The 72,089-nt window shown below is 38.5% G+C and overlaps 4 protein-coding genes across 9 annotated transcripts; 1 reads left to right on the forward strand and 3 right to left on the reverse strand.

The window, feature by feature from the left end:
* Positions 1-5,468: 5,468 nt before the first annotated feature.
* On the reverse strand, positions 5,469-21,387 carry CLEC6A (C-type lectin domain containing 6A). Of its 2 annotated transcripts, XM_043882409.1 has the most exons (6): positions 21,225-21,387; positions 20,216-20,308; positions 17,126-17,227; positions 10,112-10,263; positions 7,568-7,683; positions 5,469-6,023 (listed from the first exon to the last, which is right to left on the reverse strand). In XM_043882409.1, the coding sequence occupies exons 1-6, from the start codon at positions 21,235-21,237 to the stop codon at positions 5,879-5,881; spliced, it is 621 nt and encodes a 206-aa protein (XP_043738344.1). In that variant the 5' UTR covers positions 21,238-21,387; the 3' UTR covers positions 5,469-5,878. The 2 variants fall into 2 exon arrangements, with proteins under 2 accessions (XP_043738344.1, XP_043738345.1); XM_043882410.1 differs by lacking the exon at positions 20,216-20,308 and having other exon boundaries at positions 21,225-21,352.
* On the forward strand, positions 12,500-13,012 carry LOC122680744 (40S ribosomal protein S25-like). The gene is made up of 2 exons (XM_043882411.1): positions 12,500-12,876; positions 12,909-13,012. Exons 1-2 carry the CDS (start codon positions 12,537-12,539, stop codon positions 12,941-12,943), a joined length of 375 nt encoding a protein of 124 aa, XP_043738346.1. The 5' UTR covers positions 12,500-12,536; the 3' UTR covers positions 12,944-13,012.
* An 11,984-nt stretch (positions 21,388-33,371) lies between the features above and the next one.
* Positions 33,372-46,153, reverse strand: LOC122680636 (C-type lectin domain family 4 member A-like). Of its 5 annotated transcripts, none has more exons than XM_043882248.1 (7): positions 45,737-46,153; positions 45,148-45,352; positions 41,802-41,915; positions 38,995-39,096; positions 36,279-36,430; positions 35,035-35,159; positions 33,372-33,953 (listed from the first exon to the last, which is right to left on the reverse strand). In XM_043882248.1, the coding sequence occupies exons 2-7, from the start codon at positions 45,224-45,226 to the stop codon at positions 33,812-33,814; spliced, it is 714 nt and encodes a 237-aa protein (XP_043738183.1). In that variant the 5' UTR covers positions 45,227-45,352; positions 45,737-46,153; the 3' UTR covers positions 33,372-33,811. The 5 variants fall into 5 exon arrangements, with proteins under 5 accessions (XP_043738183.1, XP_043738184.1, XP_043738181.1 ...); XM_043882249.1 differs by lacking the exon at positions 45,737-46,153 and adding an exon at positions 45,573-45,712; XM_043882246.1 differs by lacking the exon at positions 45,737-46,153 and adding an exon at positions 45,450-45,511.
* A 13,364-nt stretch (positions 46,154-59,517) lies between these two features.
* Positions 59,518-69,909, reverse strand: NECAP1 (NECAP endocytosis associated 1). Its single transcript, XM_043881944.1, has 8 exons — positions 69,770-69,909; positions 65,814-65,914; positions 65,554-65,658; positions 64,810-64,891; positions 63,941-64,049; positions 63,667-63,850; positions 61,813-61,915; positions 59,518-61,238 (listed from the first exon to the last, which is right to left on the reverse strand). Exons 1-8 carry the CDS (start codon positions 69,862-69,864, stop codon positions 61,190-61,192), a joined length of 828 nt encoding a protein of 275 aa, XP_043737879.1. The 5' UTR covers positions 69,865-69,909; the 3' UTR covers positions 59,518-61,189.
* Positions 69,910-72,089: the final 2,180 nt, after the last annotated feature.

Consider the following 72,089-nt stretch of genomic DNA (forward strand, 5'->3'; position numbering starts at 1 on the left):
GGGACTTCCTTCGTGGTCCATTGGCTCAGACTCTGAGCTCCCAGTGTAGAGGGCCTAGATTCGATCCCTGGTCAGAAAATTTGAGCCTGCATGCTGCAACTAAAGAGCCACATGATGTAACAAAGATCAAAGATCCCACATGCCACAACTAAGACTCAGCACAGCCAGATAAATAAGTATTTTTTAAGTTATTCAAATTTCTTTAAAATCCAGATGAAATGTATGCTCTAACTTCCCAGTCCTTTCCCTGGTTGTTCAGCCCTCTGTAGGCTCTTGCCTCCTTTTTCCAGAGACCTTGAATCCAAGTCAATCCAGGCTCAATTTAGACAAGCTGCTTTTTCTCACATTACAGCATTTTCATCATAATGAAGAAAAAGAACATAATTCCTATTCTGCAACATTTGTGTATGAATGTACCCATTAAAAAGTTTAACACAGTATTAAATAATTAGATAATTTTTTAAAGAACTTTATATACATGCAAAACTTCTTTGTGGGATATGACATAATAATTTATAAAAAGATGTACATAATAAGATATATTGATATATTTGGTCTTCAACCTTCATTCATGACTCACACACCCAAAGTGCTTATAATTTCCTGAGTGATTAGAGCAATAGAAACATCTTTTGTTACACTTGTTTTTGTCCTTGGTTTCTAATATAGCTCAGAGCAATAAACATAAAATGGGTGTCTTTTATTAATTTTTTTTAATGTATATGTGTTATTGAGTACCTTAACAATTCACCTGAAACTATCACATCATTGTTAATCAGCCATACCCCAATACAAAATAAAAAGTTTACAAAAGAAAATTGAAAAGAAAATTTTAAAACCTTTTCAACCACACCTGAGTTTATGCTAATGAGATAACTTTTGGAATGTCCCTATATAACCTATGGATAGAGGCTGATTAACAAGGGGACCAACCATATAATTAGAATGCTGACACTTACAGCCCCACTCCCCATCCTCCAGGGAAGGGAAAAGGATTGGAGGTTGAATTAATCACCAATGACTGATAATCAGTCATTCTATTGATACATGATGAAGCCTCAGAAAACCCCAAAAGGACAGGGTTCAGAGAGCTTCCAGGTCAGTGAAGAAGAATACTTCCATGTGCCAGGACAGTAAGGCATCATCCCAAACTTCATGGCAACAGAAGTTCCTGTGCTCAGGAGACTTTCAGATCTCATTCTATGTATGTCTTCATCTGGCTGCTAATTCTTCTGCTTTAATAGCCTTTGTAATAAACTAGGAATCTCAAAAGTAAAAGGCTTCCCAGGTGGCTCAGTGGTAAAGAATCTGCCTGCCAATCCAGGAGATGCAGGAGACTTGAGTTGGATTCCAGGAAGGCCCTCTGGAGGAGGAAATGACAACCCACTCCAGTATTCTTGTCTGGAGAATCTCATGGGCAGAGAAGTCTGGTGGGCTACATTCTATGGGGTTGCAGAGTCGGATACCACTAAGTGACTAACCACGCGTGCACACACTAGTAAGTAAACTGCTTTCCTGAGTTCTGTGAGCTGTGCTAGCAAATTAAACAAACTGATAAATTAAAAATGAATACAAAATAGATGGTTTTCTAAAAGATAAAAATTATTGGAAATGACTAAGAAGAATCAGAAATCCTAAGCCTCAAAATCATAGAGAAAAGGGAAAATGTGGTAAAAAAAAAAAAAAAAAATCCTCTTAAATAGACAGGATTTCTGAGAACTTCATGGGCAAATTTAACCAAATTTTTAAGAAGTATATATATACCTATATGCTACAGTCTGAATGCTTGTGTCCCTCAAAAATTTACGTGTTGAAATCCTAATGCCCGAAGTTGGTGGAATTAGGTGGTGAGGCCTTTGGGGGGTGCTTATGTCACGAGGACAGGGCCGTCGAGAACGCGACTCATAAAAATAAAAAAGAATGAGACTTGTGCCTTATAAAAGAAGTTCAAGAAAATCCCTAAACTTTCCCTTCCATCCTGGGAAGAGGCAGGATGAGGGTTGTCACCAATCATGATCATGCCTTGACTCAGACTTCCCAGCTCCAGAACTTTGAGAAATACATTTTCTGTTGTTTATAAGCTACCCAGTGTCCAATGTTTTGTTACAGCATTCCAAACATGCAAAGACACTATAATACAGGTAAATTTAATCAAATGGTTCAGAAAATAGAAAAGGAAGAAGAGCATTCTGACTCATTCTACAAAGTAGACACAAACTGATTTCAAACTTGCAGAGTGCATACACATAAAAACTGTGGGTCTTCCCACTTACAGATACAAATGCTTAGAGCAAACTTTACAATGTATTTAAAGAATGCTGTATTCCAACTATGTTAGACCTAGTCTCTCAGCCCTCAGCATCCACTCCTACCTCCTTCATCATACCTACCATTGCTTCAGAGAATAGAAAGCTATGAATGACATTTTCCAGACTCCCTTTTATTTTCTTGATGCAAAATTGTAAACACCAATTAAATTCAACAGTGTGTGAGACTTGGGAGTAAAAGTGAAGCAGGAGCTAGCTTTCTATTGATAATAAAGGTCATAAATTGTGAATTTCCAGATACAATTGTGGCTAGACTGAGTATTCCTGTGTCCAGCCCCAGGCCCTTATGGGTGAAAAGAAAATTGTGATGGGACTTCCCTGGTGGTCCAGTGGTTTAGACTGCCTTCCAATGCAGGAGGTGCAGCTTTGATCCCTGTTCAGGATGCAAATTTCCCATGGACAAAAAGTCAAAGCATAAAACAAACAATATTATTACAAATTCAATAAAGACTTTAAAAAGAAGAGAAAATCGTGATGATGGTGGCATGGAGGCAAAACTCTCTGGATGTTGCAGACACTGGGATCACTGTTACTGCAGTATGACCTTGACCTCAAGGGCATCATTCAAGAATCACCAACTCGGAGAGATATAGAAGCTAAAAGAGGCCAGGCCCCACCATTGCTCTGGAGAGGCAATGGACATCTCAAATGAACAAGTATTGGACAGTAAGAGTCAATCCCCATGAACAGTATCTTTTATCACAGGTTTCTTCTGTGGAATAGCTGAATTTGTGGTTTTGTTTTTCAGAACTCTGCTTCAGCAAGATATGAAAAAAAGATGAGGTTATGGAAGCTCATCCAATTCCAGATATGATGAAGGGAGAGGGCCACCAGGAAACTACCCCCTGTCCCCAGAAGAATGGGTTGAATTTATCACTTAGCCACCTGCTCGGCCCTAATCCTCCTTCAATGGCCAGTGGATGAGGAAGGTGCGTGTCTGCATTAAGAAGCAGACAAGTGGACATGAACTTTCATGGTAGAAGGAAACCAGCAAGAAACGGAATGCCGACCATGCTGGACAAGCTAGATGAACATGTGCATCTAAACAAGAGTGTTCTGTGTCCTCGCATTTGAATGAGGTTGTGCTGGGAATTCCCTCTGCAGGGATCTGGCAGGACTGACATGCAGTTCTCTAAATGCACATGTTTGTCTCATCTTTTTTGTCATTTATTAAAGTACTAACACACTTTATATTAATTAAAATACTAATTAATTGACATACTATTAATAAAATACTAATTGATACACTATTATTTAAAGTACTAATATACTATATACTATAATCTCACCTTTATATAATTAAAAAACAAAACACTCCAAATGTGAAGAAAAGTAAAATGCTGTGTATTGAGTGCTGCTAGTATCACTGTTTTCAACTTCGGATATACTGTTCATGGTTTTTTACTGTTGTTATTCTCATTTATAAATATATCACGCTGTATTTACTAAAAGGAAAGAAAGAATCCCCAACTCTCATTAATTTAGTCTCCAATCATTTTTCATATTTAAACTTTAGGTGCACAAAAAAATGTTAATTATAACTTGAGATCCCTAGTACACTAGCCTCTTGACATTCTTGTTTTCTTGTGTTTGATGTTTATTATATGAATATCATTAGCCAATATAAAAGCTAGAACTTTATAACATGTCTATGTGCTCCTGCCAATCCTGCCTCCTGCCTACCATACAAATGTCACCATTATATTGAGCTTTGATTATCAAACTCTTAATTTGTTTTCACTTTTACCATATATGTGCCTAAACAATGCAAGCATACTGACTAAAGTTGGCGGCTCAGAGGTAAAGAACTCGTCTGCCAATGTAAGAGACGTGGGTTTGACCCCTGGGTAAGAAGATCCCCTAGAGAAGGCAATGGCAACTCAATCCAGTATTCTTGCCTGGAAAATCCCCTGGACAGAGGAACCTGGTGAGCAGTCCATGGAGTCACACGTCAGACACGAATTTGTGACTAAGCAGGCACACACGGATTAACGTTATCCCCACAAAACAACTCTTTATTTTAATATCCACATTTCATAGACCCTAGATTTCTCTTAATACAGAATTTGTTGGATGATGTTTATAAATGAAAAATGTAGATATATGTACTTCCCAATGTGGTAGTACCAATATAAATTCAAATCAGTAAAGTGTAAGAGATCTCATTTATCTATATCTCCAACACTTGGTATTACCTATTTATTAGTTTTTGCCATTAAAATGGGTATGAAATATTATATTACTATGATCTTGACTTGCAGTTCTCAAGTCATGAGTGAAGCTGAGCATCTCTAAAAATACAGCTTATTAGGTTATGTACTTCCTCTTCCATGAAGTGCTTTTCAATTATTTTTCCCAATTTTTGTCTTTCTAATTATTTCATGACAGTTGTTTATAGGTTCTTGGTATTACTACTGTGTTCATTAAAAGTAATTGAAATATCTTCTCCCAGCTCAGTTTTCAAAAATTTTTAATTTAAAAACACTATAAAGTGTTTTGATAAACACAAGTTCATAAAGAATCTGCCTGCCAAAAAAAAAAAAAGAATCTGCCTGCCAGTGCAAAAGATATGAGTTCAATCCTAGATCTGGAAGATCCCTGGAGAAGGAAATGGCAACCCTCTCCTGTATTCTTGCCTGGGAGATCCCATGGATAAAAGAGCCTGGCAGAGATGCCCATCAGCAGACGAATGGATAAGGAAGCTGTGGTACATATACACCATGGAATATTACTCAGCCATTAAAAAGAATTCATTTGAATCAGTTCTATTGAGATGGATGAAACTGGAGCCCATTATACAGAGTGAAGTAAGCCAGAAAGATAAAAACCAATACGGTATACTAATGCATATATATGGAATTTAGAAAGATGGTAACAATAACCCAGACTTTTGGACTCTGTGGGAGAAGGCGAGGGTGGGATGTTTTGAGACAACAGTATCGAAACATGTATATTATCAAGGGTGAAACAGATCACCAGCCCAGGTGGGATGCATGAGACAAGTGTCTGGGCCTGGTGCACTGGGAAGACCCAGAGGAATGGGGTGGGGAGGGAGGCGGTAGGGGGGATCGGGATGGGAAATACATGTAAATCCATGGCTGATTCATGTCAATGTATGGCAAAAACCACTACAATATTGTAAAGTAATTAGCCTCCAACTAATAAAAATAAATGGAAAAAAAAAAAGAGCCTGGCAGGCTACAATCCACAGGGTTGCAAAAGAGCCAGACACAATTTAGCAACTAAACAACAACAAAGTCTTTTAACAGACAAAATAGTACAATATCTGGAACAAAGAATGTTGAAAAGAGGTATGAAGAAAAAGAGAAGAAAAGAATGAATAACAAACTAAACAGAAAATAATAATAATAAAGGAAAGCTCATCCTAAGATTAGTGGAAAAGAGGTTAATAGAAGAGGAAGAACTGAAGAGAGAAAGGCATTGGAATATCCCCATGACCTGATATGATAAGGATTATCGTAAGTTACAAAAGGAAATTATATTTTTACAATGGGTCTAAATTTTAAAGATGTTAGTGAATAAGGTTACACTCATAGGTAAATCTTCTTCATCTCACATATTGATTTCCTTTTAGAATCACAGAAAACATCGTTCCAGCCCCATCCTCTCTCATCCCAGAAAACAATTGAAGCACATTCCTCTGCAGAAAAGTTGGGTTCATTTTGGTGCCAAAATCTAAGGAGAAACAAGGGGTAAAAACACTTCAGTGAATTCTGAGTGATTGATTAGAAAGTACATAGGATTAGGTTGAAAAAATTAGGGTTCAGGATGAAAGAACACCCCAATGATGACTCCTTTTTTTCATATAGCCATCCTCAAAAACATCATATGCAGGTGACTTCCCTGATGGTTCAGTGGTTAAAGTTTTGCCTCCCAATGTAGAGGGCACAGGTTCTATCCCTGGTCAGGGAGCTAAGATCCCATATGCCTTGAGACCAAAAATCCAAAGCATAAGCAGTATTGTAACAAATTCAATAAAGACTTTAAAAATGGTCCACATCAAAAAAAAGTCTTAAAAATAAAACCACATGTGCAGACACATACTATCACTCTTGCTAATCTAAAATTCTCCTGGAAAATGAGTTTTTATGAAGCAAGGCAAGATTTAATGTTTTAATATCTGATCTTTACTTCCTCTCCTATACAGAGCATTTATCCTGACCTCTCTCACTTATGCACTCTTATCATATTCCTAAATCTCTCTGCTCTCATGGAGCTACACAAAGTGAGTATCAGAATGCTTGAGTCTGGGATACAATCTGTGGTAGGGTGGGATGGAAGGGACAGGACATTATTTTTTAAATTAAAAGACCTGGTACTGGGACTTCCCTGGTGGTCTAGTGGTTAAGAATCCACCTGTCAATGCAGAGGACACAGGTTCATTCCCTGGTCTGGGACGATCCCACATGCCTCGAAGCAACTAAGCCCCTGTGCCACAACTACTGAGCCGCACACTCTGGAGCCTGCACTCGGGAACAAGAGAAGCCACCTCAATGAGAAGCCCACAAACCGCAATGAAGAGTAGCCTCCCGTTTGCCACAACCAGAGAAAGCCCGCACACAGCAACAGAGACCCGGCATGGCCAAAAATACATAAATAAATGAATAAATACATAATTAAAAAAAAAAAAAAAGACCTGGTACTGCTGCTGACTCATTTGACTTTAAGGAATTAATTAAATTCTTCATCTACAAAGATAGGAATAACCGTAAGTTCCCTAAATAGCTCACAAGGTTGTGTAATAATCAAATGTAATAATGTATAATTAAATTCAGGGTTTTCTAAAGCCACAAACAAATAGTATTATTATATAATTATCCTATTAGAATTTGAACATAATACTGCTTCAGACGTTTAAATCTTATTAATTGGAGAAATACTTAATTGAATTGTTTAGGAGTAGCAAAAGTAACAGTTAAGAGCATTATCTTTGGACTTAAATAAACATAGAGTTGAGACTACTTTCTCATCTTACTAATTTATTGAAGTTGGGTGATTTATTCTATTTCTTATCAGTAAAATGAGTTCTGAAAAAGAAGTTTTTATGAAATTTAAGTAAGATAATGCATGCACTTAGTAAGAACTTAATGATTATTAGACTCTTGATTTCATAATTATAGCCATTAGTATTAGCATTAATAGTTGCTGCTAACAAAATTTCTCTAACTTTTTTTGTGTAAACAGGGCACTAGGGTTCATTAATCTGAGTCTGCACTCACCTGACATTTTCCTTGTAAGGTGTCTGATCAATCCATTGCCAGTTGCCATTCCCTTGTGGGTCTGAGAGTCCCAGAAAATAAGAAAATGTTTTATTCAGCTGCTGGATAATGAAATCCTATGAGAAGAAAAAGAGTCATAGACTGAAATTTCCAGGTTGGATCAAGTAAGGGTTATCTTTAGCTCTGGAGAAAAGAAAATGCATGTATGAGGAAGTGTCATGACAGCACACTGGACAAGAGTAATGGCTAAAAACACCAACATTATCCCAGAAGGAAGAAAGCTCTGTTCTATGAATTCCCATCTCAGACAATTTATTCTTTTCTTCGCCAAGAGACAATTCTTTTTCAATGTGCAGATCAGTTTCTGTGCTTTTAAATGTTTAATAAATTTTACAAATGTGTCTGTCATCTTATTTATCATTGTTTATCAGTAAAATTACATTTGGGTCATCAAAATTCAAATTCGTTTTGTCTACTTTCCTAAGCAGTACTTCTCTAGGAAGTAGGTTTCAGTACTTGCAAAAGTTAAACATAAAGGAGTTCTAAATAAATTTTGACTGTAGTATGTGATTAATTTTTGAAATTATTATTAGTTTTGACAAAGAGGAGCCAAGATAGAGAGTAGAAAGACCCCGAGTTCCCTCCTTTCACAGCACACCAGGATTACAACTATTTATAGAGCAACTGGCAATGAGAATGACCTGCAAGCTAGTCGAAAGATCTACAACTTAACCACAAAGTGACTGGTAGATGAGTCAGAGACACAGAGGAGTCAAGATCCATATACCCAGATAGGTAACCCACAGATGAGATGATAATTAAAATTACAGAGATTATCTACAAGAAACAATAGACCATAGAGTAGTTAACTGGATAAAAAAACAAACTCTAGTGAGACTCACTTCAGTCTTAAAGGACACACACAGACTGAAAGTGAACAAATGGAAAAAGATATTCCACACAAATGAAGCCAAAACAGAGTATGGATAGCAAAAAATGAATTTGGACCCTTACCTTACACTGCATTAAAAAAAAAATTCAAAATGGAAGAAAGACCTAAATATAAGACCCATAACTATAAAAATTATGAAAGAAAACACAAGGGAAATGTTCTATGACACTGGATTTGGCGATTTTTTAGCTATGACACCAAAACCATAGGCAACAAAGAAAAAATAAACTAACTTAACTACATCAAACTCTAAAACTTCTGAGCATCAAAGGAAATAATCAACAGAGTGTAAAGGCAACCTGTGAAATGGGAGAAAATATTTGAAAATCATATATCTGATAAGGAATTGATATCTAGAATATATAAAACTCCTATAGCTCAACAAAAAAAAAACATAAATATCTCAATTTTTAGAATAGGGAGAGTACTTGAATACACATTTCTCCAAAGAAGGCATGCAAATGATCAACAAATATATGAAAAGATGTTTGATACTGTTAATCATTAAAGAAAAGGAAATCAAGTCACAATAAAATATAATTTCACACCCATTAGGATGGCCACTACTGGAATAAAGACAAAGAAAATAATGTGTTGTCAATAAAATGGAGAAATTGGAACCTTTGTGTACTCTTTGTGGGACTATAAAATAGTGTAGCCACTGTGTAAAACAATATAGTGGTTCCTTGAAAAATTCAAATTAGGATTACTATATGATCCATCAATCCCACTTCTGAATATATATGCAGAATAATTGAAAGCAAAATTTCAAAGATCATCTGTGGTTATTTGCAGCATCGTTTAGGACAGCCAGGTGATGGAGCATCCCAAACATCCATAAACATGTAAATGGATAAGTGATACATGTTTTATACATAGAGTGGAATATTATTCAGAATTACAAAGGAGGAAAATCCTGTCACATGCTACAAAATGGATAAATTTTGAAGATATTATACTAAGTGAAATAAGGCAGTCACAAAAATACAAAATACTATATGATGTCACTTGTATGAGATATCAATAAGTATTAATAGTCAAACTCATAAATACAGAAATTAAAAGGGTTGTTTCCAGGGACTGGAGGGAGGGGGAAATGGGTTGTCACTCTCCATTGGGTACAGAGTTCGGTTTGGCAAGATGAAAAAGTTGTTAGATCTTGTTATTGAATTGGTCAAAAAGTTCATTTGGGTTTTTCTGTAAGACGTTAGCTCCAATACTTTGGCCACCTGATGCGAAGAGCTGACTGTTCTAAGAAAGGACTCTGATGCTGGAAAAGATCGAAGGCTGGAGAAGGGGATGACAGAGGATGAGGTGGTTGGAAGGCACCACTGGCTCAATGGACATGAGCTTGAGCAAACTCCAGGAGATGGTGAAAGACAGGGAAGCCTGGCATGCTGCAGTCCATGGGGTCACAAAAAGTGAGACATGACTGAGCCACTAAACAACAATAAGACATTACAAATACAATAATGTGAATATAGTTAGCACTACTAAACTGTACACTTAAAAAGAGTTAAGGTGGTAAGTTTTGCTATTCTCTTTCCTCATTTTTTTTTTATTTTAATGAAAAATAAAGAAAACCAAAGTACCTGCTCTGCTTCTGTGTTGATCACCACCAAGTGAGCTCCCATCCCAACGCAGTTCTGCTCACTCTTAGCCCAGAAATTCTCTTTAGAAGAAATAAAGTAGCAGCTGGAACCGAACGGCTTCCAGGTACCTGGGCAACATGCCCAAATCTTTTCTGCGTTGCATGAAAGGAAAGGGTGAATCTAAGATGAGACTAATAAGCTTAAAGGGGCACGTTCTATACATATAAAATTCTGAGGATCTGTAGTCATTTTTCAAAGATAGGTTTCTTAATTCATGTATTTTCTTTCAGTTCCCTTTATTATATAATTTGACACCATAGAATTGCTTGTAAATAAACATTCTTCAACATTAAGCCCTCAATATTTACTAAGGTTTGCCTGCAAAATTTTTCTGGACTTTTTTTTGCCAAAAAAAGTCACTATCAATATTTTTTTCCTATTCTTCATATTCTTTATACATTAGAAGCACCAAATTCTTTCGGAGTTTCAAATGATCAACATAAGTGAGTCTGGAATTCAGTTCTGCTTAACAATCTTGGGCAAGCCACAGAGCCTCAAATTTTTAACATTTTAATAATGATAACTATTCTCAGGATGATTGTGGGAATTATAATTATTTATCATTAGAATTCTGTCTCTACATTGTATATGTCCTTGAGCAAATTCCATAACCTCCTTGCACCTCATTTTTTTTGCACCTCATTTTTTAATCCTTAAAATGGAAATAACAATACCAAACTCAAGGTGAGAGTTAATCTTGTAATATATACAAAGCACTTTAAAGAATGCTTAAGATGTAAAAATTGCTCATAAATATTACCTAGTACTAATTTTTACACAGTATCAAACACTTAAGAGTATTAACAAATAGTTGTCCCCTTTCTCCTTCAAAGCACGTTTGTCACTCTCCTTAGATTAAAATATCTGCAACTAACTGTAAAAATATCCACTGATGTCTTTTATATGTGTGTATATATATATGTGTGTATATATATATAATTTTAGCACATGTATATGTATATATAAATAATATAACTTTGTTGGGTTTTGAACTTTCATAAAGGTATTATATGTAGTCTTCTTGGGCTTAATTTCTCATTGCATAATGCTAAAATTCATTCATATTGTTATATGTAGTTCTATTCTATTTGTGTTTTTTTAATTATGGTCAAATTATCACATATTAAGTAATGAGAAAACATTTAAAGGCTTATTATTCATTTTATAATATTATAAAATGAGTAAAATAGACTAAGGAGTATCATTTTAATATTAGCCTCCTTTAGAACTCTACCTTAATTATATATTCTGATCACTATTAAAAATTGGCTTTTCATAAGACTTCTCAAAATGTGCCCTAACAGATTATTTTAATTTTAAAAGTCTAATTTGACTGACTGTTTTGATAGTAGGGATTGGCCTTGCCAATTAATTATACATTTCAAACATTTTTCACATGTTAAATACAAATCTCCAGTTCCAAGGTTGACAAAAATACTGAAAAATGTGATGAGTAGAAAAATTTGTCAAAAAGGCATATTGATTTTAATATATTTCATTTTCCTAACTGTTCTGAGAATAATGGACTCATTAAAATGGTTTGTAAGTATTGAAAAATAGATGTAATTAATAGTCATTTGGTAAGACTTCTTTTTTTTTTTTCATTTATTTTTGGTAAGACTTCTTAAACATTTTTGGTGTACTTTCCAGAAATTGAGAAAGCAAATGACTACTGGCTGAAAAATAGCAAGACTTTGCAAATTATTCCATTTATTAGTCTTAACATCCAACAGCATTGAAAAATAACCTAATCAAATTCTCAGCAGACCATCACAAATAATTTTTGGAACTAGAACACTATATGATTTCTGGCAAATAACTGAAAATTTTCAAAAAATTGACTGACATCCTGACAAAGCACATTCTATGCCTATCTACTTATTTAGGTAAGTAAGGCTCATCTAAAGTTTGTGTTGCTAAAGTGAAAAACAGGAATAGAACTGACGTTGAATTCTCTCTCATTCTAGTAATAATTAACCAAGTAGATACAGTCTGATTGCATTTTTCAAGTCCCATTCATCTAACTAAGAGATGGACTTCCAATAGGATTTTGCTTTATTAGTAGTAACTTATCAATATTTAAAGTACATTTGTGATGTTTTAACACGAGGAATTCATTACACTTAAAGCCCAGTGTTCCACAGAATATAAATATATTAATAAAACTGGAGCATAACTGCTAGAAGCAGTCAAAATGTTTGGACCTATACATGGATCACCATGCATGTGACAACTAAATATGCAGACTGATACCACAAACAATTGCCACTGGTGATGTGATATTTTAAAATAATAATGTTGAGCTTTTTTTTGTCCGACATTTTAGCGAGGCGGCAGTGGTCGCAGTTGCTCTCCGACCTTCGCTATGCTGCCCAAGGATGACAAGAAGAAAGATGCCGGAAAGTCGGCCAAGAAAGACAAAGATCCAGTGAACAAATCTGGGGACAAGGCCAAAAAGAAGAAGTGGTCCAAAGGCAAAGTTGAGGACAAGCTCAATAACCTAGTCTTGTTTAACAGAGCAACATATGACAAACTCTATAAAGAAGTTCCCAACTATAAGCTTATAACTCCAGCTGTCGTCTCTGAGAGGCTGAAGATTCGTGGTTCCCTGGCCAGAGCAGCCCTTCAGGAACTCCTTAGTAAAGGACTTATTAAACTGGTTTCAAAGCACAGAGCTCAAGTGATTTACACCAGAAACACCAAGGGTGGAGACGCCCCAGCTGCAGAAACACCAAGGGTGGAGATGCCCCAGCTGCTGGTGAAGATGCATGAACAGGTCCCACCAGCTGTACATTTTGAAAAATAAAACTTTATTAAATCAAAAAATAATAATAATAATAATGTTGAATAAACTTCTGAACAAAAGAAAAAATAAAAATATTAATGTATACTTATCTATATATTTTGGCAAATAGGGGAAATGTGATGTAAATATTAGTCCAAGGGGGAAAAAGAATCATGTAAAACATCTAATAATATATGTTATTTTTTTCCTTAATGTGGACCTTTTTAAAAGTTTTTACTGATTTTATTGCAATATTGCTCTTGTTTTATGTTTTTTGCTTCTGTTTTGTGTTTTGACTCCCAATCAGACCTGCACCACCTGCATTGGAAGATGGGGTCTTAACCACTGGACCACCAGGGAAGTCTTGGTTACTCTCTTTTTTTCAATGCATAATGAGAGTTGAGGTAATACTTTGTAATGCCATTAAGACGCTAGTAGATACATTTTTAAAAGACGTAGCAATGTTGTGAAGTAATTAGCCTCCAACTAATAAAAATAATTGAAAAATAAAATAAAAAAAATAAAATAAAAAAGACGTAGCAGGTTTTTTAAGTGTTAATACTAACAATGCTCCAGAAATTGAAGCCTTTGCTTCTATGTATGCTCAGTTGCTAAATTGTGTTCGACTTTGCGACACCAAGGACTGTAGCCCACTAGGCTCCTCTGTCCATGGGATTATCCAGCAAGAATACTGGAGTGGGTCACCATTTTTTGCTTCTATAACATGATGCAAAAATATAGACATCGAATTAAGTTATATGAGGGAGAACATAATCTCTGTTTTTAACATTTACAAATTTATTTCTTATTTAAAAAATCTTTTTGCTCAACATATTACAGACAGAAAACTGTAGAAAACTGATACATACATTAACAAATTATTGAAAGTTGAACATCCTTATAACTCCCACTTAGGTCAAGATATGGAATTTTACTAGCTACCCCAGATGGTGTATATGTGCCCCATCTTAATCACAAGACCCTTTCTACCCCTCTAGATATAATAACTGCTTTTCAAAATCCTTTTAGGGGCTTGGCAAGCAGAACATTTTAAATGTGACAGGTCGGGCTTCCCTGGTGGTCGAGTCATTAGGACTGCCTTGCAATGCAAAGGACACCAGTCTGATCCCTGGTCCAGGAAGATTGCACATGCCGAGGAGCCACTAAGTCTATGTGCCGCAACTACTGACCCTGTGTGCTGCAACTATTAATACTGAAGCCTGCACGCCAAGAGACTGCTCTGAACAGCAAAAGAAGCCACAGCAGTGAGGAACCCATGCACTGCAACTAGAGAAAGCCCGCATGCAGCAACGAAGACCCACCATAGTCGAAAAATAAAATAAATAAATCTTTTTAAAAAAAGAAAAGGAGAAACAGGATAGGCCTAGGCAGAGCACAGGTCCACTGAAAAAACTCTGACTTTACCCATGCCTCTGAATATCTCAACACCAGGACTGTGTGGGGGGAAAAAATGGGAAAGATACAATGTGGGTTTCAATTAGGATTTAACTTCAATCAAATGGGAATTTTGTGTTTGAACTTTCATTTTTCCTTTTCATTGTCATGATAATTTGAAAAGTTATGTTTTCCTCCCCAGAAGGGCCAGCTCTACAGATGTTTGACAAAAAAAAAAAAAAAAACCTCCAATGTGACAACAAAACCATAGGTCAGGGAGAGTAAGGAAAATTATTCCTCAACACCCCAAGCACTACATTCTTGCCAAATACCAAAAAAATGGGGGAATTTTCAACATCTCATAGAAGCACAAACAAACCTCTGCCCTCTCGTTACTGTTCATAAGTTTCTTCATAAAAGCAGAGGAGGAAATATTTAGTTCCTGAAATAGCAGGAGTCTAGTGTCTACTTGGGTTTCATTACTTGGAAGGAGTCAAGTCATAATGACCACTGCAAACATACACTTTGCCTTTCTTGGGCTTTTGTGAGTCAGACCAGTGTTGATTCTGAATTGAACTCAACCAATTCTCTCTGTGGCTCAGATGGTAAAGATTTTCAGCTGGTAAAGAATCCGCCTGCAATGTGATTGGGAGACCTGGGTTTGATCCCTGGGTTGGGGATCCCCTGGAGAAAGGAATGGCTACCCACTCCAGTATTCTTGCCTGGAGAATCCCATGGACAGAGAAGCCTGGTGGGCTACAGTACACAACTGAGCAATTAACACTTTCACTTTACTTTCGATTCTCCATATGCTAAGTTACGAGGGTTATTGTTTAGAGTAGGGGCAGTCTCATTGAGACAGGAAGACAGCAATACAGCCATTTTGAAAGGACTGGGGAACAGCCTTGCACAAACCAGCCCTTGGAAGCTAAATAGGAGCTTGAGTCCCAGAGACACGGGTGAAAAAAAGCAGCAAAACAAAAACACACTTGCAGGAATAAACGATTGACTTTATCTCTGCTACACTAACGAGTATACCTAGTTGTCGCAAGAAGCTCAACTAAATATTTTAACCTTATCTGTTTCTGTCCTTTCTTGCAGAAAATCTTCCTGTATTCCCTTTCCCTCACACAAGCTCTCTCTCTTCCTGACAGCCACCATGGACCCATCTGCCACTGATTTTAAAAGCCTGATGGACTTTCCTGGTGAGCCAGTGGTTAAGAATTCTCCTTCCAATGCAGGGGACTTGGGTTTAACCCCTCATTAGGAAACTAAGATCCCATATGTGCAGTGCTTAGCCACTCAGTCGTGTCTAACTCTCGAGACCCCATGGACTGTAGACCCCACACTCCTCTGTCCTTGGGATTTTTCAGGCAAGAATATTCGAGTGGGTTGCCATTTCCTCCTCCAGGGGATCTTCCCCACTCAGTGATCGAACCCGTGTCTCCAGTGTCTCCTGCATTACAGGCAGATTCTTGGTAACTATGTGCTGTTGAAACCACAGAGCCTGTACTGTTTAGAGCCTGTGTGCCTCAATGAATACTCAGCACAGCCAAAATGCTAAAATATTTTTTTAATGTTTGACAACTGTTGGAAATTATCAGTGATCATGGGACAAACCCTCCTTACTGTTATAAAAGCAACTCACCCCCTACTACTTGGGGAGCTGGCATTTTTCTCCTTGCCTTCTCTCTTGTGTACAAGCTGTCTACTTTAACAAAAAGCTTTGCCTGCCTAAGACTCTTGTGGAATCAATATTCATTTCTATGGTATCACTGTCCAAGGATCTGGAAAGAATGTGGTAACGCCATCATGAGCCATGTTCCGACCTCCAAGTTGACCGTAATAAAACTGATTCTTGGAATGGATATGGGCATTATTTTTATTCATCTATTTTTGGCTGTACTGGGTCTTTTTTGCTGTGTGTGGGCTTTTCTCTAGTTGTGACGAGAGGAGCCTACTCTCTAGTTGCAGTGCATATGCTTCTCATTGCGGTGGCTTCTCTTGTTGCCAAGCACAGGCTCTAGGGCACACAGGCTTCAGTAGTTGCCACTCCTGGGCTCTGGAGCACAGGCTCAATAGTTGTAGTGCAGGAGCTTAGTTGCTTCACAGCATGTGAGATCTTCCCAGATCAGGAATCAAACCCACATCTACTGCTTGGCAGGTGGACTTTTTACCACTGAGCCAGCAGGGGAACCTTGATATGGGCATTATTAATTGGGCATTTTAGATATCAAAAAGATTTTATCCATTTGGTAGAGGGTGACGGTAATGTGAAACAAGAACCGTTAAGAATAATTTCTAGGGTGGGCTTCAGCAAATTACGAGGGTGTGTTGGTAGCACGTATTGAGGTCAACAAGGCTGGAGGGGGCATTTTTTGAAGGCAAGTCTAGAACCTGATATGAACAATGAAGTTTAGAGATACATTAAATATATTCATGCAGCAACTTTGCATGCTGTACTGTGCCTAGTCTCTCAGTCATGGCCAACTCTTTGCAACCCCATGGACTGTAGCCCACCAGAAGCCTCTGTTCATGGGGATTCTCCAGGCAAGAATACTGGAGTGGGTTGCCATGCTCTCTTCCAGGGGATCTTTCCCAACCCAGGGATCGAACCCAGGTCTCCCACATTTCACCAGATTCTTTACCATCTGAGCAACCAGGGAAGCCCGCAGCAACTTTATCTTTTTTTAATAGAATAAACCAATATTGAATTCAACCCTGACCTGTCTCTGAGAAAAGGGGAAGTCTAGTTAAACATTGCAACACCTTACCTGTCACCCTTGTCCCTTCACTGAAGCAGGTTAGACTTGAATGGTGTGTGTGCAGTTCAGACAGTCTTTTGCCAGTGTTGCCATATGTAAAATAATAAGTCACTGTAAAAGGAGAAGAAGGATTAGTATCCTTCCATTCTTTAACTTTTGAGCCTTATGCTCTAAATCTGTGCCGCACTGGCGTACCTGCAACTGCCACCACTCTCTTCTTTCTAAGCCAGCGCAATAAAGACTATGCTGATTGTGTACGGAATCTAGGGAAAATGTACTGATGAACCTATTTGCAGGGCAGGAATAGAGACCTGGACATAGAGAACGACTTGTGGACACAGGGTGAGAAGGGGAGGGTGGGAAGAATTGAGAGAGTAGCATTGACTTATCTACACTACCTTGTGTAAAATGGATAGTGAGAAGCTGCCCTGGAGCACAGGGAGCCCAGCTGGGTGCTCTGTGATGACCTAGAGCGATGGGATGGGGGCGTGGAAGAGAAGCACAAGAGGGAGAGGATATATGTAGATGTATGGCTGATTCACACTGTTGCACATCAGAAACTAATGCAATTATGTGTTGTGTGTTAGTCACTCAGTCGTGTCTGACTCTGCGACCTCATGGACTGTACCCCACCAGGCTCCTCTGTCCATGGAGTTCTCCAGGTGAGAATACTGGAGTGGGTTGCCATTTATACCAATTTTTTTTAATTGTTTACTACTTGCTTGTATGCATTGTCATGTTTGTGTTTATGCCGACACATTTATTTTTTACTCTTTCCCCCCTTAAAATTTAAGCTCTATGTTCTAGGGCAGAGATTCTGTTTTCTTTTTTTTTTTTTTTTCATTAATTTTTATAAGAGTGTGGTTGCTTTACAATATTGTATTAGTTTCTACTGCCCAGCAAAGTGAACGAGCCATACATCTACACACATCCTCTCCCTTTTGGACTTACTTCCCGTTCAAGTCACCCCAAGCATTAAACAGGGTTCCCTGTGCTATTATACAGTATGTTCTCATTCATTGAGATTCTGTTTTCTATACCAGTTAATCACCTAGAGCTGTGATGATCATAATAATCAATAGACACTGTTCATTCACTGGCTATCTGCTTCTCTTTAAAATTTTTTTAACTTTTTGTTTTGTATTGGTGCATAGCCGATTAACAATGTTGTGATAGTTTCATGTGGACAGTAAAGGGACTCAGCCATACATATACATGTATCCATTCCCCCCCAAACTCCCCTCCCATCAAGGTTGCCACATAACATTGAGCAATACAGTAGGTTCCTTGTTGGTTATTCATTCTAAATATAGCAGTATGAACATGTCCATCCATAACTCCCTAAATATCTCTTTCCTCCGTACTTTCCCCACCCCTTGACCCAGCAACTATAAATTCATTCTCTAAGTCTGTGAGTCTTTTTCTGTTTTGCAAGTAAGTTCATTTGTATCCATTTTTTTTAAGATCCCACATATAAGGGATGTCATATGATATTTCTCCTTTTCTGTCTGATTTGCTTCACTCAGTATGACAATATTTAGGTCTATCCATGTTCCTGCAAGTGGCATTATTTCATTTTTGATGGTTAAGTAATATTCCATTGTATACATGTACATCTTTTTTATCCATTCACCTGTTGATGAACATCTAGGTTGTTCCATGTCTTAGCTATTGTAAACAATGCTGCAATGAACATTTGGGTACATATATCCTTTGAATCATGTTTTGCTCCAGATATATGCCCAGGAGTGGGGTTGCAGGGCCTTATGGTAGCTCTCCTTAATATTAATAATCCTGAAGTGAGTTTGCAGTTTATTCCAGTATTTTTAAAAATTTCTGACTGCTGGTAGCTACACTTAAACGTAGAGGATGAATAACAACCAAGGGGAGCCTTTAAACCTTTAGAGACATTTTAAATGTCTCAAATGAATATAAACTTTTATGTTCAGGGTGTGCACATTGAGTAAGACCTGTTCTCGCTCAGGTCCTGACTTGATTCTTCACTCATATCCTTCTCGTCCTTCTGTTATTGAAACCCTGGACTGTCAAACATTATTACCTCTCTTTTAGCCTGTCTCGGAGTTCTGAATACCTGCTTCCTTTTGATTACTGAAATAGCTACCCTTAAACCCCTTTCTCTCTTCCACTTGACTCTGTAAAATAAAGCAAATTCTAATCCTGGTGATAATTCTTTGTGCTTTAATGAAGACTATAAGATTGATTTACATGTCAGAAGGAGCTTCAAATATGGCCAATTTGACATAGGAAGCCAGTTTCACCCCCTCAGATTATTCAATAACTATTTTTAACCACCTTGTATGAATAGAGAACTAAATTGTGGGTTAGAGAGCAAAAAGGCCTTTGAGACTTCTCACAAAATGAACCTGAACTATTTAACTGGAGGCAAAGGGAACAGGAAAGAAATAATTTATTCTCTTCTAGTTCCAATATTCCACTTGAAAACCTTTTCCTTTCCTAGTGGGAAAGACTCCCACATGAAAACCAAATATCCTAATCTAAAGTATTATGATCATAAAGGCAGTTATGGCCGTCCTCTCACTAAAGGGCTTTATGACATGCGATCACCATGAACCCAGGAGTGAAGATGGAATCCTCGAGGATGGCAACAAGAAACATACAATCTAGGTGAGGTCATGATTGGGTAAATGCTAGTAAAACCAGGCAAAATAAATCTGGAAAAAGAACCAGTTATCAAAACATGGAGGAAGCAGAGAAAAGGGAGGAGGAGGGGAGAGAAAAATGAAGAAAATGCATGGCATTCCAAGTAAGAGCTAACATATTAACGGGTGAAAGAGAACATATTCTAGGGAAGGGGTCCCCAACCTCTGGGATCTAATGCCTGATGATCTGAGGTGGAGCTGATGTAGTAATAATAACAGAAAGAAGGTACACAGTAAGTGTACTATGCTTGAATCATCCTGAAACCATTCCCCACCCTAACCCCTAGTTTGTGGGGAAGTTGTCTTCCACAGAGTGGGTGCCTGGTGCCAAAAAGGTTGAGGATCACTGCCTAGAGGGTCTACACAGAACTTGATGGGGAAGGGATCAAGGGACATAGCCCCTCAGTGATAAACTTACCCACACAGCTCACAGTGAAACATGCACTGAGGAGGACTAAGCAAAGTACCACGATACACCAGAGCCTCGCATGGAAGCAGGATTCTGCTTTCCCTGTCAAGTCAGCAAGACAGATGTAGTTACCAGGGGTTCCAGGAAGCAAGAGACCCTAAGAAGCTTAGAGCAATGAAGACACCAGATGAAGAATCTCAGAGTAATTAAGACTTAAATTAGAAGAGAACTTAGGGGATTTCCCTGGTGATTCAGTGGTTAAGAATCTGCCTTGCAATGGAGGAGACACAGGTTCCAACCCTGGTCGCAGAGATAAGATCCCACATGCTGTGGGGCAACTGAACCCACATGCCTCAACTAAGACCTAACACAGCCAAGTAAGTAAATAAGTATCTTTTTAAAAATAGAGAGCTTAGAAACGCCCTCAAGATTAAATAACCAGGTAGTGGCTCTCGAAAGTGGAGCTAGTGGTAAAGAATTCGCCTGCCAATTCAGGAGATATAAGAGATATGGGTTCGATCCGTGGGTCATAAAGATCCCCTGGAGAAGGAAATGGCAACCCACTTGAGTATTCTTGCCTGGAAAACTCCATGGACAGAGGAGTCTGGTGGGTTACAGTCCATGGGGTCACAAAGAGTTGGGCATGACTGAAGTGACTTAGCAGCAGCTCTCAGGCCTTAAACAATCCAGGCAAAACTCATTCTCAGCCAAAGGTAATTTCCATTTCCTTCTTCTTTCTTCTTAATATTATAATCTTCTGTTGATTTCCCCATCTTCCTAAAAATATCATTTCTGTCTCTTACTTCTCATAAACCTCTGTGGTGTATGGTTTCTTACACTTTCAGGTGAGTCTGGCCTCTGAGGAATTATTCTCTCTTTCAGTCTCCCATGACTCCACAATGTGGTCCAATCTCTTTCCCATCCATTTGTCTGTTGTCTACCTCTTCTCTTCAGATGACTCATCATTTCATCACACATTTGTATCTTCCTTTCTTGAATGGAGAAAAGGAATACTTACCTTCCCGCACCATTCTCTGGGCTCCCTGTGTTCAGGAGGTCCAAAAGCCTCTTTCTCTCTCTCTATCTGAAGATGTTACCCAGAGCTCTGGCTTCATTCAAAGAAGTCAGAGCTCAGAGATGAACTGCTGAATACTCTGATGTGACTAAGAGACATCCAATATAAAGGGCACCTTGAAAGAAGAAGTTGCGGTTTGGACTATAGATTCCAGTGATTTTTAAATAGTGGGTAAAATGAAAGAGAAACTGAGAAACCTAGCCTAAACTGTTCATGAGAACTTCAACAAGAATACTCACATCCTTTGTTCACTTTCTGACAGAAAGTCTGTCTCTCTCTCTGATTCCCACTCAGAACAGAATAGGAATCTTTAAAAAAAAAAAAATTTTTAAGATGTAATTAATTCAGTGGTCCTTAGCCAATTGGGGTGAGGGGTGGGGCTTTCCTGGTAGCCAAGTGGTAAAGAATCTGCCTGCTAATGCAGAAGACTTGGGTATAATCCCTGGGTAAGGCAGATCCCTTGAAACGGAAATGGCAACCCACTCCAGTATTCTTGCCTGGAAACATGGGAAGAGGAGCCTGGCAGGCTATAGTTCATGGGGTCACAAAAGAGTCTGACATCATTTAGCAACTAAACAACAAGCCAATTTTTACATTGAGTTTTATGTAAGACTTAACCCACGTGTTTAATAGTGTTCTAGGAAGTGAGCAAAAGTCTGATTGAATAGATATGACTTAGATAATGAGGGTTAATATAATAAATTACATAAAGAACCATGGACATTGTTTAGGAATATAATTGCAAAGTGGAAGAGACTGGAATCTATCTGTAAAAGTGATAAAACATTCTTATTACATCTTATTACATGAAGACCAAGACTGAAGAACATTTATTAATATATTACAATCTCCTTGATTAAGTAAGGAGGAACTTGAAGTGGTATAACATCAAGGGTGAGCTTTATTAATTTCTTGTTATTACTCAAGGGCTTAAGGATCCTTCCTTACATACAGTTTCCAGAATGTAGACTTTTCTGTTAATATTATGTACATCTCCACTATCTCAGTTGAGCAGCCACAAATACAAAAAACCAGAAATCAAAACTACCATAGATGTATGAATATTGAACTCAGCAGGATTTGTTTGTTTTTCTGGTTGTGCCATGCAGCATGTGGGATCTTTACTCCCCGACCAGGAATCAAAGCTGTACCTCCTACACTGGGAGCTCAGAGTTTTAACCACTGGACCACCAGGGAAGTTCCAACTCAGTAGGACTTTTTAAGTGATAGGATGCTGCTACTGCTACTGCTGCTAAGTCACTTCAGTCATGTCTGACTCTGTGCGACCCCATAAATGGCAGCCCACCAGCCACCCCCACCCCCCGCCAGTCCCTGGGATAGTTATCAATAATAATGAAAATAGACATTGAGACTAGGATTAAAAACCCACAAAAGTCTCCCCCCATATTGGTTTGGGATGTAACAAGTCATAATAGGAGAAGAAGAAGTGATTATAAAACATCACCATCTGTTTCCAGTTCCCCTCAGAGATGAAGAAACATAAACCCAAGGATGAAGTCACTTCATGGTCCAGAAAAAGAATATTCTCCTCAAACGTGGAGAAAAGGGAACTCTGTACACGGTTGGTGGAAATGTAAATTGGTATAGCCACTGTGGAAAACAGTATGGAGATTCTCTAAAAAACTAAGAATAGAACCATATGATCCAGTAATTCCACTCCTGGGTATATTTCCAGCAAAAATAAAAACTCTAAAAGATGCACTGTCAGTCAACATGAGATCTGATTGACATTCATAGAATACTTTATCCAAAATGACAAAATACATATTTGTCCCCAACCCACATAGAATACTACCAAGATAGGCCACATTCTGACCCATAAAATACATCTGAACAAATTTAAAATAGTAGGAATTATACAATGTCTGCTCTCAGCCCACAGTGGTATTAAACTAAAAGTCAGTAATAGAAGAACAGCTGGAAAATCCCAAAGTACTTGCAGATTAAACAACACACCTCTAAAAGACACAAGAGTCAAAGAAGAATTTTTTTTTTCTAGCCATGCCACAGGGCTTGCAAGGTTTTAATTCCCCCACCAAGGATCAAACTGGGCCTACAGCAGTGAAAGAGCTGAGTCCTAACCACTGAATCACCAGGAAATTCCCCCCCATTTTTAAATTCTTAATTAAATGAAATGAAATGTATCAAAATTTATGGGCTACAGCAAAGGAAGTGATTATAGGAAAATTTTATACCACTGAAGCCCTATATCAGAAAAGACAAAAGAAAAAGAAAAGAGAAGTCCGACTCTGCGACCACATGGACTGTAGCCTACACAGGCTCCTCTGTCCATGGGTTTTCCAGGCAAGATTACTGGAATGAGTTGCCATTTCCTTCTCCAGGGGATCTTCCCGGTCCAAGGATCGAACCCAGGTCTCCTGCATTGCAGGCAGACGCTTTACCACCTGAGCTACCAGGGAAGCCACTTCAAAAAGACAAAAGACCTAACTAAAATCAGTAATTTAAGCTTCCACGTTAGACAACTATAAAAACAGAGAAAATTAAATCCAAAGCAAGTAGAAGAAAAATAAATAATAAAAGTGAGAGTAGAAATCAATGAAATTGAAAACTGAAAAACAATAAAGACAATGAAACCAAAAGTTCGTTCTTTAAAATTATCAACAATTATTTTAAAAAATCAACAAAATTGACAGTCCCCTAGCCAAGTTAATGAAGAAAAGAATAAGATATAAATTACCAAAATTAGAAGTGAAAAAGAAGTTATAGAAGAACTTATCTTGAATGACCCACACAGACATTAGAAGAATAACTAAGGAATATTACAGAAAAAGCCCACATAACTACATGCATTACAGAATGCGGATCACTTCTATTCATTGTTATAACACTGTTCTCAAAGCAGCTTACAATTAGCATTCTTTTTTTTTAAAAGATGTATTTTATTGAAGTATTTTTTTTAATAGATGTATTTTACTGAAGTATTGTTGACTTACAATATTTCAGGTGCACAGCAAGGTGATTCAGTTATACAAATACACATATGTTATTTTTGAAATTATATTCCATCATAGGTTATTATAAAATACTGGCTGTAGTTCCCTATGCTCTATGGTAAACCTTTTGTTACTTGTTGCATATCTATTTTTCAATCAGAAATCTATCATTCTATTTATAGTAAGTCCAACAAGTGGAATAAAAATGTTATAATTTTTTTAGTTAGGCAAAAATTCATGTTTTCCAAGATGTATATATTATGCATTTGTATATATATATGTATACAAAAGCTTTTCTACTACACTTGATAAAGGCTGAAGACAGAACATCAAGAAAAAAAAAGAGAGAGAGAAATTAAGGAACATAAACTAAATGAAATGGGAGCACTGAATATGAAATACAAAAAGTGAAACAAACTAGATAAAAGTAAAAGATCATCATATAGTCCAGTTGTTTTAAAAAATGACTGCTCATTAGAAACATATCTGGAGCTCTGGAGAAAACAATATCTGAACACTTGTATTTTTCAAAAAATTTCAACATAATTATCATATGCATCTGGATTTTAAAAAGTGATTACAGGTTTTTCTATTAAATCCTAGTTTTGGTGATATAGAGTTCTATTACTTTTCTGATGATCAGTCATGATACAATGATATAAAGTGAGTAATCACAGTAGTGAAAGATGTTTATCAGCTTTCACAATCAACAGCCAGACAAAAAAATAAAAGATAATTACAATTGCAAGCCATACTGGGAACATGATTAATTTAACAATATAAAACAATTACATAGAATTTGGGGGGGGGGGGTCAAGCAGAGTGATGCAGTAAGTAGAAATGCATACATGCACATGTTTTCATCCACCCAGCCAGTCTATGTCTTGGTTGGTGCATTTAATCCATTTACATTTAAGGTAATTATCAATATGTATGATCCTATTACCATTTTCTTAATTGCTTTGGGTTTATTTTCTCTAGGTCTTTTCCTTCTCTTGTGTTCCCTGCCTAGAGAAGTTCCTTTAGCATTTGTTGTAGGGCTGGTTTGGTGCTGCTGAATTCTCTTAACCTTTGTTTGTGTGGAAAGCTTTTGATTTCTCCATCAAAACTGAAGAAAAGTCTTGTTGGGTACAGTATTCATGGTTATAGGTTCTTCCCATCCATAACTTTAAATATATGATGCCATTGCCTTCTGGCTTGTAGAGTTTCTGTTGAGAAATCATCTGGTAGCCTGATGGGATTTCCCTTATATATTATTTGTCATTTTTCCTGTGTTGCTTTTAATATTTTATCTCTGTCTTTAATTCAGTTTGATTACTATGTGTCTTGGTGTGTTACTCCTTGGGTTTATCCTTTCTGGGACGCTCTGTGCTTCCTGGACTTTGTCGACTCTTTCCTTTCCCATGCTCAGAAAGTTTTCAGCTATTACATCTTCAAATATTTTCTCAGCTCCTTTCTCTCTGTCTTCTCTCTCTGACCCCTATAATGCGAATGTTGGTGTGTTTGGTGTCATCCCAGAGGTCTCTTAGGCTGTCTTCATTTCTTTTAATTCTTTTTATATATTCTGTTCAATTAGCATTCTTATAAACATCTTTGTTAGATGTGCACTTTAACACTCCCCTGCATGTATTTCAGGAGAGTGATGTCTATTCACTGGTATAACAGTGGTCTGAACGCAACTTGCAAATTGCATTTTGTTGTTGTTGTTTTGTCACTAAGTCATGTCTGACTCTTTTGAGACCCCATGGACTGTAGCCCACCAGGCTCCTCTGTCCATGAAATTCTCCAGGCAAGAATATTGGAGCAGGTTGCCATTCCCTTCTACAGGGGATCTTCCTGACCCAGGGATCCAACCCGGATCGATCCGCCTTCAATGCAGGCAGATTCTTTACCATCTGCAAAATGAGATAGTCTCTTTGGAAGACAGTTTGGCAGTTTCTTACAAAGCCATGCATAATCTTAATATAAAATCCAGCAACTGTGCTCTTAGGTATTTACCTAAATGAGTTGAACGCATGTTCACACAAAAATCTGCATGTGAATGTTTTGTTATTGTTTTTTAGTTCCTGAGTCATATCCTACTCTTTTGGGATCCCACGGACTGTAGCCCTCCAGGTTCCTCTGTCCATGAAATTTCCCAGATAAGAATACTGGAGTGGGACAGAGTGAAGTAAGCCAGAAAGATAAAGAACATTACAGCATACTAACACATATATATGGAATTTAGAAAGATGGTAACAATAACCCTATATGCAAAACAGAAAAAGAGACACAGAAATACAGAACAGACTTTTGAACTCTGTGGGAGAATGTGAGGGTGGGATATTTCAAAAGAACAGCATGTATACTATCTATGGTGAAACAGATCACCAGCCCAGGTGGGATGCATGAGACAAGTGCTCGGGCCTGGTGCACTGGGAAGACCCAGAGGAATCGGGTGGAGAGGGAGGTGGGAGGGGGGATCGGGATGGGGAATACGTGTAAATCTATGGCTGATTCATATCAATGTATGACAAAACCCAAAAAATAAATAAATAAATAAAAGCAAGTAATGGGCTTCCAAAAAAAAAAAAAAAGAAAGCAACTGAATGCCCTCACAAAAAATAAAATAAAATAAAATAAACTGGGCTTAGCTGATTAAAAAAAAAAAAAGAATACTGGAGTGGGTTGCCATTTTCTTTGCCAGAGGATATTCCCAACCCAGGGATCAAATCCAAGTCTGTGTGAATGTTTACAGCAGCTTTATTCACAGTTGTCAAAAACTGGAAACAACCAAGATGCTCTTTGATAGCTAAGTAGATAAATTGTTAGATCCAAACATCCGTTGGATCATCAAAAAAGCAAGAGAGGTCCAGAAAAACACCTACTTCTGCTTTATTGACTATGCCAAAGCCTTTGACTGTGTGGATCACAACAAACTGTGGAAAATTCTTTAAGAGATGAGAATACCAGGCCACCTTACCTGCACCTGAGAAATATGTATGCAGGTCAAGAAGCAACAGTTAGAAGTGGACATGGAACAACAGATTGGTTCCAAATTGGGAAAGGAGTATGTCAAGACTGTACATTTTCACCCTGCTTATTTAGCTTATATGCTAAGTACATCATGCGAAATGCCAGGCTGGATGAATCACAAGCTGAAATCAATATTGTCAGGAGAAATATCAGTAACCTCAGGTATGCAGATGACACCACCCTTATGGCAGAAAGCAAAAAGGAACTAAATAGCCTCTTGATGAAAGTGAAAGAGAAGAGTGAAAAAGCTGGCTTAAAACTCAACATTCAAAACACTAAGATCATGGCATCCAGTCCCATCACTTCATGGCAAATAGATGGGGAAACAATGGAAACAGTGACAGACTTCATTTTGGGGGGCTCCAAAACTACTGCAGGTGGTGACTGCAGCCATGAAATTAAAAGACACTTGCTCCTTGGAAGAAAAGTTATGACCAACTTAGACAGCATATGAAAAAGCAGAGATGTTACTTTGCCAACAAAGGTCCATCTAGTCAAAGCTATAGTTTTTCCAGTAGTCATGATGGATGTGAGAGTTGTACTATAAAGAAAGCTGAGTGGTGAAGAATTGATGGTTTTGAACTGTGGTGTTGGAGAGGACTCTTGAGAGTCCCTTGGACTGCAAGGAGATCCAACCAGTCCATCCTAAAGGAAATCAGTCCTGAATATTCATTGGAAGGACTGATGCTGAACCTGAAACTCCCAATACTTTGGCCACCTGATGCGAAGAGCTGACTTATTTGAAAAGACCCTGATGCTGGAAAAGATTGAAGGCAGGAAGAGAAGGGGATGACAGAGAATGAGATGGTTGGATGGCATCACTGACACGATGGACGTGAGTTTGAGTAAGCTTCGGGAGTTGTTGATGAATAGGTAAGCTTGGCATGCTGCTCTCCAGGGGGTCGCAAAGAGCCGGACACGACTAAGCAACTGAACTGAGATAAACTGTGGTACAGCCATATGATGAAAATCTTCCATGATAAAAAGAAAGGAGCTATCAAGCCACAAAAAGATGTGAAAGAATCTAAATACATATTGCTAAGTGAAATAAGCCAGTCTAAAATGCTACATAATGTATGATTCCAACTATATGACAATCTGAATAAGGCAAAACTGTAGAAACATAAAAAGGTCAGTGGTGGCCAAGGGTCATGCAAAAGTGGAAAAGGAATGAATAGGTGGGGCACAGGGGATTCTTAGGGCCTTGCAACTACTATTTATGATCCTGTAATGGTTAATACATTACCTTCCTAGTTACATATCCAAAAAGAATAAAAACACTTGACCACAAAAAGTCATATAAATGAATGTTTATAGCAGCTTTATTCATTATACCTAAAACCTAGAAAGGACTCAATTGTCACTAAAAAAAGAAAGGATAACATTATGATATATCATATACAATGGAATAAGACTCAACAGTAAAATTGAATGTAGAACTGAGAAAATACAAAACATGGATGAATATCACAAACGTTGAGCAAATGGAGGTAGAAACAAAATGGCATACTTTATTGTTGCTCCTTTATGAAGTTTTAGAGCTGGCAAAACAATATGTGTGAAAACGAAAGTGTTAGTCACTCAATCGTGTGACTCTTTGTGACCTCATGTCTGTGATGCCAGATGCCCAGGTTCAATCCCTGAGTCAGGAAGATCCCCTGGAGAAGGGAATGGCTACCCACTCCAGTATTCTTGCCTGGAAAGTTCCATGGACAGAGGAGCCTGGATCTCTCACATCACAGACAAATTCTTTACCATCTAATCCATCGTTGATAGAAATCAGATCACTGTTTTTCTGGCATGGAGGCACAAGGAAATATTCCACAATGATGGAAAGGTTCTTTATATTGGTTGACATGGTGGCTACAGGTTTGCATGCATTTGTCAAAATTATTCTACTGTATTCTGAAAATGATAGCTTTTTACTATATATATAAATTAAACATTGATGATTTCTATATTGGTAAAGACAGATCGATTAATTGATGTTGCAGTATTAAGATCATCTAAGCAAAATTAACACTTAACAGACCATAAAGGGTCATCAGGTGTCAGCAGATTTCCACCTTCAGAGAAGACATCCAGGTTGATCATTTTAATTCCAAAGGACAAAAGTATTTTTCCCAGTACTGGACATTCCAGAGTTTCTGCATACTCTTCCATTTACTATGTGACAAAAAAGTTTAAAGTGTTGGTAGACTTTTTTTTGTATTGTTTATGTGTTGTTTTTAAAGCAACTAGAAAGATGGACATAGAGACTAAAATTCTAAGATATATTTCACTTACAAGCTTAAATATATCTGCCAGATAAACCAAGACATAGATGCGGTGTTCAAATAGTTCTGGGTGTAGTTTATCTCTTTTTTAAATTAGTTTTTATTGGAGTAGCTGATTTAAAACATTCTGTTTTAACTTCTGCTATACAACAAAGTGAATCAGTTATACATATACACATATCTATGCTTTTTTTAGATTATTTTCCCATATAAGTCATTACAGGGTATTGAGTAGAGTTCCTTGTACTATATGTTAGGTCCTTATTATCTATTTTATATTTAGTAGCATGCATATGTCAATCCCAATCTCCCAATTCATCCCACCCTCCTTTTCCCTCTAAGTGTTCATACTTTTGTGTTCTACATCTGTGACTTTATTTCTCTTTCATAAATAAGTTCATTTGTAACCTATCTTTCTTTTTAATTAATTAATTTATTTTTATTGGAGGCTAATTACTTTACAATATTGTAGTAGTTTTTGCCATACATTCACATAAATCAACCATGGGTGTACATGTGTTCCCCATCCTGAAGCCTCCTCTCACCTCCCTCCTCATCCTATCCCTCAGGGTCATCTCAGTGCACTGGCCCTGAGCACCCTGTCTCATGAATTGAACCTGGGCTGACGATCTATTTCACATATGGTAATACACAAGTTTCAATGCTATTCTCTCAAATCATTGCACCTTCGCCTTCTCCCACAGAGTGCAAAAGTCTGTTCTTTACACCTGTGTCTCTTTTGCTATCTTGCATATAGGGTCATCGTTACCATCTTTCTAAATTCCATATATATGCATTAATAAATTGTATTGGTTTTTTCTTTTTGACTTACTTCACTCTGTATAATAAGCTCCGTGGAGAAGGAAATGGCAATCCACTCCAGTATTCTTGCCTGGGAAATCCCATGGACAGAGGAGCCTGGTGGGCTACAGTCCATGGGTTTGCAGAGTCAGACACGACTTAGGGATTAAACAAACCCTCTGATACTCCTTGTGAACCCACTAACACTCAAGCAGCAGCAACAACTACAAGACAGGGATGTGAATGAGGAAATAAATCCTTGATTATGTTAAAAAAAAAAAAATAAGCTCCAGTTTCATCCACCTCATTAGGATTGATTCAAATGCAGTCTTTTTAATAGCTGTGTAATATTCCATTGTATATATGTACCACAGCTTTCTTATCCATTCGTCTGCCAATGGACATCTAGGTTGCTTCCACGTTCTAGCTATCATAAACAGTGCTGTGATGAACATTGGGGTACATATGTCTCTTTCAATTCTAGTTTCCTCGGTGTGTATACCCAGCAGTGGGATTGCTGGGTCATACGGCAGTTCTACTTCCAGTTTTTTAAGGAATCTCCACACTGTTTTCCATAGTGGCTGTACTAGTTTGCATTCCCACCAACAGTGTAAAAGTGTTCCCTTTTCTCCGCATCCTCTCCAGCATTTGTTGTTTGTAGACTTTTGGTTAGCAGCCATTCTGACTGGTGTGAGATGGTACCTCATTGTGGTTTTGATTTGCATTTCTCTGATAATGAGTGATGCTGAGCATCTTTTCATGTGTTTGTTAGCCATCTGTATGTTTTCTTTGGAGAAACGTCTGTTTAGTTCTTTGGCCCATTTTTTGATTGGGTCATTTATTTTTCTGGAATTGACCTGCAGGAGCTGCTTGTATATTTTTGAGATTAATTCTTTGTCAGTTGCTCCATTTGCTATTATTTTCTCCCATTCTGAAGGCTGTCTTTTCACCTTGCTTATAGTTTCCTTTGCTGTGCAAAAGCTTTTAAGTTTCATTAGGTCCCATTTGTTTATTTTTGCTTTTATTTCCAATATTCTGGGAGGTGGGTCATAAAGGATCCTGCTGTGATTTATGTCAGAGAGTGTTTTGCCTATGTTCTCCTCTAGGACTTTTATAGTTTCTGGTCTTATATTTAGATCATTAATCCATTTTGAGTTTATTTTTGTGTATGGTGTTAGAAAGTGTTATAGTTTCATTCTTTTACAAGTGGTTGACCAGTTTTCCCAGCACCACCTGTTAAAGAGATTGTCTTTTCTCCATTATATATTCTTGCCTCCTTTGTCAAAGATAAAGTGTCCATAGGTGCGTAGATTTATCTCTGGGCTTTCTATTTTGTTCCAGTGATCTATATTTCTGCCTTTGTGCCAGTACCATACTGTCTTGATGACTGTAGCTTGGTAATATAGTCTGAAGTCATGCAGGTTGATTCCTCCAGTTCCACTCTTCTTTCTCAAGATTGCTCTGGCTATTTGAGGTTTTTTGTATTTCCATACAAATTGTGAAATTATTTGTTCTAGTTCTCTGAAAAATACTGTTGGTAGCTTGATAGGGATTGCATTGAATCTATAGATTGCTTTGGATAGTATACTCATTTTCATTAAATTGATTCTTCCGATCCATGAACATGATATATTTCTCCATCTATCTGTGTCATCTTTGATTTCTTTCATCTGTGTTTTATAGTTTTCTATATGTAGGTCTTTTGTTTCTTTAGGTAGATTTACTCCTAAGTATTTTATTCTTTACATCACAATGGTGAATGGTATTGTTTCCTTAATTTCTCTTTCTGTTTTCTCATTGTTAGTGTATAGGAATGCAAGGGATTTCTGTGTGTTAATTTTATATCCTGCAACTTTACTGTATTCATTGATTAGCTTTAGTAATTTTCTGGTGGTGTCTTTAGGGTTTTCTATGTAGAGGATCATGTCATCTGCAAACAATGAGAGTTTTACTTCTTCTTTCCCAATCTGGATTCCTTTTATTTCTTTTTCTTCTCTGATTGTTGTGGCTAAAACTTCCAAAACTATGTTGAGTAGTAGGGGTGAGTGTGGGCACCCTTGTCTTATTCCTGACTTTAGGGGAAATGCTTTCAATTTTTCACCATTGAGGATAATGTTTGCTGTGGGTTTATCATATATGGCTTTTATTATTATGAGGTATGTTCCTCCTATGCCTGCTTTCTGGAGGGTTTTTATCATAAATGGATGTTGAATTTTGTCAAAGGCTTTCTCTGCATCTATTGAGATAATCATATGGTTTTTATCTTTCAATTTGTTAATGTGGTGTAACCTATCTTTTTTAACCTCAGAGAATATTTACCGAAATTTTAATCAAGAATTTTAAGAACTTCTCTGGTGGTGCAGTGGATAAGAATCCACCTGCCAATGCAGGGGACACAGGTTTGTTCCCTGGTCTGGGAAGATCCCACATGCCACAGGGCAAATAATCCCATGTGCCACAACTTCTGAGCCCACATGCTGCAACTACTGAAGCCGGAGCACCCTAGAACTCATGCTTTGCAACAAGAGGAACCACCACAATGAGAAGCCTGTGCACCACAACACAGAGAAGCCCCTGCTGGTATCAACTAGAGAAAGCCCACTCACAGCAACAAAGACTCAGTGCAGCCAAAGATAAATAAAGGACTTCTTTTAAAAAGAATTTTAAGATTGATTTTCTAGAATAGTGATCTCAGAACAATTTTTAATACACATCCTTAACAAAATTTAGTCTATAAACACTTCATATTGAACAGTTATTTATATGAGTTACATACCTATAATATCATACAATATGCCTACTATATAAGAATAAGAATTTAAAATTATATAAAAAATAGACATTTTAATTTTGCATTTTACTCACTAATGGTAAAATTAATTACTCTCACTTTTCAATTATTGCTATTATTTTTAGAGAAAACAGTGTGATATGATATGTCATATTATTTTGTAAATCTTAGCTCAAAACTGTTTTGAAAGTGTTTAAGTTACATATTGCTGAAGAATAAGCCACCCCAAAACTTAGTGGTTTAAAACAGCTGTTTTATTATTTTCACAATTCTGTCTGTTAATTGGTACACAGCTGAATACTTCTTCATAATCTCACTCTTTAGACACAAATCTTACATAAAATCTATAACACACAAATAATTACTGGTGCTCAAAGGAAGATGAGAGAAAATAGGCTATGAATGACATTTACAAAAAGATGGAAAGTAAAGTTCTAGCACTGACTAATATTTTCAGCTTGAAATAATGCACATGCCAAAAAGACATTTGGGAGTGGCAAATTTTGCTCCCCTTAAATTTTGTGAATGAATAAATGAATGAATATGTGCACAACCTTCTGGAAAATTCTATTAAGATCCTTAAAACAAGACATATGAATAACAAGAACATATTAGCTATTTCTATGATGTAGGATACCGATTCAACCTCATGGTCATGGAGAATGTTCCATTTTATAAGTAGATCTTCATCATCTTGCAAATAAACTTGTGAACCTCATTACAAGGACTATCATTCCAGCCCCATTTTCTTGAAACAGCGTTTAGCATAACACAATGCTCATTAGGATTGTTGGGTTCACCTTGATGCCAGAATCTGATCGCCAGAAACGGGGGGAAAAAGGATAAGAACGTTTCTTTAAGAAGTGCTTTGAAAAAAAAAAAAGAAGTGCCTTGAAAAAAGACAGTAAGGGAAATGGCTAGGCATGGAAGTCAAAGTCAGATATGCCCAAATCATTCTTTCCCACTTCTCATGAAGTTTTTCCTCCTCTGTATCTCTGAGATTTCCCTTGAAAATTGTTCTTACATCACTCAGCACTGTGTCATCTTATTTCATTAAGCACTCTCCCAGCAGGCATTCCAGAGGCTGCCTTCTGTTTGTCTATCTTAAGTCCTGTTCCCAGGAAATTATTAGTCCACAGACTCTCTTAAAAGATGTAAAAGACTTCCTACTGGTCTCAGGTATCAATGTACTGTGTTTCATTTTTTTATGTACTGCTTTTGGAGCCTGATAAGCTAGCTAAAATCTCTGAATCTGCTACTATCCCTGTTACCTGTTACAAGGAATTTAATTTCACAGATTCATAGGGACTAGATTAATATCTCTGTATGTTTCACACAGTTATAGGATCAAAGGTGGTAAAGTACTAAAATGTAATAAAATACTTAAGAGTTTCAAAAGAACTATATAAATATAAGACTATCAGAATTCAACATATTTTCTGTATGAGAGATATTAAATTCTTGATAATTGGTCACGATCTTAATTGACATACATTTCTGTTATATTTAGAGGTAAAATTAGTAGCGGTTAAAAGCACAAGTTTGGATGTCAAACAGACCTGGGTTTGAGAACCATTGTAACTGCTGCTGGATAACCACTGAGTTATCTAAACTCTTTAAACTCAGTTTCTTCATCTCTATAGTGAGGATAATAATAATGTGTGCCTTGTAGCATTATTTGATGATTGAGATAATAAGGAAAATTATTTAACCTAGTACCCAAGAATTAAAAGAATGTGAGTATTTTCTTTTATTGAAGTATAGTTGATTTACAATGTTGTGTTAGTTTCAAGTTTACAGCATGAGCTATTTTATTTTAATAGCTGATCAATGGAACACCCTAAAATCCCTGTAGAATGGAGAACCCAGGTTTCTTTATTTAATTCTGTACTCACGTGGCACTTTCATTGTATAGTGTCTGATCAACCCATTGCCAGTGTCTTTTTCCCATTGCCGATGTCCAGTCTGACAGGCCCACATAATAAGCAAAATTAATTCTCAGTTTCTGGGTGATGAAATCCTAAAGGAATAAAAAGAAGGAGTTATAGCCTTTAGAACAGTCAGGTAGAATTGAGTTACATATGGCTTTACAGAGAAGAGAAGAAAAAGAGAAAATTCAGAATGAACCATATGGAGGCCCTGCAGAGGAGTCTTCGGTTTTTTCTGGCAGAGCAGAATAGAATCAAAGATACCACTTGTGAGCCTGAGGTTGGTCTTAGTCTGTTTAGGCTGGATTGCTTATAAGTGACAGAAATTTGTTTCTCACAGTTCTGAAGGCTAGAAATCCCAGATTAGGGTACCATGTGGTAAGGTGGTGTTTCCTAGATGGTGTTTTCTCATTGTGTGCATTCACACATGTAGGAGGAGAAGTTGCTCTGTAAAATCTCTTTATTAAAAACGTTAATCCCATCCACAGAGGCTTCACCCTCATGACCTATGCAGCTCCCCAAACCCGTACTTCCTAATACAATCATCTTTGGAGGTTAGAATTTCAACATATGGATTGGGGCAACAGGACACAAACATTCAGAACATAGCCATGTTCAATACATATGGAGGGAATTTCTATTCACGATCATAATGAATTCTCATCTCAAACTCACTTCCCTTCGTTTCTTCCTTAAGAGAGGGTATTCTTCACAGTTGTACATAAGAAAAATTTTGCAAATTAAACAATTTTCCTTTTAACAACGTCAGGTTGTTACTGGTCATTTCTGATCATTGATTGTGACTCTTCATGATTGAACTTCATTTCCCAGTTGGAGTTAATTCCTGTTCCCTGTTATATAGTTAATAATTTATGAAACATTTATGTGTTTTATATTTCAACAATGATAATAAATAATATTTATTATTTGAAATAAATGAAATCATATTTAAGGCTGAAATATTTTCAGCCTTCCACTTAACTCCTATGTAGTATATTTTCAATTCCACAATTTATTTGGGACAGAGGTTAGTTTTATAGAAGAAGAAAAAAGGCATGGAATGTAAAATCTTAGGTAACCTTTTCTGTTTATTTTCTTAAGCCTTCTGCCACAGCACCAATATTCTAAGAATAAAAATCTCCTTCTTAACTAAGATGTTTAAAAACCAGGCAACACACTTGACTCCATTATCAATTAGAAAGTAATAATACCTGCTCAGCTTTGGTGTTGATCACCAGCAGGTGAGCATTCATTCTCAAGCATTTCTTCTCACTATCATTCCAAATATTAAATCCATTAGAAATAAAGTAGCAGTTAGAACTATATGGCTCCCAATTCTTTGGGCAGCAGCTCCAGTCTTTCCCTGTATTGAGAAGAAGGCTATATCAGTGCAATATAAGAAAAGTAATTTTTAAAGTGCATAAATTATAAAAAAAAAAAAAATTAAGGATCAGAGGAGAATACATGAAAAACAGGACTCTTGTCAGGTGTCAAGGAGGTCAAGTCTGCCTACATCAGACAGTGACAAGGTAGGATCCCCTTTCCTTTGCCTGAGTGGTATTAGGAAAAATCAGATAAAACAGAAGTTTAAAGAAGATCCTCAGAACATAATACAGAAATACCCAAGTTTCAGTGGAAAATTACTTATCATACCAAGAACCACAAAGTTCTCAAAAATTAGCTTAAAAAAATACATACATATATATGCCAACACCAAGATAAGAGAAATACTGAAGTTATCTGGCAAAGATTTTTAAAAAGCCATGGAAAAATGCTTCAACAAGTAAGTACAAATGTTTGAACCATGTGAAAAAATAGGAAGCCTCAGCAAAGAAATTGATAATTCAGCAAACAAATTAAAGATTTAAAAGGGAATCAAGTGGAATAGTTGGAAAACATAATAACCAAATTAAAAGCACAGTGGATGGGCTCAACAGCAGAATAAAGACAGAGAAATCAATGAATTAACAGATAGAATAATAGAAATTACTCAACTGAGCAAGTAATAATAACAAGTGAAAAGCTGAATGAACTGAAAACCAGCAACTCTTCATACATATAGCAAACCACCACCCTCAGATCTGGAGAGACACAAAGGCAAATATGGAGAATCACAATATATTAGAGCAGAAACCTCTTTGGGAGCCAGTCCCAGGGTAGAGAAATCAGAACTGTAATTGTGGAGTTGCTGGAAGCACAGTGTGGACAACTCTAAGAGATCAAAAGTCCAGGGTGGCCCAGGCATTGTAGAGGCACAAACACTTCCTTGAGTTTTACATGCTGGAGTTCCACAAGGTTGTTGTTGTCATTGGTTGAACTACTGTTGTACAGTCTCCTGCACTGGCAGGCGGATTCTTTACCACTGAGCCACCAGGGAAGCCCCAACACTATTGATACTATGTATAAAATAGATAACCAATAAGAACCTACTGTACAGCACAGGGAACTCTACTTAGTGCACTCTGGTGTTGTAAATGAGAGAAACCCAAGAGGGTGGAGTATTTATGCATGTATGGCTGATTCATTTTGCTGAGCAGTAGAAGCTAACACAACATTTTGAAGTAACTATAATGCAATAAAAATTAGTTTAAAAAAGAAAAAAATATTTCAAGATGCCTGCAACTGCAACGTACTCTGTAAATGACTGTGATTTCTGTTGTTGAGACACATGCTATCATGATTTGTTGTTTCCATTCATAGTTTTCAGAGGCAGTGCCATCTGCCAGGAGCTTGTTATGAACACAAACTTGAGATGGGCTGTATCTCTGGGTTGTATCAGGAAAGTAGCCAGATCCATCCCCTCCCCATCAACTAGGCAGAACCAGTTTTTCAATTAGAAATAATTTGATAAGTGGAACGATATCTCAAGTAAAAAAAAGACCATGAAACATACTAGTTTTTCATATTTATAAATATGGACAAAAGTGTACCACACTAACACTAGACCACACGAAGCAGGAAGTAGCTATATATATATATATATCTCAGCAGATATATATATGTATACTATGTATGTATTATACATATATACTATGTGTATATATATAGTATATATATATCAGTATGTATATACTGATATATACACAGTATATATAGTATATATTAGTATATATACTTCAGAGCAAGGAAAGATTTCAGAGTTAAGATGGACATAGAATAAGGATAAAGGGAATTTTTTCTTGTTCAATTCTCCAAGAAGCCATGTTATTGCTGTGGTTGTTGTTCAGTCACTGAGTCGTGGCTCTTTACAGCAGCATGGACTGTAGCACTCCAGGCTCCTCCATCCATGGGGTTCTCCAGGTGAGAATACTGGAGTGGGTTGCCATTTCCTTCTCCAGGGGATCTTTCTGAACCAGGGATCAAACCCAAATCTCTTGTATTGGCAGGCGAATTCTGTACCACTGAGCTAACAGGGAAACCCCCAAGAAACCATAACAATCCTTAAACTGTATGTATCTAACAACAGACCATTAAAAAGTGAAGCAAAACCATAGAACTGCTAACAGAGTTTAGGTTTGGGGTAAAAAAAAAAAAAATGGAAAATTTTAAAGCAGAGTATTTTATCTATTCTCCCAAAAATGTTTTATGTACATACAATATGATTTCTTAAAACATATATGAATTAAATCTCTCTTGACCAAATAAGTTTTAACTGGTATGTGAGTAAAAGAGCAAGTATGCACAGAAAGTTCAGAAAGAAGCAAAGACTGAAGAAACCAAAAAGCAATGTAATCTTTTTCATAATTAAGACTATTTCCTTGTACAAATGAATTAAAGATATGCATATTATAAAAATTTTAGGCCCTAAATATTTGTATACTTAAAATGTTCATGAGACTCAACTTCTTAGTATAGTTCACTTAATGGAAATATTGATCTAGGACACAGTATTGTCAATACCTGAATCATAGGCACATTAATTTTTACCTTCTAGGGTCGAATTTTCTTTCACACATTCCAATTGTGTGTGAGTGAGTTCTCTTGTAGCCTTTTCTTCTTTATGAACATAAGAACATTTTTGAAAAAAAACTGAAACAGAGAATAAGATCATTCATTTTCCTGGTAGCATTATAGCTTCACTCTTTTTTCTAATAGCATAAACATTTTAATTAAAAGAAAGAAGCTGTCTGAATAGAGAAACAAGATTCAAATATGTGCTCAATTCTATGCTTATAAGAAATTAACTTCAAACTTAAACACCGAATAAAAGTAAAGAAGGCTAGTGGCTATATTAATGTCAGATAAAACAGATGTCTAGATAAAACATTTATATTTTAATATAATATAATACTATAATATATAATATTAATGTAATAATATAATACTAAAATTTTATATTTATATTATTACATTAATATTATCTATTTTTTAATATATAAAAATAATATAATGATACAATCAATAATATATTAATTATAATATATGATATAATGATGTGATTTTTTTAGATTTTTATTTTATATTGGTGTAGAGTTGATTAACAATGTTATGTTAGTTTCAGATGTACAGCAAAGTGACTCAGTTATACAGACACGTATCTATTCTTTCTCAAATTCTTTTCTCATTTAGGTTATTACAGAATATTGAGCAGAGTTCCCTGTCTTCTACAGTACTGTCCCTGTTGGTTATCCATTTTAAATATATAGTAACTTCCCAATTGGTTCTTATTCCTCAGCAGGCCAACACACAGATCTAAATATTCATCAAGCCCTCACCTCCTTGATTCTACCTCCTCATTATCATTCAAAGGTATTCCCCTTCTCCTTCTTCACTACCTTAAATCATATTCTCACTATTTCTCGGTTGGACAGAGTCTTTCTAATTATTCTCTCCTCATATATCCATTTTACACATCTCCACCAAAAGCGTATTCCTATAAATAAAATTTAGTTACATCACTTCCTTGCTTAAAATTCTGTATTGGTTCTCCATGACTGTGACACATTGCAAAAATTGCCACAATTTTCAACTCTCCCTGTACCCACACCCCTTTGCAATATAACTTCTTAGTTTTCCCAATCAACAAGTGGGGTCTATTTATTCACCACTTGAAACTGGACTGACTCTAAGATTTCCTTCAACCAACAAAATGTACAGAAGCAACTCTGTCTGTTGTTGTTGTTTAGTTGCTAAGTCATGTCTGACCCTTTGTGACCCCATGGACTGCAGCACGCCAGGCTCCCCTGTCCTTCACTATCTCCTGGAGTTTCCTCAAATTCATGTCCATTGAGTCAGTGATGCTATCTAACCATCTCATCCTCTGCTGTCTTCTCCTTTTGCCTTCAATCTTTCCCAGCATCAGTCTTTTCCAATGAGTCGGTTCTTCGCATCATGGCCAAAGTATTGGAGCTTCAACTTCAGCATGAGTCCTTCCAGTGAATATTCAGGGTTGATTTCCTTTAGGATTGTTTCAAGCTAAGGCTTCAAGAGGCTTTACTCACAGCTGCTCTCACTCTGCCAGCCTACATGTCGCCATATGAACAAGCTCAAGCTCGCCTGATGAATTATAAAGAAGTGGAACCAATTTGTCCACATCATTCCAGTTTACATCCTCTTCCTCAGAAACTGGGTTACCTGCAGCTGGTACTTGCCTATGTATGCATGAATGACTTTAGCCAGGACCAATGAAACATCTTAGCTGAGCCCAGTTCAAATTGACGAACCACAGAATCATGAGCTAAAAACAGTTGCTGTTTTAATCCACTAAGTTTTAGACTGGTTTATTAAACAACAGAAGATAATTGATAAAGTAATCTGCAGCAGGGGCAGTGGGAAATCCACACTCTTTAGAATTGTACGGGACACTCTTCATGATCTGAACCCTCCTTGTTTCTCCCATCTGCAACCTCACAGCTAACTTAGCACCATATGTCACAGTCATTTAACATGTTTTTCCAAATTTTTTCAAGCTCTCTCACATCTGTCATTCTTGGTCCACACATGTATAGATGTCACCTCCTCCAGGAAGCCTATCTCAGCTTGCTGTGCTTCTTACTCACAGAACATTTACCAGACATTGTTATAAACACTGGTTCGTTCAACCAGTTGCCATCATCCTCCAAACTTCTCAAAACCAAGGGCTACAACTCTGCTGTCTCTATCTGGCATAGTGCCTGACATAGACTAGATGGCCACTGTTACTTATGAATGACCAAATAATTGAATAAAGCATCTACCCAAAATGATACTAGTTTTATGATTTTTTAAAACTTAATGAATTCTTGATAGGCAGAAATCTACCTATTTGTCAAACGGATTTTAAGGGCTGGTGCAGTCTTGAGAAAGATAAAAATAATTAGATGAAAATTCAGTAGAATTTTTTCTTGGGAGATTTCTTCCCATTTCCTTCTTGTTCATCTGCTAGTCCCCAAATATGTGTCTATGCCCTCAACAGGCATAGCCTTATAAACACTACTAAGAAAACACAGATTTGGTCTCACTTAAACAACTGTCTAGTGTAGAAATGGTACCCTATATATTTCATTCTACAAAACAGAAACATGTACATACATATACTCCTTTCAATTTCTCTAAAGAGAGTGAATGCCATTATTTCTATAGAAGAGTGACTAAATGCAAATAAAGGGCCAAGCTCACAATGAATTCCCACTATGTCTTCCCCCAGAGAAGACTTCTTTCCCAAATATCTGAATAAGCTCATAGTTTATCAGTTTATTTGATGCCATCTCTTCATGTCAGGCAGGCATTTCTTATAGATCCATCTGGATACTTACAAATAAAAGCGATGAAAAATGAGATTGCCAATAGTAGCAGAAGTATCAGCAATGAGGTAAGAAGTAGCTTGGAAAAACTATGGCCACTTTGGTGAAGGTTGTTCTCTTTGGGAGCTGAAGAAGGAATCAAATTAATCAAATTATTATCATGAATAATAAATTCTGACCTTGACTTCCTCTTGCTCCTTTTCTTCCTCCTCTCCCTTTTCTTGTATGATACACTATTACTATTACATGACATTATTTCAAATATGAAGCTGCAAAGGAAATAGTAATATTCACGGTAGAAACGCTAGAAAATACATAAAAGCACAAATTTCTACCATTGAGGATGAAAGTGAAAGTGTTAGTCGCTCAATCGTGTCCAACTCTTTGCAACTCCATGAGCTTATCCCGCCAGGCTTCTCTGTCCATGGAATTCTCCAGGCAAGAATACTGGAGTGGGTAGCCATTCCCTTCTCCAAGGGATCTTCCTGACCCAGGATGAAACCTGGGTCTCCTGCATTGCAGGCAGATTCTTTACTGTCTGAGCCACCAGGGAAACCCATTGGGGATAACTGTTAATATTTTGGTATACATTCTTCCAGCAATTTTTTAAGTGTATATACATGCATGCACTTTTGCCATATGACTGACATACCATATATATTGTGTTCTGACCTACTATTTTCTTGTATACTGTATCACCATATTTTCTTCTTTAACCCACTATATTGTGGTTGCATAGTATTTCATTATATATTTAAATAATCTTCCAGATTATTTCTAACTTTAACTACTTTACATATGCCATAGCAGATAACTCTTTATAATTGTCCCTCATCGCATCCTTAAAATAAAATCAGACTGTTTTATTAAATTTATTTATTTTTAATTGGAGAATGATTACTTGACAATACTGTGTTGGCTTCTGCCATATATACACCCCATTGTTTATCACAGCACTATTTACAATAGCTAGGACGTGGAAGCAACTCAGATGTCCATCGACAGACGAATGGATAAAAAAGTTGTGGTACCTATACACAATGAAATATTACTCAGCCAGACTGCTTTTTAACTTTATTTTTTATGGAAGTATAGTTGAATTACAATATTGTGTTAAAAAATCAGACATTATTAGTCACCATTTCATGGTTGAGAATTATTTTATCAAGCGTGCATTGATAGGTGAATGGATAAAGAAAATGTGACAATTGTATGGAATGGGTATTATTCACCTATAAAAAATAAGGAAATCTTGCCTTCAGGATGGACCTTGAGGGCATTATGCTAAGTGAAATAAGTAAGAAAGAGAAAGACAAATACCATATGATCTCACTTATCTGTGTAATCTTTAAAAGATAATAATAACTCATAGATACAGAGAACAGAATGGTGGTTGCCAGAGGTGAGGGGTGATGAGATGAGTGAAATGGGTGAAGGGGGTCAAGAGGTACAAACTTCCAGTTACAAAATAAATAAGTCCTGGGATATAAGGAATATAATGACTTATTTACCTTATAATGACTATAATTAATAATCTTATGGTTATAATATACATATATAAAATACTGCATATTTGAAGGTTGCTAAGAGTACATCTTAAAAGCCTTCATCACCAGAAAAAAAAACTGAGAAATTATGTATGGTGACAAATGTTAATTAGACATTGTGGTGATCATTTTGCAATATACATAAAAGTCAAGCCATTGTGCTTATACATCTGAAACGAATATAATTTTGTCAGTCATCTCTGAATTGAAAAAAAGAATTATTTTCTCAAAGTTATAACATACTGCCAAGTGGAGGTAAAACCTGCAATGATGTATACTATGATCTCATTTTTAGAAAAACACATATGCACATTGATGTATATTTATAATTGGAAGGATGTACACAAAATGTAAATTATAGTTATCTCTAGATAATAAGAATAAATGCAGTAATTTAAATTTGTGTGTGGACCTAGAGACTGTCAAACAGAGTGAAATAAGTCAGAAAGAGAAAAACAAGTATTGTATATTAATGCATATACGTGAAATCTAGAAAACTGGTACAGATGAAACTATCTGCAAAGCAGAAATAGAGACACTGATGTAGACAACACATGTACAGACACCAAGGCAGGGAAAAAGGGAGGTGGGATGAAGTCAGAGATTGGAATTGACATATACACTCTACTATGTATAAAATACATAACTAATGAGAACATATTGTGCAGCACAGGGAACTCTACTCAATACTCTGTAATTACCTATATGGGAAAAGAATCTAAAAGAGTGGATAAATGTACATGTGTAACTAATTCACTTTGCTATACAGCAGAAATAGAACACTGTAAAACAACTAAACTAATAAAAATTTTAAAAATAAATAAATTTGTGTGTACCTCTGGTTTTTACTTTTTTTCTATAATGAACATTGCAGCATATAATAACAAAGTTATATAAATTTTTTAAATTTTTATTTATTTTTTAAAGGTTATCAAGTATTTATTTATTCATTTTGGCTGTGCCTGGTGGCATGCAGGATCTTAATTCCCTGACCAGTGACTGAACTTGTGCATTGGGAGTGTAGAGTTTTAACCACTGGGCCAACAGGGAAGTTCCTATAAATTTTCTAAGGGGAAAAACAGTTTCCGGAGCATTTTCCATGTTTCTACAGAAGAATTTTGGAAAACATAAGCAATCATAACTTCCCTCTCACAGCTTCTCATAGTCTCCACGGTTTTTTTCCTCTTTTGTTCTGCATCTGAAATATCATACATGCTACCCAAATTACCTTTTATTTACTTCCAAACCTCACTGAATCCATCTCAGATACAGTGTGCAATGGATTTTCTGATTGCAGAGCAACTGCCCTCAAAACATAAGAGATTTTCTGTATAAGACTTTCTAGGCTTTTATCTGCAATGGTCTTTTGTTCCAGTTTGTTCCATCTGATACTAACCAATACACTCAAACACTCAAACACTCTGCACTCAGACTCTTCTCCCATGACTGATTGAGAAACAAGACCCACCAATTCATCACTAGCCCCTGCATCTGGACTGATGGTTTCAAGACCTGAACCCACTCTCTACACTGCAGTCTTAGTTCACCTCAGAAAGCACACAAGAACTACTCAGCTTCATTAGCACTCTCCTTAACTCAGGACCATAGTGGATTTCTCACACCTCAGTTTTGTCATGGCACACTTGTACCATCCCTTAATCTTTATTTTCAGGCAACTCGATCTGAGACTCCTGTGTTTCCCAACCATGGCCAGAGAAGCAGCAACCAACATTCCCTGGGCTTTATTTATAGTATTTTCTCTTCACCCTTCATCCCATCATTCACTCTGACCACCGGAAAGCGAGTCTTACCTGCAGGAGGCTCTGATTTGGTGCCTGAGGACTTGGGTTTATTAAACTTCACTTCAGCATAAGTGATCTCTGAAGTCATGCTGAGATCTTCTGTTCTTGTCAAAGAATCCTGTCCGTCTCTTCCTTAAAACCACTTAAAATGAAATGCAAGCACGGTGGTAACTTCTCATACATCCTATCACACAACTAGCTGAGAACAGAGACCCTAGACAAACAAATAAACAAAAACCTTGAGAGGAATTTCATGAAAATTAAAAACCTCAGGGGCCCAAACCCCAAGACAGGCGCAGTGCTAATCATACCTTTAAACATTACACCAGCAAATAGCAATAGAAGTAGGAAGTCAAAGGGTAAGGGAGAGAAATAGGAAGGAAAGGAAAAGGGGAACAAAGCAGAGACGTTCTCCCTGAGAACAGTGAACTTACCAGAAAGGATGAAATTAAAGCATTTGTGAGTATCTACCTGCAAACATAATCATTTGCAGACCCACCAACCTGAGTACATACTCATTCACGTTTGCATTCTCCTCATCTTCTGGGGTTGATCAGGCAACTTTGGGGACTACATCCCAACTGACAAAACAACTTACTTGTCAGACTCCCCACTTCCAAAAGTCAGAGTCCTCTAGTGCAGTGGGAAGTTGAAGTTTAGATTATGTTCCTTTAGAAGTTGCTCTCCTGTGTTCTCTGCACTTCCCTGTTCTTGACTAAGTCTATCATGCCTCCACATTCATTCTGCTCAAGTGCCCCTAGCAGCTCCTGAGAGCAGCTCTCTACTGGAGGCTAGAGGAGAAGGGTGTCCTTCTCTCTTTCATCCCCAGGATACCACAACAAAAGTCTTATGGATATACACAAGCCTTTAACAAATTAGGATAATTTAATGGATTCACAGTTTAGAGGAGGAACTAAGTACTACATATAAGCCAAGAGGAAAGCACCCCAAAAATTAAATCCTTCATGTAGAATCTTTTGCAGACATGCTCCCAGCTCACACCCAAGATTCAGCTCTCCCCACGAGTCTCCTTTTTTTTTTCCAGTTTTTGGCGAACCACCCAGCTTACAGGATCTTACTTAGTTCCCAATCAAGGCCCAGCAGTGAAGTACAGACTCCTAACCACTGGACTGCCAGGGAATTCCACTGATTCACCTTCTTTTAGTCTCCCCACCTAATTCCTCTCTCCCCTGCATAACACACACACACACACACACACACACACACACACACACAACACACACAAGCATTTACCTCTGTATTTATTTCTATGTCTAAATATATTGAAAACCATGAGTTCACACTAACATCTCTAATCCCAATCCTACACAAAGAGTTCATTCTATTTTCTTCTCTTTCTGCACCTCTAACTCACTCTGTGACAGTAAGAAAACTGCTTCCATTCTCCTTACTTACTTATTTGATCAATGTTGTTGTTCAGTCACTAAGTCGTATCCAACTCTTTGCAACCCCATGGACTGCAACATGCCAGGCTTCCCTGTCCTTCACCATCTCCTGGAGTTTGCTCAAATTCATGTCCATTAATTCGGTGATGCCATCAAATATCTCATTTTCTGTCACTTCCTTCTCCTCCTGCCTTCAATCTTTTCCCAGCATCAGGGTCTTCTCCAATGAGTTGGCTTTATGTATAACGTGGCCAAAGGATTGGAGCTTCGGCTTCAGCATCAGTCTTCCAATGAATACTCAGGGTTGATTTCCATTAGGATTGACTGCTTTGACCTCCTTGCCATCAAAGGGAGTCTCTAGATTTTTCTGCAACACCACAGTTCAAAGGCATTAATTTCCTAGATTTAACCATTTTCTACCTTGGCTGCCCCTCCCTCCTTAACTAAGATGCCCTTCTTTCCTCCACTGGGCTCCTTTCTCCATCCAGGCCTTACGCTATTGGCGCCACCTCTGCTCTGCACGGGAGTCCTGCACTGAGGCAGCCAACCCCCACAGCTATTTTTCCTCACCCTTCCCAGGTCTGCCGCCCTCCACAGCAAAGCCCTCCTTAACCTGCCTGGACTCTGATTCCTGAAACCAGTGCCCTGACCCCCACGTGGAATCCGCCCTCACCCCACTCAGGCTCTGACACCCTATCCAAGGTCACCCTCCTGTGTGAAAGCCCTCCTCACCCTGCCTGGGCTCTGAGTCTCCATGCTGTGCTCCCCCATCACGTGGAGAGCCTCTGAAACCCACACCTGCATGGACGCCTTCCTCCCTCTGCTTGGGCTCAGACACCTCCCCACAAGGTCACTGCATGAGCCCCCTGCACCAACTGCCACTCCGCCACACAGATGCCTTGTTCACCTCTCGGGCATTGGTACCCAGACCAGGCTGCTTATGACACCCCACACCAGGCCACAGCCATGTATGGACACTCTCCTCAGCCTGCACAGGCTCTGAGGTCAGAACACTTTCCCACCCCTACAGAGATGGTCTCTTCACTCATCTTGGGCTCTAACATCACTGTCAAGCTAGCCCCCTGCACAGTCACCCTGCTCACCCTGAGTGAGCTCTGACTGCCTGCACCAGACCACTTGCTCCTCCCCCATCCCACCATTCAACAAACACCCGCCTTGCTCTACCCGCCTAATGCTTCATTTAGGACTGAATTGTTTAGTAAAGACAGGAAAGGGGGTACAAAAAACAGTAAGGGAAGAAAAAGAGCTAATTTTTATAAATTTCTCCAGCAAATAACTTCTGGACCTAATAAGCACTACTGGACCTTAACCATCTAAGCTGGTTTCTGGATTCAGGGGCAGTTCACCAGCTGCCCTTGTGGCTTCAGACCACAAGGTTCACTGTCCCCATCACTACATGTATGTGTGTCTGCAACTGACCCCAGCCACTTCACAGGTACCTGCAGCTCAGTACATACAAAAAAGAGGTAAATAGTGACATGAAAGAATACAAAAGGGGGAATAAAAGGGCAAAATTTTTGCATCCAATCAAAGTTAAATTGTTATCAGCCCACAGTACCATGATGGAAGGAAGGAAGGAAGGAAAAAGAAAGATATGATGTTTTATGGAAGCTTCAGGGTAAAAATCCTGAAGCATAAACCTACAGTAGAGTCACAAAAGATTAAGAGAAGGGAATCAAAATATACCACTACAGAAAATCGTCAATTCACAAAGGAAAACAGCAAGAAAGGAACAAGGGAACAACAAAAGACAAAAAACAATTAGAAAGATGACATAGTAAGTCCTTATCTATCAAAAATTACCTTAAATGTAAATGGATTGAATTCCCCAATGAAAAGACAGAGCGGTTGAAAAAAAAGCAAGACTCAAGTATATATATTCTACAAGAAACTCAGCTCAGCTTCAAGAACACACATAGGTTAAAACTGAAAGGATGGAAAAAGATACTCCACACAAGTGGAAACCAAAAGAAAGGAGGGGTAACTATACATATGTTAGCAAAATAAGATGTTAAGCCAAATATGGGAGTGAGAAACAAAGAAGGTCATTATATAATGATCAAAAAGACAACAATCATAAATATGTATGCATTCAACATCAGAGCACTTAAATACATTAAGCAAATACTGACAGATCAGAAGGGAGAAATAGACAATAAATAACAGCAGGATACGTCAAGACCTTACTTTCAACAATGGATCGATTATCCAGATGAAAATCAACAAGGATATGTTGGACTTTAACTGTACTTTAGACCAAGTGGACCTAAAACAGACATCTACAGAACATCCCTTCCAAAAAAGCAGAATACACATTCTTCTGAAGCACAGAATATTCTCAGAATAGGCCAAATGTTAGATCAAAACACAGTCTTAGCAAACTTAAGAACACTAAACTTGTACCCAGTATCTTCTCCAACCACAGTAGTGTGAAACTAGAAATTAAGACCAGAAGGAAAGCTAGAAAGTTTACAAATATATGGAAATTAAACAACACAATCCTGAACAACCAATAGCCCAAGGAAATCAAGAGGAAATTTTTAAAGTATCTTGAAACAAACAAACAAAAAAATGGAATACAACATACCAAAACCTGTGCAAGGCTGCAAAAGCAGTTCTAAAATGGAAGCTTATAGTGTTAGATAAAAGCCAACATTAAGGAAAAAGAAATATCTCAAATAAACAACCTCACTTTATAATTCAAGGAACTGGAAAAAGAAAAACAAAGTAAACCCTAAGTTAGTAGAATAAATGAAATATCTAAAGTCAGAGTGAAAAAGAGGAACCATAGAAAAGATCAACAAAACTAAGAGCTGGTGTTTCAAAAAAAATAAACAAAATTGACAAACCTTTAGAAAGGCTAAGAAAAGAAGAGAGAAGACTCAGGTAAATGAAATCAGTAATGAAATTTGGGACATTACAACTGATCATACAGAAATGCAAAGGATCATGAGAGACTACTATACACAACTGCACACCAATAAACTGGATAACCTGGAAAAATAGAAAAATTCCTAGAAACATGTAGCCTACCATGACTGAAACAGGAAGTAATAGAAAATCTGAAGAGACCAATAACAAATAAGTAGACTGAATCAGTAATCATAAACTTACGAAAAAGAAAAGGCTCGAACCAGATGGTTTCCCAAATATCCACCCAACATTTGTTTTAAAAATTAGCAGCAATCCTTCTCAAACTCTTCCTAAAAATTCAAGAGGAGGAAACACTCTAGAACCCATTTTATAAGGCCAGCATTACTTTGATACCAAAGATGAGGATGCTACAAGAAAATGCCAGTGTCACTGATGTATATGGATACAAAATTCTCAACAAAATACTAGCAAGCCAAATTCAATAACACATTTAAAGGACTGTACACCATGATCAAGTATGATTCATCCCTAGGGTAAAAGACGGTTCACCGTATACAAATTATTATCTGTGACACACTGCATTAATCAAATAAAAGGTGAAAATCACAGGATCATCTCAATGGATACAGGAAAAGCATTTGAATAATTACAACATCCTTTATTGGGTATGAAGGAACACACCTAAACATGATAAAGGTCATATATGACAGGACCATAGCTAACATCATACTAAATGATTAAAGGCTGAAAGCTTTTCCTCTAAGATCAGGAACAAGACAAGGGGGCCCACTCTCACCATTCCTACTCAACAGAGTACTAGAAGTCCTAGACAGAGCAATTGGGCAAGAAAAGAAAATAAAGGTCATTCAAATCAGAAAAGAAGCAAAATTTTCTCTGCAGATGATATGATCTTACATATAGGAAATCTTAAGAACTCCACCAAAAAACTGTTAGAACTAATAAATCATTTCAGTAAAGTTGTAGGTTACAAAATAAAAATATAAAAATCAGTTTCCTTTCCATATAACAATAAAACAACCAAAAAAGAAATAAAAATGACAATCCCATTCACAATAACACCAAAAACAATAAATGAAATTGAAATTGGAAATTGCAGAAAATGAAATGGACTGCTGACACCACTCCCCAAAATTAACTTGAAATAGATTAAATACTTAAACATAAGATGTGATACCATGAAACTCCTAGGAGAAACTACAGGGAAGAAGTTTCTTAACATTGGTTTTGACCACAGTTTTTTAGATATCACACCTAAAGCACAAGCAACAGAAGTTAAAATCAGTAAGTGGGACTACATCAAATTAAAAAGCTTCTGCACAGCAAATGACACAATCTATAAAAGAAAAGACAACCTACAGATGAGGAGAAAATATTTGCAAACCATATGTCTAATAAGAAGTCAATATCCAAAATATTTAAAGAATTCATACAACTCAATAACAAAAACAACACACAAATAAACTAAAAACAATTTGATTTTTTTAAATGGGCAGAAGCACAAATAGACATTTTTCTAAAGATGTACAGATGGCCAACAGATCTTTTTTTTTTTTTTTTTAGAGTCACAAGCAACTGAATAACTCTGTATGACTCAAGACTACAAAGAAACCACTTCCATTTCATGCTGTTCTGAGACCTAGGGTTGGGGCCCAGACTGCAAGGGTGATGCTTAAGACATACTCACATAAAATGATGCTCAACATCACTAATCACAGGGAAATGCAAATTAAAACCACAAGGAGATATCACTGCACGTCTGTTAGAAAAGCCAAAACCCAAAAGATAAAAGATAACAAATGTTGGGGAGGTTGTGGATCAAGGGGAACCCCTGGCACACTGTTGGTGAGGTGCAAATTGGTATAGTCATTATGGAAAACAGTATGGAAGTTCCTTAAAAGATTAAAAATAGAACTACCATATGAGTCAGGAATTCTACTTCTGGATATATACCCAAAGGAAATGAAAACAGGATATTAAACAGATATTTGCACTCCCTTGTTTATTGCAGCATTATTCACAGTAGCAAGATATGGAAACAACCATAGAGCCCATTTGCAGTGAAGAGATAAAGAAGATGTGGTATACATATGCAAAAAAATACTATTTGGCCATGAGAAAGAAGGAAATTCTGCCATTTGTAACAACATGGATAGACCTCGAGATTGTTACGCTAGGTGAGAAAAGTTTGAGAAAGATTAATACTGTATTTCATGATACCACTTATACATGTAAAAAAAGCCAAACTTGTAGAAACAGAGAATAGACTGGTGGTTACCAGAAGCTAAGGGGTGGAGGAACTGGGGAGGTGCAGTTTAAAGGTGTAAACATTCTATCAGTAGATAAATTAAGTTCTGGAAATCTAATGCCCAGCACAATCATTAAAGGCATATCTTGGAGAGATCAGTTTCAGTTTCAGAAGCCAGTTTCAGTTCCAGATAATCAGAATAAATGAATATTACAACAAAGTTATAAGAATTCTTGGTTTCCCAATACATATAGAAGTTATACGTACACTATATGTGCGTGCTCAGTCACTTCAGTCGTGTCTGACTCTTTGTAACTCCATGGATTGTAGCCCGCCAGGCTCTTCTGTCCATGGGATTCTCCAGGCAAGAATACTGGAGTGGGTTGCCATGCCCTCTTCCAAGGGATCTTCCCAACCCAGGGATTGAACTGTGTCTCTTATGTTTCCTGCATTGGTAGGCAGGTTCTTTACCACTGAGCCACTGGGGAAGCCCAATGTCTACACTATACTGTAGTCTAGTGAAAAACACCTTGAAAAACAATATACACACCTTAATTTTAGCATACTTCATTGCTAAAAAAAATATTAACTATCATCTGAGCCTACAGTGAGTCACAGTAGTAATATCACACAGATGCTATAACAAATACAATAATGATGAAAAAGTTTGAAATATTGTGAAAATTACCAAAACATGACACAGAGACACCAAGTGAGCAAATCATCACAGTGCTGTTGAAAAATGGCACTGATAGACTTCCTCAATGCATGGACGCTGCAAACCTTCAATTCATAAAAAACGTAGTATCTGCAAGTGTGATAAAAGGAGGTAAGCCTGTATAGACAATATTATAAACTTCACAGTTGCTAACAGATTAGGTCTTAATTGTTCTCACCACAAAACAAATGACAACTACATGACATGATAGAAGTATTAGCTAACACTTGCTAGTGCAAAAAAATGTATCAAATCAACATTTTGTACATCTAAACATTTATAGTTAATTAAATGTGAAATAAATGCCAATAAAATTAATTTTTAAAATTAATTTATTTAATTGGTGGCTAATTACTTTACAATATTGTGGTGGTTTTTGCCATACATTGACATGAATCAGCCATGGTTGTATATGTGTCCCCCATCCCGAACCCCCCTTCTACCTCCCTCCCCATCCCATTACTTTGGGTTGTCCCAGTGCACCATCTTTAATGCCCCGTTTCATGCATCGAACTTGGACTGGTCATCTATTTCACATACGGTAATATACATGTTTCATTGCTATTCTCTCAAATCATCCCACCCTTGCCTTCTCCCACAGAGTCCAAAAGTCTGTTCTTTACATCTGTGTCTCTTTTGCTGTCTCGCATACAGGATCATCATTACCATCTTTCTAAATTCCATATATACATGTTCATAGACTGTATTGGTGTTTTTCTTTCTGACTTACTTCACCCTATATAACAGGCTCCAGTTTCATCTACCTCATTAGAACTGACTCAAATGCAATCTTTTTAATAGCTGAGTAATATTCCATTGTGTATATGTACCATGACTTTCTTATCCATTCATCTGCCAGTGGACATCTAAGTTGCTTCCATGTCCTAGCTGTTGTAAACAATGCTGCAATGAACATTGGGGTACACATGTCTCTTTCAATTCTGGTTTCCTTGGCGTGTATGCCCAGGAATGGGATTGCTGGGTTGTATGGCAGTTCTATTTTTAATTAATTTTTTTTAAAGGAAAGGAATTCTCATCATTTTGTCCTTATACTTACTATCTTATTGCACATGTTGATAGCCAGGATTAGAATAGCCAGCCAATCAAAGAGAGGGGATTTATGTATATGTATGGCTGATTCTGTGCAGCAGAAGCTGACACAACAGTATAAAGCAACTCTACTCCAATAAAAATAAATTAAAAGAAGAGCCAGTCAAGTAGCAGTAGCAGAAGCAGTAACAGAGTTTACCATACACCAGGCCTTGTTCTAAGCACTTCAGGTTTTTAACTTACTCTTTTGAACTGTGGTGTTGGAGAAGACACTTGAGAGACACTTGGTCTGCAAGGAAATCAAACCAGTCAATCCTAAAGGAAATCAGTCCTGAATATGCATTAAAGAAGGACCGATGTTGAAGGTGATTCTCCAATACTTTGGTCACCTGGTGCCAAGAACCAACTCATTGGAAGAGACCCTGAAGCTGGGAAAGATTGAAGGCAGGAGAAGAAGGGGACAACAGAAGATGAGATGGTTGGATGGCATCACCAACTTGATGGACATGAGTTTGAGCAAGCTCCATGAGTTGGTAATGGACAGGGAAGCCTGGCGTGCTGCAGTCCATGGGGTCACAAAGAGTTGGACACGAATGAGCGACTGAACTGAACAGAATTCCGTCAACTGTATAAAGTAGCAACTATTATCCTCATTTTGCATGTGAGAAAACGGAGGCAAACAAGAGTAAACTTGTCCAAGGTCAAAAAGCCAGTAAGTGGCAGGCAGAATTTTGTGCCAAGGCAATCTGTCTCCTCTCAAGTTCATGTTTGTTACCAGTACTGTTTTATTCACCTATTTGGGTGGGACTGAGGAAGGGGAAAAGAAAAGTGTTAGCTGCTCAGTCGTGTCTGACTCTTGGTAACCCCATGGACTGTAGCCCCCAACAGGCTCCTCTGTCTGGGGGAGGTGGGGGCAGGGGTATCATCAAAATTAATATGTATATCCCCCATTCAAAGATTTATTTGGACTTCCCTGGTGTCTCAGATGGTACAGAACCCACCTGCAATGCAGGAGACCTGGGTTTGATCCCTGAGTTGGGAAGATTCCCTGGAGGAGGAAGTGGCAACCTACTCCAATATTCTTGCCTGGAGAATCCCATGGACAGAGGAGTCTGGTGGGCTACAGTCCCTGGGGTCGCAAAGAGTCGGACACAACTGAGCAACTAAGCACAAATAAGATTTATTTAAGTATTAAAATTTGAAGAAAGTATTGCCCTGTTCATTTTCTGCCTACCCAAACAGCTAGCTATTTTTCTACAGTCCCAAAAATCTTTGTATTGGATACATGTTTAGACTCTTTAACTAAAATGTCCCTTGATTGTCTTCATTCAGAAGTGCCTCTCTGGCTAGGTGTAGAAGGAAATGGCAACCCACTCCAGTGTTCTTGCCTGGAGAATCCCAGGGACGGGGGAGCCTGGTGGGCTGCCGTCTATGGGGTCGCACAGAGTCGGACACGACTAAAGTGACTTAGCAGCAGCAGGAGCAGCCGGCTAAGAAATCTGAGCAGTAGTTTCTAGAAGAGCCCGCCCTCTAGTGGTCCCATGTTGCTATGCAGCCAGATAAAGCATTTACAGAAATTGCTTCAATGACTTTTTTCCTATAACAGGTGCCATGGCAGAACACAGGTAAGAAAAAAAAAAAATTAAAAAGCAAACAAAACTTATGATAATGGGGGGTAGGGAGGGAGGGATAAACTGGGAGATTGGGATTGACATATACACACTACTAAATATAAAATAGATAATAAGGACCTACTGCAGGGCACAGGGAACTTGACTCAATGCTCTGTAATGACCTACATGGAGAAAGAATCTAAAAGAGTAGATATATGTATATTTATAACTGATTCTCTTTGTCGTACCCTTGAAACTAACACAACATGGTGAATCAACTATATTTCAATAAAAACTTTAAATGTTTTAATTTAATGTAAAGAGCAAACAAAAGCATTCGCAATGGGTTTTATGCACTATTGTATTTAACAGAGGGGATGACACTGGTCCTAGGGAAGAACATTGTCTCAATGGACAATTATCTTAATCCTGGCTCAGATGTAGCCTTTGGTATACTAGAGCTTTTTAAAAAAGAATGCATCACCCCCATATCTTGATAATTTTCAAAAAGGGACTGAAATAACAATTCTCATTCTGAAATAAGTGCCACACCACATGATTTCAACCATGGTTGCTATGAAAACTCTCCCAGGCTTAAGGGACTTGCAAGTAAATGTAACTCTCTTCCTATTTCTTTTTTATATATATTTACTTATTTTTGGCCGCACTGGGTCTTCATTCCTGCACACAGGCTTTCTCTGGTTGCAGTTGAGTAGGGGATACTCTCTAGTTGGGGTGAATGGGCTTCTCATTGTGGTGGCTTCTTTGTTGCAGAGCATGAGCTGAGTAGTTGTGGTGCATGGGCTTAGTGGCCCAGTGACATGTGGGGGTCTTCCCTGATCAAGGATTTAACCCACATCCCCTACATTGGCAGGCAGATTCTTAACCACTGGGTCATCAGAGAAGTCCTTTATATTTCCTTTCTTTCTCAAGAGAATATGTGATTGATGGGGAGCTCATAAGTATGAGTTCTAGTCACAAACCATATGTGTTTTCCTTATGTACGGTTAAGAAGCAATAACAGAAACAATTTTTCTTAAAGGCTAGAGAAATAGCTAAACATAACTGAAGTGCAATGTAATCTTAGCCAGTTGTGATAACTGAGACAGTAAGCCAGCAAATTCATCAGCCCTGGGCAACACGATATCCAGATTTCCTTTTCCCAGGCCATGGAGTCTATGTACTAAAGGAATATTCATCTTCAACACTACTTTCTTGGGCCCTAACTGACTCTGGAGCATACAAATGAGACTTTCTGCAACTATGACAAAGCATACAAGGGACACTTAAGGGCATGTAGCTAGCAACAGCCAAAGTGAGAATGAGTCATAAAAAGAAAAGCCCAACTTACCGATTCCTAGTCACGCTTCTCTAAAATCACTGTTAACAAGTATTTAATGAGTATCTACTACCTAGAAAGGCATATACAAAGTACTGAGTAGATAAAAATGAAGACATGATCCTTATACCCAAGAGCTTATGAATTAGTTAAGAAGAGAATTTCAATACCAACTCCCCAAAACAAGGAAGGTCATCTTTCAGACTGAGGGGATAAGTAACATTCCATGAGCAGCACTTGAGCCATCCTTCCAGGACAGGGAGGGTGTTTCACCAAGCAGGTAGAGAAGGGAAGGAATTCTAGGCAGAGGGAACTGTAAGCATACAATGCCCACGGTGCTGAGAGCATATGAAGAATCAGTGTGATGAAGTAGACTGAGGGAAACCTGAGAGTTGAGGATGAAGCAGTACTTTGGACATTAATCTGGAAGTGAAGGAAAATTGTTAAAGGCAATCAATGAGTAGGGGAGGAAGGGGCACAAGCAGGGCTTGGTTTCAGCCCTGGTGTTCAGGTGGCAACATGGAAGCTGAACGGAGCTGAGGCAGCTAGAGGCAAGCAGACTATTTCGGTTATCAGAATGAAGCAAGCAGTAAGAAAAGCTCACCTAACAACCCTGAAGGCAGATGTCAATGTCTGAGGGGGGTTGAGCTGGAAAAATGACTGTCCACATTTTCTGCCCCAAAACCCCCTTGAAGTTCAGGATAAATGTTTTATCTATCCATGATGTGTGTGCTAACTCACTTCAGTCGTATCCAACTCTTTGTGCCCTTATGGACTATAGCCCGCCATGCTCCTCTGTCCTTAGGAATTATCCAGGCAAGAATACTGGAGTCAGTTGCCATGCCCTCCTCCAGAGGATCTTCCCAACCCAAGGATCGAAACTACATCTCCTGCATTGAAGGCACAGAATTGAACCCCGGTCCAATTCCTGGGTCAGGAAGACCCACTGGAGAAGGGATATGCTACCCACTCCAGTATTCTTCGGCTTCCCTTGTGGCTCAGCTGGTAAAGAATGTGCCTGCAACGCGGGAGACCTGGGTTCCATCCCTGGGTTGGGAAATTCCCTGGATAACCTGCACCCCTTTCTTTTTTTTTTGCTTTCACATTGTTTTATTGCCCACCAAATTGTAAATGTTTGTTCAAGAATCTTGCTCAGATAATTATGAGAAGTTATAAAATATGTAGGAGGTCATTATGGTTCATAATTTTACTTATCAATAAGTAATTATCAATACTTACAATAAGTAATACCAATTTTACTTATCTGAACTTTGAGAGCTAGTTTTTTGAATAAAACTCAGTCGTATGTTGAATTGTTTAGGAATGAAGTATAATGATGTCTGCACCTAACTATGAAATACATTAATGAAAATAAGATGGATAAATGAATGGATAGAGGGAGATGGATCGACATGTGATAAAGTAAAATGGTAGAATCTAGGTTAATTGTACAATGTAAGTGATGAACATGTGTTTACCATAAAATTCTTTCAACTCCTCCCCTGCCAAAAGAGGTCAGGCACTAGTTCCAAGTCAAAGCAGTGGAAAATGACATGTTACACGAAAGTCCAGCTCTTCTCACACAAATTTAGTCCTCTTTCTGGATATCAGGCTGAAGATTGAAGAATGCACATTATATTTTTTCACTCTAGGTCTATGTTTGATATTATCACTTGGCTATTTAACACTTGTTCCATGTATGTGCTTTCAATCTTTGTCAGCTTCAGATTTTCAAACTCCATTCATTCTTCAAGCAATTGTGCTGTGTCTGGTCCCAATCCACTCTTTCAAGGCATGTTTTTCTCCTTTTTCTTTAGTCTGTGAATTTTCTTCTTTTATCTTTGCAAGCTCCTTTTTCTGCCCACCTCTTGAAGGTTTTACACAGGCTTCTGATCTTCATTCTCTCTCATCATCCTGTACCATACTATCTCCACAGTTTCAAAGGCAGCCTATAAATAGCTTTACCTCCCCTGGAAACCCTGACCACACTCTTGCTCCCCAGAATTACATCTCCATCATTGTAACAGAGATAGCTCAAATTTACCTTGCTCAAATAAGTCAGTGCAATTCTCTTAAATTTACTATGTCACTAGCATTTTAAATCTTTTAATCACAACATCAAACTCACAGATTTTCTCCTCAGAATTTGGTCTATGAATACTAAATATTATTTCTGTTGAAAAAAAAAAAAACTGTAGTTTAGCAGAGTACCTATTGGGAGTCAGGTTTTAGCTGAATATTTGGCACTTGTGTGAACTTGGTTATCTAACTTGCCTCTCTGGGCTCTGATGTCCTCATCTGTAAATGAGAAAGTAAAATTTCTAAGTCTTGTTTCAGCTCTCAAGTCACAGAATGTCTTTAAATACATTTTCCCCTCTCACAGGATTTTTGGTCTAGTGCATCAGTATCGTTTTACTGGTGAAATCTGTCCATTAATATTTACTCTAGTTACCAACATCTTTGCATGGTGGTGGTGGTTTAGTTGCTATGTCATGTTCGACTCTTGTGACCCCATGGACTGTAGCCTGCCAGGCTCCTCTGTCCCTGGGATTCTCCAGGCAAGAATACTGGAGTGGGTTGCCATTTCCTTCTCCCTGCACCCCTTTCATTGAAAGCATGGAGTCTTAAATCACTGGACCACCAGGGAAGTCCCATTATGAGTTAAATTGAAAAAAAAAGAGAAAAAAGCAGCACCGGTATCATTCTGATTCACCTCCTGTGACAATCACTAAATGACAACTCCAGAATCCTGGCTTCCAAAGTCTGTGACTCTCACTTTAGTTCTATCTCAAGCATTGATTCCCTTTATTTTTGCCAATCATAGTTCTGGAATATGAAAGGTGGCCTAGATCACGAAGATAACTGGAAGCAAATGAAATTAACGGTACCAGCAAATAATAAAAACAAATGGTCTCTACAATGAGCCTCTGTAGGTTGAGAGCCAGGAGGACAGAGGTCGACCCTTCACCTCTTAAAGGCTCCATCTCTCAAAAAAGAGTTGATAAAGTTTCCTTTTATTACCTATTGGCCCACCTATATTGGGTCAATTAAATTTAAAAAAAGGAAACAAGCAAATGAAAAGACAAAAGAGAGGCCTTTTCCATACTTTTAATTACCATTATTGCACCAATACAGCATACGTATGCTTTATATACATATATCTTAAACATCATTTTCAATTTTTCAGCAATTCAAATACATAATATATTATCATCTTGAGAATACAAAGAACACAACATACAGGAAGGTTGAGAAAATAGGTTCCCAGTAGTTATTAGTCACTAGTGATTCTATAGACTTTCCTTCTAGTGTTTTCTATTGGAATTTTTAAATGTCCTGCCATGGCTCTGTAAGAATAGAGCTGCCTGGAACGGGAAGCAATGAAAACAAAATGGACCCAAAGTTAAAAAAAGAGTCAAGAAGGAAATCTAAGAGAGAGAATCTATTTAAAAACTAAACGTAAGGACTCCCTTCAGCCAGTACATATCCAAATAGGTACTAAGGGAAGAGGTGAGATCCTCACATTCACTCTCAAAATTGCCCCTTGACAAATCAGATAGCTGGAGCCCGTTCACCCAAGAGCGGGACCCCTTCACAGCGTTAATAAAAGGAATGGTGGGCGGATAGAGGGAAAGTGGCAGGAGAGCTACTTGCTTCTCACATACCCCTGGTGACAAGCATCACAGCCCTCTTCCGGGCAAAATCTGTCACAGCTAAAGCCATGGCTCTCCAGCTTCCTTCATCAATGACAATACATGTAATATAGCAGCTTTCTGCTGAAGAGCTGGTGAATTCAAAAAGTGTTTATGAAAAGGGGCCAGATACCCAGGCAGCAAGGCAATGTGGGTACTGATCAAGAGTTAAGTGCATTCAACCTCTCTACTCTACAAATGAGGTTAAAAACCCCAAACCCTTTAAACCTTCGGTCAAATAATGGGGCTGTTACAAAGTAACACCGGGCTTCAGAGGCGGCAGCAAGATGGAGCTGCAAGAAAGTGACTGCTTCTCTAGAATATAACTAGGAAAACACAGCCCCTTGAGCCTCCTTCATCCAAGAGACAACCACTGATCAAAGATGCTGCACTGCTCAACAGACACAAGAGTGGAAGCACCACCAACACAACCCTCTTATCACAGGAAGGGATGTGTAAACGCGCTAGAGGGTCAGGGGGCTGCACCCACACTGGATGTTCACTCAACAGGACAAGCCTGGGGGAGGGTACACAGCAGAGCCCCAGGACGCAGGTCTTTCCTCAACCTACCCCCTATCAAAATTCTGAATCTGTAAACACTGAGGTCAGTCTGTCCATTTTTAGAGTCTTCAGCTAATGGAAAAGAAGTTCCAAGGTTTTTGTCTCCCCTGAAATTGCTAGAAAGGGCTTCACAAAGAGGCACGCCAGGGTCTTGAGATGATTCTGAAATAAGAATTTAAAGATAGAGAAAATTTTTAGAGATGGTAGGGACTATTCCCCCCTCAGAGACCCTGGCCTTTTGAGCCCTGTAGAGCCAGCCACAAGCATCATTAAGACCCACTGCTTCCCTGCCTTGACAGGGAACAGAAGCCAAGAAATACTTTCTTGGCTGCACTCCAAGGAACAGCATAGGGGGGTGACACCACCAGCCTGAATGCAATGGAGAAGCTATGAGAACGATTGTCCAGGATTTTGGTTCTGGGGAGGGAAGTGGCTCTGAGCCCCCCCTCTCAGATTGGTGCCCTCAAAGTCATTGTTTTCACATCTCTCCTGAACATCGTGCCAGCGCTCTTCAGAACTGGACCCAGTTGGATGGCTGTGGTGCCTGGTTCGTAACAGAGCTGCAAGAGAGGAGAACAGAGACAGCCAGAAGCATATTAGGATAGGGACTCCATTCTTAACAGTTTCCAAGAAATCTCTGCCCAGAATTCCTGAAACTGTACTTCAGAGCAATTCTGCTCACCAAGCCCTGCACCAGGCTACCCAAGTTCCATCCTGCCTGTGTGCATGTGTGCTAAGTAGCTTCAGTTGTTTCCATCCCTTTGTGACTCCACAGACTAATGTAGCCTGCCAGGATCCTCTGTCCATGGGATTCTCCAGGCAAGAATACTGGAGTAGGTTGTCATTCCCTTCTCCAGAGGATCTTCCCAACCCAGGGATCAAACCCACGTCTCCTGTGTCTCTCTGGCACTGCAAGCGAATTCTTTACCACTGAGTCACCAGGGAAGCCCAAGCTCCATCCCACAGTAATCTTATCCCACCATCCCAGTACTCCTGCACTCCTTACCTAGAATTCCTCCCAAACACCATGTATGACCTACAGATGCCCTGCTTTCCCAGATCAGAGATGTCATTAGACTGGCACACATCACTGATAACCCAGTTGAGAGGATGGTGGTTTCCCTACACTAATACCTGGATGCAGTGCTGAAGTCTCCCCACAAGTCATTGCTTGCAGAAACTGGAGCTGGTGCTGGTGTCGTGACAGGAGCCGGAGAATCCAAATCTAAAAGGATATCTGAGTACAAGGTAAGAGAAGAAACAGAAACAGGGAAACATAAACTTATATTCACACAAAAACCTACACACAATTTCATGGCAACTTTACTTGTAATAGCCAAAAATGCAGTCATCCCAAATGTTCTTCTGTGGGTGAAACATACTGTGGTACATCCATATGATGGACTACTATTCAGCAATAAACAGACTACTGACATATATCAAAACAACCTGATGAATCTCAAGGGAATCATGCTGAGTAAAGGTTATATACTGCATGATTCCATTAACATTCCTAAAGTAACAGAATTAAGGGATGGAGGACACATTAGTGACTGACTGCCGAGGGTTAGGAACAGGGGAGGGGGTGAAGAGGGAGGAAGATGTGGTTAAAAATGGGGGACACAAAGGATCCTTGTCCTGTGTAACTGTTTGGTGTCCTGAGCCTGGTGGTGGATCCAGGAACCTACATCTGATGAAACTGCACAGAACTAGAGCTGACCCGTGAACAATGTGGGTTTGAACCACATGGGCACACTTATGTGTGAACTTTTTTCAATAAACACTCAGTACAGTACTATATGATCTGTAGTTAATTTAATCTACAGATATGGAACCACAGATATGGAGAGTTGACTGTGAAATTATACACAGATTTTCTACTACACGGGACAGGGATGGGCAAGAGGTGGTCAGTGTACAAAAGCTCTGCATTGTTCAAGGGTCAACTGCACACACAAATGAGAATACCTAACCATGAAGAAATCTAAGGAAGATTGGTAGACAGTCTCACTGTCAATTCTGCAAAATGTCACCATTGAGGTTAACTGGATAAACAGTATATAGGATTTCTTATTTTTTACAGTTGCAAGTGAAACTAGAATTATCTCAAAACAAAAGGGTGAATTTAAAAAAATAAAAATAAACCTTAGATATTATCCTCAGTGCCTTCTGGCAACACTTACCAAAGGAAGTAGCCTATAACCACTTTTACCTCAAAAATTCCAGAAAGAGAAAGTCTTCTCCTATAAGCAATCACTTATAATTGATTAATGATATAATTTTTAAACAAATAATATTAAGTTATAATTAACTAATTAATGCTATAACTCTCAGAGTCTAACACTAGGTTCTCTAATCTCAGGAAAATTCCTCTTCGAATTCTAATTTCTCATCTTTTAATTGCAAATGACTATATCTCTTCTTGTTTCCCACCAGATAGTAAGGAAGAACAAAAATATACTCAAAAACCCAGATGTTGTCTAATTTCCTCTCAACTATCCTGTGAAGAAACGGAAAGGATTGAGAAATAACATTCACTAAGTGATAACTACATGCCAAGTACTGAGCTCGGTGCCATCACATCATTTTACCCTCAGTCTTGGGCTAAGTTTTACATCTCCATCTTACAGGTAAGGATACTGAGGCTCACAGAACCTAAATGTTACCAAACAAATCCAGATAAAAACAGAGCTATGACCAAAATCTTGGTCCATCTGACTCTTGGGCCTACTAGCATTTCACCAAGGTCCAATGAAGGAAACAGTCTTTTTAATATCTACCCATTTTTAGAAAAAAAATCAACCAGATACCATGACTCTCAGCTCACTAGAAAAGCTTTAATCCCTTGCTGGAGGCCACCAGAGTCAACTTGTCAGAGCCAAGTGCCTTTAATAGCAAAACCACTGACACTCTCTTTGGCAAACAGGTTATTACCAATAAAACCCTACGCTATGATTTCTCAAAGTTAAAAGTACTAGAGAGATTTACCTGCATCACTACCTCCGTGACTGGATTTTGGTATGGGTGGCGGAGTGACATGATTGCTGATGGCAACTGAGGAGGATGGAGGGGGAATTGTGACTTTGCCTCCAGGTGGGGGTGGGAGTAAGCTGAGGCCCCCAGTCCCTGCAGTCTTGGGCTTAGAAGCACCTCCTTTCTTGGTTGTAATATTCTACAAAAGAAAAAAAGGAGGATGAGAAAAAAGAAAGAGAAGTCATAGGCTTATGGAAATACAAGGAGAGGTGAGGGGAACCATACTCACCCCAATACTCAACTTGATGGTCTGCCCTTCCTTGAAGCCCAGATCCAACTTGGGACGACTATCCATTTCCTGAGATTCTTTGGAAATCTCAGATTCCTGTTTCACCCACCTTCAATAAAAGGGTACATTATTTTATCTTGGATTCCCTGAGAGCAGAGTCTGACACACCAATCTGTGGCTAACTTATGTGAAACATAATTCCAGAAAGCAGAGTAAGGGAACATGAGACATAGAAAGGAAAGGAAGAAAAGCCAAGGAAGAGGGCAACTGGAGCTCAATACCACTGGGGAACTATATACAATGGCAGATTAAACATGTCCCTCCACAAGAGGGCAACTGGCCACCAATCCCCATCCCCGTGATCGAGGGCCACCCCTGACGGGGCAGGCCGGTTGCCCCCCTCACTGACTGGGTGGCTTTCCACAACTTCAGAAAGTTCTGAGGCAGAAAAACCTGCCCTTTTCTACCAGTGTGCACGGTGCTAGTCACCACAGCTAAGCCAAAAGCACAAAACATGTGAGTTACATGGAGTGACAAATCTGGCACATAACTCCCCACTATCTCACAGAAAGCCCTGCTGCTAGTTACGCCCCCTCCTCAGCCCCCTAAGAGCTACGGGCAACTTCCCCAGAGGCATAAACAGCAGCATCTTCCCAAACCAGTGTACAGTAGATTAAGAACATATTCCAGCTATAAGGATAGACTAGATACAAAGATAATGGAAGAAAACAGTGAACGGGACGATTCATAGTCACAAGACCTAGTCTACGAAGTAAAGAAAGCAGGAGATTAAGAGACAGTGCCCACTCAATGGAGGGGCAGCATTCCCCACACACTCAACCTGGTAACTCAGGACACGCTTCACTCACTTGAAGTGATCTTGCAGAGAGACATTGAAGTCAAAGGCATCACCCCGATCTGAGAAGCCAATGCCAATGAAAGCACTTCGCCCTGTGAAAAAGATAGGAATCCTCCCAACAGGAAGCATGCCTGGGGCAAAGGCTACCCAACGAAAATATAATAGTTACCATAACTAGACAACCTCTGTGAATGTGAAAGATTCTCTCAGGATTGGCAAACTGCATGCAGCCCATGAGCCAAATGCAGCCAGAGCTTGTTTTTGTAAATAAAATTTCATTAGAACAAAGCCATGCCAGTTTGTCTACATATCATCCACAGCAGCTTTCATACCATGGTGACAGAACTGAGGAGCTGCGAGAGACCATGTGGCCCAGAAATGTTTATCATCTTGTTTCTTTAGAAAAACGTCTGCCAGCCTCTGACTGGAGAAAAGATGCCTGCCATAAACACTGATGATATAAAGTAGTCCCACAAAAAACACTGCAACAATGAACAGGCAGTATTTGCCAGTTCTTTGGTTAGACATATATTCTGATTTATTTGCTAGTCTACTTTTAATCACCTCTTGAACTTGTGTTTACAACTATTTCAAATAACACGTTAATCCTTCTCCTCTAGCAACTGGAGTTAACTCTGGACAAAGAGAAGAAAAATTTTAGTAAACTGAAGATAAATGCACTGGGACACACTTCCATTGATGTGCATTAACTATTTTCCGAATCTCAATTCATTCAAAATCCCCAATCCCTTACCAGTTCCATCCTGGATCCGGATTACAAAGTAGCGGCTGGAATCGGTCACTGTCTCCACGGCAATACCAGGATATTGTTCTACTGGTGCCTGAGCAAAGAGTTCCCCTGATAGGTAAGAAAAAGACTTCTTTAAGCAAAGGAAGCAAAAAGTCTAAAATTCAATTAGCAAGTATTTCCACTCCAGTCCCCAGTTTGAAGATATTTATAAAAGAACACCAAACCAATATCCTTAATATGGCAGAGGGTCACCAGTAGATTACCTGAAACTTTATCCTCGAGTTTGATATAAGCAACCTTCCCTTTTGAAGTGATTCTGAGGCGACCAGTCCAATCAGGTTGATCTAATTTCCAGTCAGATGCCCTAAAATAGAAAAATGGAAAGTCTCAGGCCTCCGGTCTATGTCTTTAATTTGCCAAAAACCTACACACAATCATTTGCTGTATTTCTATTTCCCTGTTCTGAATTACTTACTCTTTCTGCCTATTAAACAATCAAAAGACTAATTCATGATTCTCTCTACAAAGATACCTCAGGGTACACACAGTCCAAAGCAAATAGAAAAAATGTTACTACTGAAGTCCAATAAGTATCACCAAAAATATGTAAAACTACAAAAAAAAGTAATTTAAAAATTTATCACAATGACACTATTTTCATACTGAGGATAGTACTTTATATAATAGTATTTTGCTGATCAGGAAACAACAAAGCCTACTAAATGAAATATCCTGGGTAACAGAAGCCTCCCAAATCCCTAAATGTATTATCTTTCACTGAATTCAACCAATATTTACAGAGTGTGTATTAAGTCACAGGCACTATTCTAAGTACTTGGGATACAAGAGGGAACAAAGTTTAAAGCCGTCATGAAGCTTACAGTCTAAAAGGAGACAGATAATAAAAAAGAAACAGTAAATATGTAAAATCATTAATAGCTCAGAAGGTGCTAAATGCTAAGGTAAAAAGAAAACGCCAGGGCAGAAAAAGGAGCTCAGGAAGGTAGTGGGAGAATGAATAGGCTACAGCTTTCAAAAGGGTGGTCAGGGCAAGCCTGACTAACAAGGTGAAATGTGAGCAAAATGTGAAAGAAGTGAGTTACCCATGCAGATATCTGGAGGAAAAGCATTCCAGGTGTAGGAAACAGAGCTGGTGCAAAGATGCTAAGATGGGAGCAGGCCTGCTATATTGCCCTCAAGCAAGGAAGCCCCTGTGATTAGAACACAGAAAGAGATGAGGTAGGAGAACTAACTGAGGGACAGATCAGGTAGGGTCTTGCAGGCCACTCTAAGAACTCCAGCTTTTAGTCTGAATGAAGAAGCCACTAAAGCAGAGATGTGACATGATCTCCCTTTTATTTCAAAAGGATTACTTTGCTGCGCAAAGCAGAGATGCAGCAATATGAATGCTAAAGCTGGGGATTAGCTAAGAGACTACTGTAGTAATCTGGGGGAGTCACCATGGTGACTAGGAAGAGAAAGAAGTGACTAGACAATGGATATATTTAAAGCAAAGGCAGCAGGATTTTCTAATGAATGGATGCAAGGTAGAAGACAAAGAGAGACACCAAAGATGAAGTCAAGGATGACGCCAAGGTTTCTAGCCTGAACAGAGGAGTTACCAATAATTGAGATGAGAAAGACCACAGATAGAACATCTCTGGAAAGAAAGATTAGTAGTTCAGCATTGGCTCTGTTAAGCCTGGGATGTCTAATAGATTTTCAAGAGGAGATACAGAGTATACATGTGAATATATGAAGCTGGACTTCAGGAAGACATGTAGATTAGAGATACAAATGGAAACATTACAAAACACTGAATACTTATAATCTGTGTTCTAGAAGAATTTGAATGAAATCTAAGACATTATTTAGACATGAACCAATCTTACAAAACACTGCATTTGTGATTCTGTTTTGCAAGCAGTGTGGAAAAGGGAGGGCAAGGTAAAAGTTAATAACTCATCCCTCGGGAACCTAGAGACTAACACCTGCAGTTAAGAAGGTAACAATAAAATATTTCTGGGTAAACATATGTTTAACAAGATGGTAAGCAAATGGTAGACAGGAAGACATGAAAATTTAAATTAGGACAAATTCTGAACAGGATTTTACAACATACATCTTTGTCATGCCCTTCTCTCTTGATGTCCTGTCTCAAAGTCCCCCAAATACCTGAGTCTGATCCAGTTCAGAGCGTGCTCTAGAAGTCCTTGTCTATTAAATTTTTTGAATGAGAATATAGATGGGTAAAAGGTGTTTTTAAAAGCATGAAACAAAAGAAAAAGGCTTCCCTGGTGGCTCAGTAGGTAAAGAATCTGCCTGCAATGCAGGAGACCTGGGTTCAATCCCTGGGTAGGGAAGATCAACTGGAGAAGGGAATGGCAACACACTCCAGTGTTCTTGCCTGGAGAATTCCATGGCAGAGGAGTCTGGCAGGTTCATGGGATCACAAAGAGTTGGACTGAAAAAGAACTGAAACCCACTTCAATGTGTACCATATCTTTTAGGAAGAATTAATACCTAAAGTTAGAGGTCATCAGCTATTTTACCTTATTTAACAGATCAATCAATGCTAATTTAAGTGTAACCTATTAATTCTTTAAAGTCAACATTTACAGAGTCTCCACTATGTGCAAGAAACTGTGCTAGATCCTAGAAAATGCTTAAAAGATCTTCTAAAGTTTAAGAAGACCTCAAGTTGTTCATGGTCTAGTCTGGAGAACTGGGAGAACAACCAACCAATTAGAACACAGAAAGAAGGCAAGTGATAGAGTCAAGAGCAGGTACTATGGAGGCATGCAGAGCACACCTAAGCCAGAACAGAAAAACCAAGGAAGGCTGGCCAAAGGAGGAGAGGTCTCAGCTGACTCACAGGTATTAGTCCCTGTGACTATCATCAAAAAGCATGTAGAGTCTTATTCACGGTCAGCTGGGGTCTGATTGAAAGCCTGAAATTAGGATTACCTTTTAAGGTACAACCCACAGGATTTAGTGCACAGGTCAGCAAGCACAAAGATACTGACTCAGGATGAACGAACCTCTGATAAGGAAGCACAACATAAGACACAGAGAGAGGGTAACTTTTAAGCCGAGGTAACAAATGCCAAGAGGAAAATCATGCTGGTGATGTGAGTCAGAGAGAGAAATCAAAATACTGTATTTATAGACTGCTTTACTGTTTACTAAGTACTTTTTAGGAAATTCATTTTTAATTATTTTTCACATTTATTATGATTTCATTTAACCCTCCAAAAACTTCTAAAGGTACAAAGCTAGAGCAGGTTTTATCATCACCCCCTCCCCATTTTTCTTTCTATTTTACAGATGAGAAAACTTAGGCTTGGAGAGGCTAAAAGATTCGTTTCAAATCACACAGCTGTTAAATTGCCAGGGCTCACACTCATATTTTTTAACAGGTAACCCAGTGAGTTGCATGTTAATTCTTTGGACTGCATGACCGTAACTTTCGACAGCATCCTCAGGCCTTCCTAGTCACTGGATTACAAGGTGGTTAGTTAGCCCTCCAGATAAAATGCTGTCTTAACTCTGAAAGTAAAAGCTGTATGAGAAGATAAGAGGGAAGGAAGGCTTGAAAATACTATAGTATCACCTATACTATATTATCTTCAATATATAGAAAACTGAAGAGAAAGAGACTAGACAACCACTGGAAAACTTAACATCATTTGCCCACTAACAAAAGTGCTGAAGGGAAAAATCATACGGTGGATATTTGGTGGCCAAGACTGAACGGCACAAATTATCTCATCCAGAGAAGGGCCTGAGACACAATAATCACCAACAAATGCGCACGAGGTATTGGAAATCGGGGGTGCGGGGGGGGGGGGGTAGGGATGGGACGATAAGGGTGACAACCTGAAGGACGCAGGGATGAGCGAAGGAAAGGTGACTGGCCAAGGCGCAGACACGACAGGAGGAGGATAATGGGGAGCAGATGGGTGACCCAGAGGGGTCCGCGGGGAGAGCGGTGGGAGGGTACAGGATAGTAATTTTTTTTTTTTAAGAGGGGGAACAAGGATGTCGGCAGTCCAGAGTGGGGGAACAGCTGGGGGAAAGGGTGACAAAAACCCAGGTGGCCAGGCTAACAAGGTAACAAGCCAGAGGCGGCAATGGCAGGGACGGGCGGCCTGCTATCTGAGAAACAGTGTCAAGCTCGACCGGGTGCGCGCGTGCCGCAGTGACTCGAAGTTAGTACCTGTAACCGCGGTTGGAGGCCCGAGGCGGAATCCGGTAGACGCTGACGTCAGGTTTCACACACAGTACAGACTCGTACTCCAACTCGGACGCCATCTTGACTCTGCTCGCACTGCCGCTGGGGGCGGGGCGTCAGCGCGGGGGCGGGACGTAGAGCCGGGGTGTTGAGTTCTAAAACAACTTCCGCTTACGCACTTCCGATAACGCTGCTTCCGCGAGAGTTTGGCTGGCTTCCTGAGATTAACCTCCTTTGGCGCGGGTTGGGGAAGCCATGTTGAAACCTGGAAACGGTGAGGTTGCGTGAATCACCATCTTGGGTAATGGCAAGGATGCCCTCCAAGTGCGTGATTCATGTTAAGGATATCTCCATCCCCGAAAAGCGAGGAGGGAAAGCGCCATCTTGCTCTTGGCAGGTGTCAGCAGTGCTGTGGGAGGACGACGACCATCTTGAAGCTTGGCGGATTTTTTTTCTTCCAAGAGTCACTTTTTAACCGTAGTTTCCAAGCAGAAAAGAGGTATCCGCGGGTCCGTAATCCCAAATTGGATACGTAAAGAAAGTGTATGACCCAGGCCTAGACATGGTGGATTTTAATCTTCCAGAGTCCAAAATTCAAAAATGCCGGGCCTGACCCATTGCCTTATAATAACTCCTTTTTCTCTCAGAGTTTTGAGAATGGCACCTGTTAAAATAGTCTGCCACACTTTCAGTGTGTACTTGATTATCGTTTGGAAAGTTTACCCATGTTAAGCTGTAAATGGGCTTCCTTGGTGGTAAAGAATCCTCCTTTAATGCAGAAGACCTGAGCTCTGTCCCTGGGTCCGGAAGATCCCTTGGAGAAGGAAATGGCAACCGATTTCAGTATTCTTGCCCGGAAAATCCCATGAACAGAGGAGCCTGGCGGGATACAGCCCATGGGGGTCACAAAGTCAGACACGACTGAGTGACTTAACACATAAGTTGTAAATGGGATCAATTCAATTCCTGACCAGTTGAGACAGCATTATGAATTATTTAATAGCCTGTGTTTGCTCTCAGTTTTATTATAGTGGAAAATTCTACTGCAGTGTCTCCATAAACACCTGCCTTGTACACTCCAAATTTAAACTTGCCACAACAGTCACCTAATTGATTTAACTAGCACAGAGGGCAAGTGGAACACCAAGATACCAACTCAAGTCTGCCTAACTATAACAGTGGTGTAGGCACCCCTTCATCATGTTGACTGGTTGGAAACCTGTCTAATTTGTCTGCCCTGCATAACAAAGTGATAGCTTAAAACTCTAAAATGAATCATAAATATCTAGCTATAATAAGGATGTGGGGAATCAACTACTCACTGTTTGCTGGAAGGTAGTGGTATAGCATTTTTGAAGGTAAATTTCGAATTAATATCCTGTATGTAACATTAAATGTAGCAAATCCACTAATAGCTATTTTAGGGCAATAATTTTATGTGTGCAAAATAATATATACAATGATGTTTATTACAGCATTGTTTGTAACGGTGAAAAATGAAAACTAGGTAAATGAATATCAACAGAAAATGGTTAATGGCATATCTATTACTATAGGATGCTTTGAGATGTGTGTGTGTGTGTGTGTGTGTGTGTGTGTGTGTGTGTGTGTGTGTGTGTGTGTGTGTGTGTGTGTGTGTGTGTGTGTGTGTGTGTGTGTGTGTGTGTGTGTGTGTATGTATGCTGTGCTCAGTCATGTCTGACTCTTTGCTACCCCGTGAACTGTAACTGGTCAGGCTCATTTGTCCATGGGATTTTCCAGGCACGGAAGTTGGAGTGGGGTGCCTCCTACTCCAAGGAATCTTCCCAACCCAGGGATCAAATTCAGGTCTCCTGGATTGCAGGCAGATTCTTTACCATCTAAGCCACGAGGGAAGTCATTGTGAGTGTATAATACAGGCTTCCCTCATAGCTCAGTAAAGAATCTGCTGGTAATGCAGGAGGCCCTGGTCCGATTCCTGGACTGGGAAGATCCCCTGGAGAAGGAAATGGCAACCCACTCCAGTACTCTTGCCTGGAAAATCCCATGGAAGGAGGAGCCTGGTAGGCTACAGTCCATGGGGTCTCTCGGAGTTTGACACGACTGAGCGACTTCACTTTCACTTTTCGCTTTCATGCATTGGAGAAGGAAATGGCAACCCACTCCAGTATTCTTGCCTGGAGAATCCCAGGGACAGAGGAGCCTGGTGGGCTGCCTTCTATGGGGCCGCACAGAGTCGGACATGACTGACGCGACTTAGCAGCAGCAGCAAGGTGTTATTATTCTTCAAATATCTCCCACTAAACTATCAGCTACATAAGGCAAA

Source organism: Cervus elaphus, chromosome 22 (assembly GCF_910594005.1).
Source record: "Cervus elaphus chromosome 22, mCerEla1.1, whole genome shotgun sequence".
NCBI classification, from domain to species: domain Eukaryota; kingdom Metazoa; phylum Chordata; class Mammalia; order Artiodactyla; family Cervidae; genus Cervus; species Cervus elaphus.

What these genes read in the sequence shown, in the direction of transcription:
- CLEC6A (XM_043882409.1), bottom strand. An exon ending in TTTCACTGTGAGCTGTGTGG is followed by an intron (nt 17,228 to 20,215) that starts GTAAGTTTATCA and finishes CTCCTTTTACAG; the next exon opens with TGACTTATTATTTTACATAT. An exon ending in TGAAGGGACAAGGGTGACAG is followed by an intron (nt 10,264 to 17,125) that starts GTAAGGTGTTGC and finishes CATGCAACGCAG; the next exon opens with AAAAGATTTGGGCATGTTGC.
- LOC122680744 (XM_043882411.1), top strand. Translation starts at nt 12,537, where the DNA reads ATGCTGCCCAAGGATGACAAGAAGAAAGATGCCGGAAAGTCGGCCAAG. An exon ending in TTACACCAGAAACACCAAGG is followed by an intron (nt 12,877 to 12,908) that starts GTGGAGACGCCC and finishes GAAACACCAAGG; the next exon opens with GTGGAGATGCCCCAGCTGCT.
- NECAP1 (XM_043881944.1), bottom strand. Translation starts at nt 69,864, where the DNA reads ATGGCGTCCGAGTTGGAGTACGAGTCTGTACTGTGTGTGAAACCTGAC. An exon ending in ACTCGAGGATAAAGTTTCAG is followed by an intron (nt 65,659 to 65,813) that starts GTAATCTACTGG and finishes CTTACCTATCAG; the next exon opens with GGGAACTCTTTGCTCAGGCA. An exon ending in TCTCTGCAAGATCACTTCAA is followed by an intron (nt 64,050 to 64,809) that starts GTGAGTGAAGCG and finishes CTTTTATTGAAG; the next exon opens with GTGGGTGAAACAGGAATCTG.
- LOC122680636 (XM_043882248.1), bottom strand. Translation starts at nt 45,226, where the DNA reads ATGACTTCAGAGATCACTTATGCTGAAGTGAAGTTTAATAAACCCAAG. An exon ending in ATTTTTCATCGCTTTTATTT is followed by an intron (nt 39,097 to 41,801) that starts GTAAGTATCCAG and finishes TCTCTGTTTCAG; the next exon opens with TTTTTTTTCAAAAATGTTCT. An exon ending in CTATACAATGAAAGTGCCAC is followed by an intron (nt 33,954 to 35,034) that starts GTGAGTACAGAA and finishes TCTGGCGATCAG; the next exon opens with ATTCTGGCATCAAGGTGAAC.